The 71,243-nt window shown below is 43.6% G+C and overlaps 3 protein-coding genes and 1 long non-coding RNA gene across 5 annotated transcripts in view; 2 read left to right on the top strand and 2 right to left on the bottom strand.

Annotated features, from left to right (window-relative positions):
* The window catches only part of NPL (N-acetylneuraminate pyruvate lyase), a 19,243-nt gene extending 14,896 nt beyond the window's left edge, over positions 1 to 4,347 (top strand). For both annotated transcript variants that reach the window (XM_081915142.1, XM_081915141.1), the window contains exons 10-12: positions 723 to 807; positions 1,530 to 1,569; positions 3,341 to 4,347. In XM_081915142.1, coding sequence (XP_081771268.1) covers positions 723 to 807; positions 1,530 to 1,569; positions 3,341 to 3,492 — 277 coding nt within the window. In that variant the 3' untranslated portion in view covers positions 3,493 to 4,347. The remainder of the gene's footprint in view (positions 1 to 722; positions 808 to 1,529; positions 1,570 to 3,340) is intronic.
* Positions 4,348 to 8,154: 3,807 nt separating this feature from the next.
* DHX9 (DExH-box helicase 9) lies at positions 8,155 to 38,783 on the top strand. The gene is given in 29 exon segments (XM_081915034.1): positions 8,155 to 8,281; positions 9,474 to 9,615; positions 10,113 to 10,253; positions 10,807 to 10,924; positions 11,106 to 11,218; positions 11,717 to 11,865; positions 16,829 to 16,875; positions 18,491 to 18,627; positions 18,825 to 18,914; positions 19,018 to 19,179; positions 19,328 to 19,405; positions 20,387 to 20,578; positions 21,335 to 21,476; positions 21,887 to 21,969; positions 23,021 to 23,177; positions 24,071 to 24,171; positions 25,578 to 25,791; positions 26,004 to 26,098; positions 26,190 to 26,263; positions 27,487 to 27,639; positions 28,535 to 28,695; positions 29,635 to 29,746; positions 32,172 to 32,333; positions 32,480 to 32,607; positions 33,262 to 33,491; positions 35,650 to 35,765; positions 36,235 to 36,435; positions 38,311 to 38,547; positions 38,549 to 38,783. Coding segments are annotated over 28 exon segments (3,771 nt in total). The 5' UTR covers positions 8,155 to 8,281; positions 9,474 to 9,504; the 3' UTR covers positions 38,616 to 38,783.
* An 852-nt stretch (positions 38,784 to 39,635) lies between these two features.
* On the bottom strand, positions 39,636 to 60,252 carry SHCBP1L (SHC binding and spindle associated 1 like). Its single transcript, XM_081915108.1, has 10 exons — positions 60,004 to 60,252; positions 58,859 to 59,008; positions 49,714 to 49,928; positions 46,848 to 46,934; positions 46,034 to 46,252; positions 43,608 to 43,713; positions 42,623 to 42,776; positions 41,153 to 41,403; positions 40,601 to 40,723; positions 39,636 to 40,467 (listed from the first exon to the last, which is right to left on the bottom strand). Exons 1-10 carry the CDS (start codon positions 60,235 to 60,237, stop codon positions 40,231 to 40,233), a joined length of 1,776 nt encoding a protein of 591 aa, XP_081771234.1. The 5' UTR covers positions 60,238 to 60,252; the 3' UTR covers positions 39,636 to 40,230.
* Positions 60,253 to 65,536: 5,284 nt separating this feature from the next.
* Positions 65,537 to 67,660, bottom strand: LOC309372031. The gene is made up of 3 exons (XR_014169381.1): positions 67,442 to 67,660; positions 65,783 to 67,272; positions 65,537 to 65,682 (listed from the first exon to the last, which is right to left on the bottom strand). It is a non-coding gene; the product is annotated as an uncharacterized lncRNA (long non-coding RNA).
* Between the last annotated feature and the right edge of the window lie 3,583 nt (positions 67,661 to 71,243).

A 71,243-nucleotide genomic window follows, 5' to 3' on the forward strand; every position in this document is an offset into this window, starting at 1 on the left:
CTGCCCCCTTATTTTTATTCAATGCCCCCAGTTGCACTTGAGGCCACTACTGTCCCCCGCCAGATCATTCCAGTGCCCTCCAGGGAGCGGTACTGCCAACTTTGGGAAACACCTGTCTAGCTTTTTGCCTGCAAATTCTTATTATCTGCACCTTCTGCCCTCTCCTGCTGACCATATTAGAGTAAATAGTATTGTGGCTAAGGGCCCATTCATATTCAGCATGCTAACGCGTTGGTTGATTACTCTCAACCAATTATGTTTTGCATCCTGCTTGAGTGTTTTCGCCTGGCAGGGAGGGTGTCCTTGAACTCTGATCACGTCTCTTCCTTCCCTGGATGGCGAAGGATAGGAAGAAAGCAGCCTCTTGTGCCAATGTTGCATTTATTGCTCCACCCATTCTTGCCTTTGGCCCTGGACACCCTGTCTTCTGGCCCCTGGAAACTTGTCTAGAGGGGAATGTGTCTCTGAGTCTGAAAAAGTTCCTTGCCCCATTTAGAATGGTAACCACAGAGGACACACTCTGTGCAGGAGCATCTCCCCTCCCACTTTCTCCCTTTTAATAGCTTATTACACGTGACATGCTACTCTGTGCAGGAGCAAGTCCCAGTTTTGCACTGGAAGGATATCTTCAGATTTGCTATTCTGCTCAATCGATTCTAGTTATGGCGGCACATATTAATACTAACTCTGCCTTTGCTCTGTTGGCTTTTGTTTTTGTACAGCACCTATAACTATCTGGGCAAGGCAAATAACTCAATGCTGGAAGCTTTTGCCAATGGAGACCTCTCCTTGGCACAAAAATATCAGGTATGATATTTCTAACTGAAGCTGATGACAGTGGATCATGGTATGATAACAGATTCCTCCTTCCTTTTGTATACGGGTAACTCCCAACTTACACTGGCAGCCCAGGACCTCCATAGGCACTGCCCAGGCTTGCACCCCAGAGAGATCACCTGGGTGCTGCTAACGCAGCCGTTTGACTTCACCCCTGGAGGTGCACTCCATTGTCTCTCGAGACAGATGAATGCCAACAACAACAACTCTATTCAGCTTTACGCACTTAGCCAAAAAAAAAAAAATGAAGGGGGGGAATGGCACCCCCACCCACCATTTAACCCATTGTGTTTTGACTATACACAATTTTGGCATTATGCTCTATCCCTGGAGTATAACCCCCCCCCCCCCGGTAAGTTGTACAGTAACACACTCTAAAAGTAGTGTGCATCTCCCCATTACCCTTCACTCAGCTTGGGACAATGGGCAAATGGGAACAGGTTTCTTGACATGTATCACTTGCTGAATGAGGAGCACCTATCCTGTATTTGCAAACAGGCTGGCACTCTGCCAAAAATTTAAATGAACACTTTCATTGCACCCACCTCAGATCCTGTGTGCACTTCCCTTCCCAATCCTTCATTGTTCCCTCTCCCCTAATTACCTGATAACACTATGTATACCACCTCCAGTTGCCCTACACTTTTTTATTACCTATAATGAAATTAATAAATTTATTTTCTGTCTCTTAGTACAGTACCCAGGAAGTAATCAGCTTTTTCATTGCACAGGGTAGGTACCACAATAGACTGAATCCTTTTCTGCCCATCAGACATGGTTTATCCAACGTGGCTTGAATGCTTCTGAATTTCCTATTTTAAAAAAAGCTTTCATTGCCCAAGAAGCGCAGATATGTTCTGAAAGACTCCACTTAACTCTCTCTCTCTCCATTTTTCCTTTGCAAATTGCCCCTTGCACTTTCTTCAAATGCAGCTTTTATCATGGGCGTGGCCAGGATTTTTGTTAGGAGGAGGCAGAACCTCAGATTTTTATTGATTTTTATTGATTTGGGGGGAGAGCTTCCCCTCCCCCTCCTTGGCTATGCCCATGGCTTTTCTCCTACTGCTTTGATTTTCAGACCTCGATTTCTTTTCCAAATACCTTTCTTTAAAAATGTAAATATTTAAAAATATTACTGTAAGATTATAGTAACAAATTATTTGTACTCAAGTGCTTACACTAAAGTGCGTGTACTAAATGCTAACCATCTAGCAGCTTGTACATTTGAACTATGCCTCAGATTTCATCTGTATATATTCCATTGTGTATCCATTTGTAATATTATCTTGTTCGCTGCCATCGAATTTAGCCAGATTCCCCAAATGTTTAGCAACAGTAACGCTCCATGTCAGGCAGTAAATGCATGTCATGTGTGGTATAGTCAGCCCTAGAATTTTGAGAGCTCATGTGACATTGTCATGTTGAATCAGTAAGTTCCCACGTGGAATCTCACCTCTGCATTGCCCTTACTGGGAAGCCTTTAGGCAGGTCGGTCTGTCAGGCCTTCTGCTGCCCCAGCTGCAATATGAAGACATCACATTGGGCAAAAGATTCCTGTATTGCAGGGGATTGCGCTCGATGACCCTTGTGGTGCCTTCCAACTCTAAATTCTATGACTTGGTTGTTCTTTTGTCTGACTTGCAGGGCTATAGTAAGAATTAAAGGTAAAGGGACCCCTGACCATTAGGTCCAGTCATGGCCGACTCTGGGGTTGCGGCGCTCATCTCGCTTTACTGGCCGAGGGAGCTGGCATACAGCTTCCGGGTCATGTGGCCAGCATGACTACGCCGCTTCTGGCAAACCAGAGCAGCGCACGGAAACACCGTTTGCCTTCCCGCCAGAGCGGTACCTATTTATCTACTTGCACTTTGACGTGCTTTCGAACTGCCAGGTTGGCAGGAACAGGGACCGAGCAACGGGAGCTCACCCCGTCACGGGGATTCAAACCGCCGACCTTCTGATCAACAAGTCCTAGGCTCTGTGGTTTAACCCACAGCGCCACCCGCATCCCTTATAGTAAGAATTACAACAAACTAAAAGCTTAGAACACTGGAAAACCCAATAAATCTGATTACAATATTATGTTTTAACTTTTCTGTCAAAAACATTCAATAATTAAAGGTTGGGGACCAGTCAGTTGGCTAAAAGGTTGGGGGCAAGGGCCAGACTTCCTGAGAGGCAGTAAATCGTAGGGTTTCTCTCCCCCTGCTCTTTTATGAAAAGAAATTATTTTAGACACATCCCCACTATACATTGTAAAGCACTCTTGTAACAGTTGTGGCTTTCCCTCAAAATCTTGTGAACTGTCGTTTAAGGGTACTAGTCTCACATAGCTACAATTCCCAGCACCCTTAACAAACTACAGTTCCTAAGATTGTCCATGACTTTTGAATTGGTATGGGTGCTTAAAATGTATGGTGTGGCTGTGACCTCCATCATCGACTATAGAGTGGGGCAGAAACTTTGTTGTGGAATGATGTGTGTCCTTTTTCCTTTTGGCCAGGCTTTGGCGTTGCAGAGACCAAAGCAATTGTGACTCTGCTTTCAGGGATACCCATGGGTCCCCCACGACTTCCACTCTCAAGTGCCTCTGAGGAGTTCATTGCCAATGTAAAACCCAAATTGGAGAGCCTGAAGAACTGTTGCTACAGCTGACTTTAAGTATCCAATGTGGGCATAGGAACATGGGCCATGCAACTTGGTGAACAGGTCTCACTTCCATACTTGAGATGCATCCTGACTGCTCAGCTTCCGTGAGGAAATTACTCAGAGACTCCTAACCGGGACTATGCATTGATGCCCTCCCTCTACATACCTTGCCTGGATGGAAAACAGTAGCTGCTTTGCTGCTTGGCAAGGATAGGATGCCTCTCCAATAAGAAGAAAATAGCTTATTTTGAAAATAGGAAAATGCTGTTGACAGAACATCTATCATTCTTTTGCACTATTGGGGAATCAAGACACAGCTTAGACTGCCAAACTCCTTTATGCTTTTCTTGCCACTTTCATATCCCTAACCAAAATACAAACAGTGATATAACTGGATTTAGTACCTTGTAAACCTGAATTGTGTTTAAAGAACCCAGACTCTGGAAACTCCAATGTCGACATTATTTTAAGAAGTTCCTAAACTTTTGCAGGTTGTTTTTCTATCTTCCTGTAGAGTTGCTGACATTGTTGGACTCCAACTCCCATTAGCTTCAGCCAGCTTGGCCAGTGGTCAGGGATGGTGGGAATTGTAGTCTGAAAACAGCTGGAGACCAAAGCATGGGAAACACTGAGCTAAAGCTATCCTGCCAAGAGGTCCAATCTTCAGTAAGCACCTAGAGGTGATTCCTCATGAGAAGATCCAATAGTGAGACTCAAGCCTCTTGCTTCAAAATCAGTGCTTTCTAGGAAACAGGTCTAGGCTGGAGATGAGGCCAGGAAGCCTCTCCACCCATCAGGCTCTTTTGCAACTCACATCAGGGAGCCTCATCCTGAGTCAGACCATTGTTATCACTGATTGGCAGTGACATCAGAAATGTTACATAATAAATAAACTCAAATTGGTCCACTATGTTGGAGAGGCTGTAACCAAGCAGGATCCTATTACCACATCTGCTGGGAATGCAAGTTTGTACAAACTTTCTGGAAACACTTTACTGAGGTTTCTCGTTACAGGGCAGGCACTACAACCTGATCCTAAGCTCTTTAAAAATAGTATATTGATAACAATAAAGATTTAATGTTCTAAGACCTGCTAATCTTGTTGATCACTGTTAGACAGCTAATTACCCAACATTGGAAAATAGCTACCATCCTGAATTTTGAGGTGTGATGGGATAGGATGCAGAATGTAGTCCTAATGGAAAAAGAAACAATTCAGAGCACTGGAGAAAACGAAAAGCTAGGATAACTTTGAAGGAGTTTGGTATATGCTTATTCAACATGTTGTGAAAGACAGCATTGCTGTGTTGCCACCATCAACTCATAATACACTTCGAAATAACTTGTTGAGAAGATGTACAAGAGACACTTGATCTGGAGAGATTAAAATGAACAGTGTGAAGTATTTTATAAACTTACCTGTTACCTAACTGGAACGTATTAACATGCATGGAATGTCTGTGGGAGAAGGAAAGAGATTTCTTTGTTAAATTTACTTTCAAAACTGCAAAAATAAAGTCTTTTTCGTGGGCAGGTTTCTTTCATGGTAGAATGCTCACAAGTCTTCTAATTGAGAAATGACTCTAAACAGGTTTTCAAAGAACTCCATTAATTATAGTTAGAGGTAGGTAGGTAGCGGTGTTGGTCTGCCGTAGTCAAAACAAAATTTAAAAATTCCTTCCAGTAGCACCTTAGAGACCAACTAAGTTAGTTATTGGTTTTTGTTATTGGTATAACAAACTTAGTTGGTCTCCATTAATTATAGTTCTGAAACTGCTGCTCGACACAAATTGTAACAGAAAGTAAAGTGCCACAATAAATTTGTGTGGCCTGTTGGTGATGAGCAGCTGTTTTAGGCCACTTGTAAGTAAGGACAGGACCAGGAAAGTAAATTATAATTGTGCAGGACCTGCTATAGTTCATTGGTGATGAAGGTGTAGGTGGCGAGCACTGTCCTGTCAGCCTCTCTTCTGAGCCTGTCTTACAATAAATTCTTCCCAGATAGCAAGTCTGGCCTTCTCAATCTTGTCTGCCTCCCCCTGGCCCCCTGCCCTTCATTAGGTGAGAAATGCAGTTTAAGAAAACCCTTCAGCTGTGTGTTTCTGTCCAACAAGTTGCAACAAATGTGGAGTAAGAAATATCTTCCAAGTCCTGCGGCACCTTAAGAGCTGGCAAAATTATCATGGCACTTTACTGGATGCACAGGTGATGCTAGGCTTTCATATTCCTTGTTAAGCCTAAAATAGACAATACTGTACCACAATTTGGGACACTGGTTGAGAGAAGGGTGTTAGGGAAACCATTGTTTCAGCCTCTTCCCCTCCTGAAAAATGCAGATTTAAAAAAAAAATGGACTTGTGTCTTGTTTTTACTTCAGCAGGTTGACACAGATTATCCTGACTGATTTTGCCATGCAAGCATTTTGTTAAGGGCTCAGGAGTGCCAGACTCCCCTAAATTCCTGAACTCGGTAAGTGTTAGAATTTAATCAAGCCTCCCAAACCCCTGGATCCGGCAACGGCTAAAATATAAGCCAGGCTAGCTGCCTCATGAGCAGGTGTCCTGAGTTGCACCCAACATTGGGGTGGGGTGTGTCACATGTGCATGACATTACACACATGACACCCCCCAACCCTGCCAGACCCACCCAACTTACCACCCACTGGGGGCACCCCGCTTTCGGCTCCCATCAGAGCCTGGCTCCAGCCGAGGCAGCTTCCTCAGAGTGGAGAGTCGGTGGCAGAGAGCCGCCACCCCTCTCCTCAACTGGGCTGCACTGCGTGCAGCTCCACCACAGCGGAGCGAGGCTCCTGGCTGTGGCAGTTTCATCCCCGAGTCAAGCCTGACTCAAAGGGCGGAGAGGGGATGTGGCACATAAGGGACTGAGCGCACGGAGTGTGATGTTGACCCTTGAGTGTCCCGCCTGGTTGCCTAGCACTCACCTGGCAGCAGGGTGGAGGGATGGGGCCCTGTGGTGGCAGGGGGCAGCCCCCTCAGTACTGGGGGTGCTGAACCCCTTGCTCCAAAATATTGAGGGGGCTGAAGCTTCCACCACTCTATACTCGTGCCCCTGCTCATGAGGTAATTGGCTGGGAGAGAGAACAAAAGGAAAGGTGATGGGCTGTTAAGAAAACGAAAGATGCCAGATGCCAAATGGGTGGGTCTCCTCCTCCAGCTCTGAACAAAAGCCATTGTTAGTGTTTTAGAGTTGGCTTTGATGTGACCTGGAGGAGGGAAAGGTTGCAGGCTGGTAAAGGCAGCGAGCTGGAGAGAGGGTTAGAGCACAGTGGTTGTATAAATCCAGGGCTATGGCTATGGGAGTGTTGCAGGAACCCTCCTCCCCCCGCAATCATTCAGTTTGTACAAACACGACACACTCACACATGACATACACGTTTCTGTTAAAAATTCATAGTAAATCAACCATACATCGGATTTACTTTTATTTTACTCCATGAAGGAAGGACTATCAAAGGGGGATGGTTTGATACAGGACAGCCATAATCCCTTAACTGTACCAGCACATGCACAGGAGCCCTACCCAGTTGGCATGACAACCTTGATGGTCCCAGACAGAAGACCATCAAGGTCACAAAGGACTTGCATATGGGAGTGGATTCAACATGGACTGGAACAAAGGACAATGATCAGCTCTTCCCTCTGTGGGCAGGAAACTGCCAGCTCCCCTTTGTCCCCTGGTAAGTACACATGGGGAGGGGGAAAGGAGGGACCAGCCAGGTGACAAGATACTCAGGTTACCTCTACAACTGCTCCCTCAACTCCTCCTTTTTGTGATGTGTCAGTGATGTAGTCATGATGAAGTTCTAGGGGTGTAGTTTGGGGGATTAGTAACTAATAAAAGTTGGGGTCTTCTTTTGTTCTGGGCTTCCATTTTGTTTCACCTGGTGGCAGGTGGGAGTCCTGTTGCCACAGTCTTCAATCAAGACCAAGCCTACTGGCTGCTGTTTTGCTCTGGTATTCCCGGCTTGTTTTCTTGTCCAAGGGAGCCCTCGGATTTCTCCGTTAACAGTTGAAACAAGACCCCCTTGGGTGTTCACTGGCGGAGGAAGAGGGGGGAGCGCATCGCCCCTGGCAGTGTGATCCCGGTGGGGTGTCTTCACAGCTGCCCCCACCCACGCAGGGTGCCACGCCCCCGCAGGCCATGCCCCCAGGATGTGCGCCAGCCCTGCCCTCGCCTGCTCTCCGCCCCCCCCCCGGGTGCCGGAGCATGAAGCTCTGCCACTGGGGGTGTTGATGCTGTGAACCCCTCCACTGCAGGCTCAAGTTGCATGTATGTAAATAAACAAACCATATATCATAAAAACACCACAGTCTCCACTGTGCCTCATTTCCAAAAGGAAACAAACCCCGAGTGCTTGAAACAGAAACAGTGTGACCACCTTCCTTACTGCCAACTAAAAGTGAAAACGCAGCAAAGTGAATTGGCTTTCTCTAGAGTTTCGTAGAACTCTGCCCTCGGTTAGGCCTTGAACAAACAAAGGATGCGCATGCAAATGAAGTGAAATGAAAATGCAAATGCAATAAAACCATGCTCCCCGCGGCTCCAGTCTCCCCGCGGCTCCGCGCTTTTGCTCTAGGCTGAAGTGCCGCTTCCATCCGCTTGGGGCGCTCGCTCTCTCCGTGGCTCGGCTGCTGCCCGTCACCTCGCCTAAGTGCGCAGGCGCAGAGGCGCCGCCATCTTGGCCTCTTTGCGGCGAGCGGCGGAGGACCTGGCGAAGCGGGAGCCGCTTGACGGGCAGAGGAAGCTCCTATGCTGGCCAGGGGCTGAGGCAGAGGTACCCGGCGCAGGACAAGGTTACATTGAGCAGGATTTCATTTTTTAAAATAATAGTTGGCACGTGTGGGTATGAGGGAGGGGCGCCGTGGAGAGAAAAACGGGCTGGGGAGGGAGGGGAGTGCGCAGGCGCGACGAGGCGTCGGGGAAAATGGAGTGGGAAGCCGCATGCGCAGTAGAGCTGCTTGGTTTGGTGGGCGGGAGCCAGGCGCGCGTGCGCATTTGTGTTCCCTGCTCTGTTGGCGTCCGGTTTCGTGCATAGAGTCGAGAAGGGTAGAGTCGTGAAACGACCCCTGATTTCCGGGTTTAGTTTGGGCTGTTTAGGGGGGAAACCACGCAAGCGCACTGGGAATGCGACGGCGATCGCCTCCACGTCCGAGCCAGTGCTTGGGTTCGATCCATAGAATTGTAGAGTTGGAAGCGGGACGGCGGCAATTTATTTTTATTTTATTTATTCATTACATTTCTGTACCACCTTTATATTTTAATAAAGCTAGAGCGGCCTGTGTTGCAGCCTCAGGTGTTCCTGTTTCATCTGTAAGCCGCCTTGGCTCCCTGTCAGGGAAATAGCCGGATTACAAATAAATATATTATAATAATAGTAAATACCTAAATATTGCCGTCAGCAATGTAAGGATAGAAACATAGAATTTAGAATGGGATAACAACTATGGAAATAAGTTGTCTTTTCTGTCGTGTAGCTGAGCTTGGAATAGTGTGGACTGTGCTGACTGGGGCTGATAAAGAAGCCACAGTCCAAAATATCTGGAGGGTACCGCATTGGGGGAGGCTGTGCTAAATGTGAGATAGCTCTGTTGGTAGAGCATGAGACTCTTAACCTCAGGGTCATGGGTCCCACATTGAGCAAAAATATTCTGCATTGCAGCGGGTTGGACTAGATGACCCTCTTGGTCCCTTCCAGCTCTTTTATTGTAGCATTATATCTCAGTGTGGCCAGTGCTTTCAAAGTCCTGAGTTCCCTCTTGTGTCAGTGGCTTCTATATGTGTCCTCCTAACAAAAGGAAAATGTCATTATAGCTAATGGGGGACATCTAGCCTCTAGTCTTGCCGCCTTGTGCTTCCTGGGAGCTATAGTTCAAGAATACTGGAGAGCAAATTGGAAAAGGCTGCTCTGGAGAAAGAAAGTTAGTCTATGTCCTAGTGCTTTAGGTGTGTTTTTAAACCTCCCACAGTAGGGGCTGCACTACTCCACCCAGTTTTGCCATGGGGGACGTGAAGAATTTCCTGTATGCTTGGTGCGGCAAGCGGAAGATCACCCCAGCTTATGAAATCCGTGCTGTGGGCAACAAAAACCGACAGAAGTTCATGTGTGAGGTGAGAGCCTGTGTCTTGAGGAGCTCAAAGCAGCTTTGCTTTGTCTTCACATGCTTGGAAAAGAATTTCCTAAAGCTGGGGTGGGCAACACGTTGCATGGGCCAGTGACATCTCTTGTCTAGCACCAGGTGCTTTGGGGTGCTCTCCAGAGACTGCATTAAGCAGCCCAAGCCCACACCCTGCTTCGTCCACCAAAACCGTCCTCCATCCCCATAGCCACTTGGCAACTGCAGCTGGACAGCCACACCCTGATTTAGATTGTACTTTTTATGGCAAACGGGTAATGGGAGTTGTTCATTGTAAACGTAAGTTGCTGTATGTTTTGCCATTTGATCTTCTCACTTGAAGAAGTCTCAAAAGCAGCATGCCCAGTTGTCCTTTGCACTTTTTTGTTTTCCAACTTGAAGTCAGTTGGAAATGGTATTTGTGATGAGCTGGTGTGGTGTTGAGACTTCCCATGTTTTTCCTTCCTGAGCCTGTGTATCCACTCATGGCAGGTTCGGGTGACAGGCTTCAACTATACTGGCATGGGCAACTCCACCAACAAGAAAGATGCCCAGACCAACGCAGCAAGGGACTTCCTCAATTACCTGGTTCGAGTGAATGAAATCAAAAGTGAAGAAATCCCAGCTTTCGGAGTAAGTGTTTCTGTTCAAAATACTTGTGCAAAGTTGCTAATGTTTGTGAAACTGGCATAGTTGTTACTGTGGATGATATTTGAAGATTGTATCCAGCTATGTTTTACTCAGAGTAAATCTATTGAAATGAATGAACCTAAGTTAGTAATGTCAACTGATTTCAGTGAGTCTGCTCTGGGTCTGACTAACATTGGAGGTTTTGTCTTTCCACCCACTTTCTAAGGGTTAGAATCGTTCTTAAAAGAAAAGAAAGCTGAGGCACATAGGAATGCAGAGCCCGATGTGTGGAGGACATGTAAACGTACAAGCCTTTTAAATTAAAATATTTCCCATTCTGCATTATCTTTATTCTTTTATCACTTGTTGTTGCCTGGGGCTCCTTTGGAAAGGATGGCAGATTAAAAAATAAATTAAAAATAAGTACACCCCAGTTTTGCAGCTCTTTAAGTTGACCATGAAAGGAAAATACTTAGCAGAGTCTGGGTCACATTTGGGGATTGGGGACTCTGAGGAAAGCAACATTGTAATTTACAAAATACTTGTTCTTGCTTAGGTGGGAGCTGTGGGTGCTGGTGATGGAGAAGTGGCTGGAACAGAAGAAGGTGCAGATGGGTTTACTACACCTTTGGGAGGGCCAATTCCTCCTCATCTGGCTCTCAAAACAGAAGTAGGTAAGGTATTAAAACACCTGCGTTTTACATGCCTTATATGTGTTACACTCTTGGTGCTTTATTAATCAAGAGGTTGGGAAGAAAGAGGTGGTGAGACTCTGGGGAATTCTATTAAAATGTACTCACAGCATGTGTTTTACAGCTATTAGGAAACACTTCGCTTTCTTCTCTTACCTGATAGATGGTGTTCCTTCTTCTGGAGTTGGAAGCTCTGGCTATGGGGTAACTCAGTGGGACCGCGGAGCTAATCTGAAGGATTACTATTCCAGGAAGGAGGAGCAGGAGGCTCAGGCAGTAAGGGTTGTTTCTCTCCCCCCTCCCCTTTAAGATAAGTTCAGTACACATTATAGTTCCAGGTCGGTTGATACATAGAAGATACTTCCATATGCTTGTTTGGTGGGGTGGAATTTATGTGAGATTATTCTGCAGGTAAAGCTCAAATATTTGATATTTTTATCTTCTTGGTTAGCATATGAAGTAACTTTTGTTACTGTTACGCTTCCTTTAATCTACAGCTATATTTGGGGGATAGTGGAATAATTCTGGGCATATTACAAAATAGATTCTCAGAGGTTGCCTATCAGAACATGTGGAGTCTCCAATACACAGATCTAATGGTTTAGTCATAGTATTAAAGTTGTTTAATTTACTGGGGAAATGCTTATCTCACTTAGCTTGCAGACAAGATGATCCAGAAATCTTAAAGACTGTTTCATCTAATACTGACATGTAACAAAGTTAAGAGTGGCCCTTGTAAACTTTAATTACAAGACATTTGTTTCTTACCATCAGACTTTGGAGTCAGAAGAAGTAGACTTAAATGCTAGTCTTCATGGGAATTGGACCTTAGAAAATGCCAAGGCACGCCTGAACCAGTTTTTCCAAAAAGAGAAGATTCAAGGAGAATATAAATACACTCAAGTGGGGCCTGATCACAACAGGTTTGCTAGGTTTTCACCTTTGTGTTGCTGATAATGTCGAAATGCTTCTTGGCTGCTCTGCACTTTCAAATAGGGAATTTAGTTACCTTAATGGATACGCTGAGTAAACAAAGGTACAATCAACTATTTCTTTTTAAGTGGCCAAAATCATATTAATCTGTGTGGTTTATTTCTTGCTTTCTTTGTCCAAGTTTGCAACCTGCCTTTAATTGTTGTTTTTTTTAAAAGAAAAGAAGGTATTTTATACACTTTTCTGGTAGGCACTCTTTAAACCCAAGCTATACGTTGAGCAGAATCTCACGGCTTCTTGGGCTCTATCAGATGCGGGTGGTGGTTGCTTGTGAGTAACCAGTCAGGACTCCGACCTGTCTTTTACAGGTTTTATTGGTGCAAACTATTTACAGTGCAGAACCCAGAGTTCATGTCTGTCTTAGTCACTTGCAGAATCCAGGAGTAGCCTCTTCCAGCTTCTCCCCCAACATAAGAACTTAGACACCCCAAATCTCCTCCTCCCCTCCTTGTGTTTCACCCCTCTGCGCAGGCTGGGTGATGGAAGTGGCGTGTGTGCCTCCTGGCCAGCTGCGCTAGGTGAGGCGCTTGGGCTCTCAGCAGCATCTTCGAGCCCTTTCCCACCTTGGCTGGCCCCTTCCCTCTTCTCTCCACTGGAGGTGTGGCTTTCCCCACTGCTGGACAAGGAGCGTTGGAGGCTCTCTGTATTCCCCTGCCTCCCTCCCCTGTTCCGATGGCAGTCCCCTGACAGGCTCATAAGATTGCAGGACTGGGAACTCTACTGAAGTATCACAGTTTTTGAATTATGTGAAAAACAAGACTTACTGCATGTAAAAAACAGCACATCAAGGGGATATGACAGAGGGAAGCTTGTATCTTTTATGAAGTAATTTTCTATATGGGTCATTTTAAAAAATGCAATTTTCTCCATATGCTATAATGGAATCCTAAGAGAACTTTATCATTTTATTTGTTGATAATAATAAATTTATTATTTATACCCCACCCATCTGATCAGTCTTTAGAGCAAGGCTGTTACTGTCATGCTAGTTTGGAGTGATTCCAGCTTGATTTCTGAATTGTACTGGCACCTAATTGCCATTTGCACAGCTCCCTCTGATAAGGGATAGACATCTTATGTTAAAAAGGAATACACTTGATTGTGGTTATTTCTTGACAAAAGTTATACTCAGGAGACTATATATTTAAACAAGCCTTTGAAAGCGGTCTGCCAATGTTGGTAGCTCTGATCCAGTTACTTGCTGGATCCTCCCTGTCCTCAACCTATGCTCCTTCTGCCACTTTCCCTAGCCATAGTCCAAACGGCAGCTGCTATTTGTCAGTCTCTCTAATCTAGCCACTGCCAGGAGTGGAGCATAGCCTCCATAGAGCTGCATTCTCTCTGCTGAGAACATACAGTTTTGTGTTTTGGCAACTGCCCGCCCCATTTCTCTCCTCCCTTTCAAGGAACTGTTGCCATTGTTTGACTTCAGCTTTCCAGATAACAGCCAGTCTTCTGGCTACGGTGCTGCTTTTGAAGCTGAGCTTGGAAGAGGTCTGTATTTTAGTGTCCTATATTTGCACTTAAAGAACAGAAGCAGGCCTGGTGACACACTTCCAGGGCAAGGAGGCAATTCCCCTGTGATCCCTTCTGGCTGGCAAAACAACAGCAAGAAATCTGGAGGGAGGACTTCTTGCATCTCTTCAACAGCTGTCTCTGAAAATTCCAGAAGCCAGGAGCAGCTGATACCATCTGCTTGGTGAAGCCTATGAGACTCCAGGAGTATCCTCTTTAAGGAAGGAATTGGAAGATAAAACTGTAGAGTGAAAGTTTTTTTTTTTAAGGCCGTCCAATTTTAGCTGTGTAAACTGCTTTGAGAATATGCCTTTTATGTCAAGGGTGGAAAAGGGCACATTCTGCAGTTAGAGCTAGTGCTCACGGCAACCATGCTTGTGGGTTTCTGGTGTGCAGGAAAAGGCAGTGCAATAGGGGAGAACCAGGAGGTCAAGGACCTCTCTCGTTCTGGCTCCAATGATCCATAGTTGGTTGGGCTGAATATGTTCCATCTGAACTGGGCCATTGTGTAATCAGAATCAGATTTAATTTCTGGCTTTAAGTGTACTTTGTGACATTACTTTTTTCTTCCAGCTTCCAGTGGAGATAATTGCTTTGAGTACACAAAACATTGTCAGGGTTGCCATCTTTTTACTGGCCCTACTCCTGGGTGTTAAATCAGCAGCCTGGTGTGCAGTAATCACTTTGGTAAAGCTTCACTATCCCAGGAAAAACTTTGCCTGCTTAATTTCTGCATGACAGACTAGAATACAAAAGAGTGGTACTGATAAAAAGGTGGCAGCCCTAATTTTGAATGCTTTGGAAGATGTTAATTACAGAATATTTTCCCACCCAACTGTTGTGGAAGTTGTACTTCTCTGGAATGTGACTTCCAATCCGTTTGCTTGATGAAGATGGGAGCAGTGAGTGACAGTACGTTTCTCAGCCTGCTTGCTATTTTCCAGAGAGCATTCCAGGGTGTAGAACTTGTTACTCCCAGGAAGGCTCGGATAGATCACTTGTGTCTGCAGGGAAGCAAAAAGATGTTTTCGAAAACATGCTGTGATATATCCAATGGTTTAGATTTATCTAAAACTTAAACTTGCTTAGTAGGGGGATGGATAGTTTGCGTAGCCTGTGCAGTGCAGTGTTTCCCAAACGGGTCTCCAGCTGTTTTTGGGCTACAACTCCTATAATCCCTAGCTAGCAAGATCAGTAGTCAGGGATGGTGGGAATTGTAGCCTTAACAACAGCTGGAGACCCAAGTTTGGGAAACGCTGTTCTAGTGGATGACTGCAGTTACGCAAACAGAAATTCTGAGAAAGCATGGTTTGGTTGTATTGGTAAGTTTTGATGTTTCCTTTTTAGTGTTACAAAAACTTCTGCTTCCAGTTCTAGAATAACTAGAGGTCACCATTATATCAAATTCTGCTGTCCCATCTTTTAAAGTGCCAGCTGCCTGGTTCCATCCTGATTTGAGTAAAGCCCACCCCTTTGCGCAGACCCAATTTGTCCCAAATCGAAAAGCCCTCCTCCCAACACCAGTTTTGTTTTAAACTCATCTAACATGGAATTCTGATTGACTTAAAACTGGAAGCAGATTCCCAAACCAACCTATTTTAAAGTTTTAAGAAAAAAAGTTTAGGTACTGGAAACAGTTCATACTATTTTTTGCTCATCTAAAGGAGCTGTGCACATATTTCTATCCCATTTTTATAAATATAAATATACTTCCTTTGGGTAGTCTCATAAAAAAGCGAATTGCAACTTTGAAACTGGCCATTTGGGCTAATACTGTGTCTGCTCATTATGTAACTGATTCATTTTGTGAAAATTAAGTGGATAGTTTTCCATGGACAAATACAGCAGGGATTTTTTTAAAAAAAAAATCCACATCATAGATGAGAGTTGGTACCATGTCTTCCTGGCATTTCATTTGTGATTGGATGTTTCTTTCCAGAAACTAGTTTGTATATAATTCGAAACACAAGCATGCTTTCCTGCTCTGTCAGATGACAGGATGGGAAGATGACTCCATAGCAGCATTGCAGGTTAAGCTCCAGGCTGAAAGGGGCGGCCAACTGCAACACCAGAGATTTTTGCTCATTCACACATGTGCTGCTGCTTAGGCTGTACTAAGCAATCACATGGGGATCTATTGTAAATTGATTTCTGGTGTTGCTGTTCCCCCCCAGGTGGAGGAGAATGAATTGAGTGCTGGATATAAGCCTGGCTGAGAAACATACTGGCATCGGTGTCATTAATGAAAGGGTGGCTGTTGTGTCCCTGAGAGCCAGTGGCCTCTTGACTCATGAAGCCGCTGTGCCTGAAGGTCAGTTCACTGGTGGTTTAGGAAGAGGCCTCTGAGCGTACTCTAACTTCTCTTATTTGCAGTGAGATATCAAAACCTTGAACTAGTTGCAGGTGCAATGTGATCTTCTTGCAACACAGCAGAAATGCTGGGGGCAATTCCACCTATGAAAGTATAAGAAGACCTCAACAAATTTTAAAACCCAGTTTGAGTTAATTACCATTCCCAAGCAATTTATTTAGAACCTGACAGTTCTTACACATGTTTACTCAAAAATGCACCCCACTCAGTTAAATGAGTAACTTTCTGAGGACTGTCACCCAAATTTCTTTGGTAATAGGTGTATACATTGTAACATAAACATATTTAGGACTGCAGCCGTGTCCATTCGAACCTTAAATGACCAAGGTATTTATGGAAACTAAACCAACTGATCACATTTCAAAGCAGGTAAAAATAAGAGCCACGTGAAGCCGTGTATTTATCTTGCTACCTAGGGTGGTAGCTCCAACCTCAGCCCTATTTTTCCTAGATAGCTTGTTGAGGGAAGTGCTACCTTTACTGTTGCCTATTTTGCCAGATTAGTCATATTTTGGCTCCTTTTTGGGCAAAAACCTGCAGTTGCAGATGTGAAGCTGAGATAGACAAAATCCTAAAGGGAGTTTTAAAAATCTGGTTCTCTTTTGGTTTAGGGTTTTGTACAGTGTGCTTCTATTCTGCAATTAAATCCTGTAATTTTTTTAGTCTAATTAATTTTTTCTTCTCAATGGATTCATATTAATTTGGAAGCTTATGATTTGCCCATTATTTTTTAACCAGCAAGACGTACAGATTATAAATTATTCTCTTAAGAACACCTTTAAAACATTGTGAAAACATATGTGCTTGGAAAGAGCTGCTCACTTTACAGTAACTTTACAGCGAAGTCATTAATTTTTTTAAAGTGCTAATCGTGTGGAGTTAACAGTGAAAGTTTGAATTTTATTGGGCTTTGCTTACTGGAAACGGCCTGGCTATGTTGGAGGTGCCTAGTTTGATCTCCCTCAAAAACTAAAGCCCTAATACTCTGCTTTCTGTATGTGTTGCAGGAGCTTTATTGCAGAAATGACCATTTATGTCAAAAGGCCGGCTAGAAGTAAGTGTCTTATTGGGAGTGAATTTAGTGTTGTACTTTGTGCAATCCCTATTGGAAGTTTTTTTTAAATATACTGTTGGTTTTGGTGGTTTTAGTGAGTCTCAACTCTTTCAGGCACTTGCAGTTGAAATCAATACGTGAAGTACAGTTCCCTTCCTAGTGGGGTGGGAGAGCTGAAAATAATGCCAATATATTTCACATCTGGCAACCAATGCACCCCTTTGGTGTCAGATAGTACATGGGTAAAGGTAAAGGGACCCCTGACCATTAGGTCCAGTCGTGGCCAACTCTGGGCTTGCGGTGCTCATCTCCCTTTATTGGCTGAGGGAGCCGGCATACAGCTTCTGGGTCATGTGCCCAGCAGGACTAAGCCGCTGCTGGAGAACCAGAGCAGCACACGGAAACGCCGTTTACCTTCCCGCCGGAGCGGTACCTATTTATCTATTTGCACTTTGATGTGCTTTCGAACTGCTAGGATGGCAGGAGCTGGGACCGAGTAACGGGAGCTCACCCCGTCACGGGCTTTCGAACCGCCGACCTTCTGATTGGCAAGTCCTAGGCTCTGTGGTTTAACACACAGCGCCACCCACGTCCCACAGTACATTTGGTAGATGAGTCTAAAAAGCCCAGGACATGGCCCTTTAGCAGCTATGATGGCTCATTTACCAGAAGTAATGTATTTAGCATTAGCTCTGGAAGTGTATACTCAATTCTGACCAAACTAAGCCTCCTGGTGTATATTTTTCTCTAGGAGAAAAATAGGTTGTAGCCTATAGCCCAAACTACTCTAGGTCCCCTTGATTCCATGCCCACACATGCCAGCCCTCTTATTGCATGTTAGCCAACAAGGTACACAACCAGAGAACCAAGACCCTGTGGGATAGCTGGGTGAATGGGAAAAAGAAATGTCAAGGGCCTTTGATTTTGCTGTAGTAGTAGTAGTAGTAGTAGTAGTAGTAGTAGTAGTAGTAGTAATTTAATATTTATACCCTGCCCATTTGACTGGGTTGCCCCAGCCACTCTGGGCAACTTCCAACATATATAAAAACATAATAAAACATTAAACCTTAAAAAGTTTCCTATACTTCTATAGGTTATATAGTTACTCATTTCCTTTACAGCTGATGGGAAGGCATCCCACAGGGTGGGCGCCACTACTGAGAAGGCCCACTGCCCTCTGTTAGAGGTGGCTGCTTGCAGCTGACCAACCTCACATGTATAAATAAATCTGAGATTGAACAGATGATAACCCTTGAACAGGTTATTGATTTTATAAACAAGCCCTAACACAAACTTGGCTGAGATAATCTTAGTAACTACTTTCCAACATGGGGGCAAAATATTCCTGCACTGCAGTGGGTGGGATCAGGTGAGGCATGTGGTCCCTTCCAATGTCCTATGATTCTTTGCGTTCCCTGATGGTAATTAAGTACCAAAGTAATTTGATTACTTGCACTGATAAAATGTCAGGGCTCCCGTTTGTGATCTTTGAGAAGTTTCATTGTTGTTGTTTAGTGACTACTGGTTGGGAGATGGTGCTGTGAAACACATCTCTCTTTTCTCTCTGGACTAATAAAATTTCAAACTATGGCAATATTGGACTGCTCTATTTCAGGAATCTATGCTCGTGAGCATGGCTCAAACAAAAAGCTGGCTGCACAGTCCTGTGCTCTGTCTTTGGTTAGGCAGCTCTATCACTTGAACATCATTGAGCCTTACTCTGGACAGACCAAGAAGAAGGAAGGTGAATCGGTGAGTCCTGTTGCAAATGTCCTATGCTGTTGTGTGTGCGTGCGTTTGTGCGAGTGCACAAAAGCATTCCTCAGACTTGTAAAAGATTTCATTCTGTTGAATAGTCACCAGACTGGAGTGTCTTTTTGTAGCACTTTGGAGCCTTTCTGTATCAACTGGCTTTCTTGAGAACATCTTTACGCATGTCAATTTCATAGGTGGAGCCTTATGAAGTCAACATCTCTTCAGATTTAGAATATCACTTGCAAGGCATCGTTGAGGAGATGTGTCTTGAAACGGTTCCACCGGTGAGTGTGTGGTCAAGAACAGCTTTCTTTTCACTTTCTCAGTCAGATGGGATTCTGCCCATTTTCACTAAGCACTGTGTTATTTTTCTAACTAACTTGGCAGCCCGAAGATCCCAACTTCCCTGCTATTCTCAACATTGGAAAGTTGGCCCACTTTGAACCATCCCAGAAACAGAATCAGACAGGGGTTGTGCCATGGTCCCCCCCTCAGTCAAACTGGAATCCGTGGACTAGCTGCAATATTGATGAGGGTCCTCTGGCATACGTAAGCCTACAATTCATATATTTTATTGTGATTCCTGGCATGACTCATTTTTACTTTTTACAGAAATTTGTTTGCTGTTTACTTAGTTGGCTTTGTTGTACCTATTTTAAAGCAGTATGTATCTTCAAATCTTGTGATCTTTTCTCAGGCTACACCAGAACAGATAAGCATTGACCTAAAAAGCAACCTCATGTATCAGCTGGAAAATGATCAGGAACTGCAAAAAGTAAGTCAGCTGACATTTAATGTTCTTGAGGCTTGTGATAGGTTTTCACAGGTTAGAGAAAATTGCAAGGATATATTTTTGGGAGTGCTAGCTTTACATTGCCACAGATATTAGCCAAAATGTCTTATAGACTTGGGTTAGTTTGGGGTATAAAGCCAAACTCTACATACGTGTGTTCGCTATTTGCAATTTAGTAGCGCTGCAGAGAGCTTGCTGGGGAGACCATGCATTAAAAAGGGACTCAAAAATAACTTAAACAGGGTTTTAATAACAAAAACTAAAACTCCTTACACACTAAATACATCAACAACAAACCAGACCCAACCACCAGCCCATCCCCCAGGGTAATGAGGGAGCTAGGTGCTGCTCCTTATTTACTACACCCAATTGCTGACACAGCTTGATTAACACAACTCAGCAGCACCTGCTATGTTTCACAGCTGCAAGACTGGGTCTCGTTATCTGCCTTGGCCCTGGCTCTTAAAGACATACACAACTTGTGAAATAATAATGAACCTTCACATTTTAAAGTGACCATTCAACAACATGGAGCACAATTCCCAAGATACATGCTATCTTACTTCCACATACCTTGTCCCTGTCTGTCATTTCCCAGTGGCTCTTCTCCATCTGCTAGGGGGCAGGTTCTTTAGAGTAAGATTTGGCCAGGTATTGTGCCTGATCACTTCTACTTCCTCTTTTGTCCTAGTCTGCCAGAGAAGGTGGTAGGTCTTTGAACTGTCAGAAGCATACTCACCAGTATGATGCGCATATGTGTGTACACACACACACACTTGAAAAGATCTTTGTGTTGTATATAAAGGGGAGGAAACCAACGGGTATACTTAGATCTCCAAACTTTCAAAGTGTGCAGAAGTTGGGGTGAGGAAGACAGTGGTTGATTTGCTAATACATGGCCAGGAAACTGCCAAATGCCAGGTTATTTGCTGAATATTAATCACAAACTGCTTTCTGTCCCAGATTCTTCAAGAGAGGGAAACCCTGCCTGTGAAAAAGTTTGAGCGAGAGATTCTGGATGCCATCCACCAAAATTCTGTTGTCATCATCCGTGGGGCAACAGGCTGTGGCAAAACCACACAGGTTCCACAGTACATCCTGGATGAATTTATTCACAGTGGAAGAGCTGCTGAGTGTAATGTGGTTGTGACTCAGGTGAAGAGCCTGTTCAGAATAGTACTTAAGATTAGTGAAGTATTTGGGAATAATACCCATCAGAATTAGTTGCCACGATATTTAGTCAACCAAGCCGTAATATATCCTTAGTGCTCCCATTTGTTATCTTGTGGATGCAATGCATACTTCTCAACCATCCCTGTGAGATTGATTTGCTAATTGTCCATCACTGTGCAGTAGTTAACTTGAAAATGACTGAGTAAAGTATCTTAATAGGAAAAGGGTACAGACAGTGACATCATCTCAGCTCAGTTTTCAAAAACTGTCTTTGTCAATTGAGACTGCATTTTCCTCCTCAAGTTTTCCAGTATGAAAATGTACATGTTGGAATTTGTATTTAATTTATTTAAAGCATTTTTGCCCTGCTCAACAACTGAAAAGACAATAGTTTATTTTCAGTTTTATGTTTATCAGAGGACTGAGGTTTTTTGGATCAGAGTTGTCTTGGCCCTGACTATTTCAGGTTTTGAAATGCTAGCATTAATTTTTGGCTGTCTTCCTGCCCAGATGTGGGTGGGTGGAGAGATTGCAGATCACTGAATTCCCAGCATCCAATGTTTGGGTACCTTGGTATCATGACATCTGTGATTTTTCCACCTTTTGATAGATGCTGTTTGAATGTATTGTTTCCAGTTCTATCATTTTCATTCATGAGTTTGTTGCAGGGAATTGGTGTTGATGAGTTGGTGCAGATTTCATATTTTGAATTGAAAGATGTTTCCTTTAATTCTATAGCCCAGGAGGATCAGTGCTGTTTCTGTGGCAGAACGAGTCTCCTACGAGAGAGGAGAAGAACCTGGGAATAGCTGTGGTTATAGTGTCCGCTTTGAATCGGTGCTTCCCCGACCCCATGCCAGCATGATGTTCTGCACTGTAGGTGTGTGCTGCTTTCCATTCTCTCATTTTCAGGCTAGGATAGCAAGGTGATGTAGAAAATCTGGAGCTAAGCAGAGTTGGAGAACCCCATCTCACAGTGGTTTTAGTCATAGCGAACATGAAAATGATTGAAATCTTAGAAACTTACTTTATGCAGCCTCTGTCTAGAAGCTTTGCACTAGAATGAAAATGGTGCCATTTCCTCCTCATGAGAGAGGTAGCTGTCAAACCCATAGTAGTAATTGGCAAGGAGCTGTAGAAAGGGCTTGGATGTGTGTTTGTACTGAGGGGTTGGAGGTGTTTTTTTATTTTGTTTTTTGTAGAGGGGGGCTGGGATTTCCCCCCTACCCATTTCTGACCTTCACCTGATACCTATCTTCATTGACATGAATTTCCTTTTTCTCCTTCAAGGTGTCCTCTTGAGGAAGCTGGAAGCTGGCATCCGTGGAATCAGTCATGTTATTGTGGATGAAATCCATGAGAGAGACATTAATGTAAGCTTTGAACTCTACCCAAACAGCTTGTTTGCCACCTTAACATTTTGTAAGCATGCCTATTGTTGTGAAAGGGAGTAGGTGCTTCTGTTAGGTTCTGCTGACACTATGTTTCTGCACCATTAAAACAAAGTTGTCCTCAGCTTACAAACTGGTGGTTCTCTTGTTCACCTCTAGCCCCTGCTAGAGATCTACGTGCTAGTACCTAGAGCTATCCTTTAGGCAAATCGGGTAGATAGAAAATAACTCTACAGAATTATCCATTGGTCCTGTAACTTTGAGCAAATGTGAAAGGTGCACTCCGAAGCACCCCAGCATTCATCAGATGGTGGGAACTAGAATGGGGCATTGTTACTACTTTATATTGGGGGTTTAGATTGCAGTGGACCTTAGTTGTCACATCGTTGCTAAGAGGCTGAGCTATGAATTGAGAAGTCTGCCCTCTCTGAATGCCCTCTCTGCCATGAATTCACTAGGAATCCTTGTGCAAGCCACCTTTCCTCAACCACCCATCTGCACTATCTGCCCCTCCTTTTCTTAATTCTGCCTTCTGTCTTGTGGTGGTTTTGGTAATAGCTTTAATGATGGAATCACTGTTTTTATTTTTTCTATTTCTATATTTTGCTAGCCACTTTGAAGGGGAAAAACAAGATTTTTTTTTTGGTATGGATAAATAAATATGGGGATAACCACCCTTGTGTAGCTGCAGAACCTGTGGCCCTGCAGATGTTGCTGAACTACACCCCCTCCATCATTCCTGACCAGTAGCCGTGCTGACTGAGGTCGATGGGAGATGGAGCCTAGTGGCATCGCAAGGACCACAGGTTCCCCACCCCTGTTCTAAGGTTACACAGTAGTGATGTGAAGTGTTTTGAACAATATAAATGCTAAGTTTTGTTTTAGGTAAGTACCTCAACTGGCGATCCCTTGATGCGATAACATGATACGTAATAAGCAGTCAAATTCATAGGCACATTAAATTTGATTTATGATTCGTCAGAGTTCAGGTGTGTTTATTTTCTTTTTTAAGGCTTATGTTTTCTCTCTATAGACTGACTTCCTATTGGTGGTTCTGCGGGATGTCATTCAGACCTACCCTGAAATCAGAGTGATCCTCATGTCTGCCACCATTGATACCACCATGTTCTGTGAATACTTCTTTAATTGCCCCATCATTGAGGTCTTTGGCAGAACCTACCCTGTTCAAGGTGAATGGCTGCCCAAAGGAATATTAGAAAAGTTGGAATAAAGGACGTTGTCATTTAGTGTCATGGGGATATCCTTACAGTGTCAGAACACTGGCATGAATTGCAGAGCTGACACAATTGAATTGCAAATGCCAGAAATAAGATTGTTTCTAGTACAGACACAGTTACCAGATTATGTACCGTATTTTTCGCTCTATAACACGCACCCGACCATAACACGCACATAGTTTTTTGAGGAGGAAAATCCGTAGGCATGCCACCCGTAGGCATTCCCTCCATAACACGCACAGACATTTCCCCTTACTTTCTAAGAGGGAAAAAGTGAGTGTTATGGTGCAAAAAATACGGTATTTTAAATGCTTACAGAACTTTTATCTGTATTGTACCTTTTACCTGGGGAGATAAAAGCAACAGTAATTTGGACATTTTACTGTTTTTCTGCCAATATTTGGTTGAGCAGGATGGAGGTGAGCCTTCTTCTTCAGAATCTTTTGGGTCATCCCGCTGGAGGTCCCTGCAGAATCTTAATAATAATAATAATAAATAATTTATTACTTATATCCCACCCATCTGACTGGGTCTCCCCAGCCACTCTGGGCAGCTTCCAACAGAATATTAAAAACACAATAAAACATCAAACTTTAAAAACTTCCCTAAACAGGGCTGCCTTCAGATGTTTTCTAAAAGTCAGGTAGTTGTCTATTTTGTTGACATCTGGTGAGATGGCATTTCACAGGGCGGGTGCCACTACCAAGAAGCCCCTGTGTCTGGTTCCCTGTAACCCGACTTCTTGCAGTGAGGCAACCACCAGAAGGCCCTTAGTGCTGGACTACTAATGAATAGTTAGTTAGTTGATAAGATAATCCCTACAATAAATGTTCTCTCTGTTTTAGAGTATTTTCTGGAAGACTGCATTCAGATGACTAAATTCATTCCTCCGCCAAAGGACAAAAAGAAGAAGGATAAAGATGAAGATGCTGGTGAAGATGATGATGTGTGTTGGGTTTTTTTTACATGTACAATTTCTGCAGCACTCGTGAGAACAGTAATGATAATACATGTGTAAAGATAAAGGGACCCCTGACCATTAGGTCCAGTCGTGACCGACTCTGGGGTTGTGGTGCTCATCTCGTTTTACTGGCCGAGGGAGCCGGCGTTCAGCTTCTGGGTCGTGTGGCCAGCGTGACTAAGCCGCTTCTGGCAAACCAGAGCAGCGCACGGAAACTCCGTTTACCTTCCCGCCGGAGCGGTACCTATTTATCTACTTGCACTTTGACGTGCTTTCGAACTGCTAGGTGGGCAGGAGCTGGGACTGATTAACAGGAGCTCACCCTGTCGCGGGGATTCGAACTGCCGACCTTCTGATCGGCAAGTCCTAGGCTCTGTTGTTTAACCCACAGCACCACCTGCGTCCCTCAATGCATGCATACATATAACTTAAACGTACAGAAAAACTTTCTGACAGTAAGAGCTGTTCAACAGTGGAACAGTCTCCCTCGGAAGGTTGTGGACTCTCCTTATTTGGAGGTATTTAATCAGAAGTTAGATGTCCATCTGTCAGGGATGCTTTAGCTGAGATTCCTGTGTTGCAAGCAGCTGGAGTAGTTGAACCTCAGGGTCCCTTCCAACTCTACAATTCTATTATTCTGTGGGAGGGAATTGAGCCGGTTGCAATATTTTTCCTCTTTATACTACTTTGAACTTTGGCTTATTCTACTTTATATAAGAAGCAAGATTAAATTATACAAAAGCCCTGTACAATAAACCAAGACTGCACTTCACTTAGGAGTCAAGATATTTTGCAACCAAATACACCAGGCCTTACGGAGGCATTACTCCAGCGTACTAGAATGTTCACACTAGGAAATGAGTAAAGTGGTTTAATATGTATGATAGGTTGGTATTCCCTCTGCTTCAGTTTAGAAACCAAAACATTTTTTTATGTCTCTCGTGTGTTCCTGACTTTTAGCTGCTGTTTCTTTGGTTTACTTTCTGGTGTGAGTGGCTATATTACTGAATTTTTGGTTTCTGTATCCTATATCTGTTGCATTAATCAGCATTTTGTGATTTCATGAAAGCTGTCCTGGGCATCAAACAATAGAAAGACTGGTCATAAATGTTTAAATAAATAGTTGGCAAATGAAAACCTTACACCTTCAACCCCTTTTATTAGAACTTGCTTGACAATTCCAAGTTAAGAGTCCTCACCTCTTATTGGAGAAAAAGTTACAAGTTTGGCAGCAGATTTCTTTGAAAGTAGGGCCACAATAAGTTCCGGTTTATTGAGCAGTGACAACTGAACCAGTAAATGCAGTCCTTTCTATTCTGGGCATTCGTGTGTCTTTATGAGCTGTTGGTAGGGGAATAGTTCTCAAAGTGCTGTTTTCTCCTCTCTTGTAGGCCAATTGCAACCTTATCTGCAGTGATGAATATGGCCCAGAAACGAAGCGCCGCATGGCCCAGCTGAATGAGAAGGAGACCCCCTTTGAGCTCATTGAGGCCTTGCTGAAGTATATCGAGACCCTGAACGCTCCAGGAGCAGTCCTTGTTTTCTTGCCTGGCTGGAATCTGATCTACACCATGCAGAAATACCTGGAAATGAATCCACACTTTGGTACAAGCAGTTTTCAGCTTTCCTCCTGCCTTTGTTGCTTCTTATCTGATGTGTTCATGAAGGTGAAAAAGATCTCGGTCTCCCTTATGTGAAAGGAGTGAGTGCTTGAAAGAGAGTGAATGGTAGTATTTAAGAATAGTGGGGGGTGAGAGGGATGTTTAGTTGTATGTATGGAGTTTTAAAACATTTACTTTCACATGCTCTTATTATAGGAAGCCAGAGGTACAGAATACTTCCCCTGCATTCCCAGATTCCCCGAGAGGAGCAGCGCAAAGTATTTGACCCAGTGCCGCCTGCAATGACCAAAGTGAGCCTTCCTTTTGTACTCTAGGCAAGGAGTGTAGTAGGTAGTCCCAGGTAATACTGTATTCAGAATAGATTTATGTTTGTTTTTCCAGGTAATTTTATCTACCAACATTGCAGAGACGAGTATTACCATTAATGATGTCGTCTATGTTATTGACTCTTGCAAGTGAGTTTTTGTTCCTCTTGTTTCTTTGGTTTGATCTGCAAAACGGGTTTTATGTTGTCCTGCCTGCCAGAAAGCTTAAGATTAAGCACGGAGAACCTTTTTCATCTGTTACAGTTAGGAACCACCAGGCTAAAGTACACAGCCAGGGGCTTGGTGGAAATCTGTGTTTCCTGACAGGCCAGACGGATGCTTGAGCAGACAGCTCAGGGCAGGTGTGTGTAGGATGCTTTCTTTGCCATGTGGATGTAATGGGGCAGCAGCGACTGGGGGAAATGCTTAAATTGTGGAGCTTTTCTCCATGGATTTCTTAGAACATGCCTAAGGTAAGACTTGACACATTTTGAAATTACACTTTATAAACATGGGCAGGACAGAATTGGGTTCATCTGTTTGATTAATGTGGCTCTTAAAGTCATGTATCGATGGTACATGTTCAGAAAAGTGAGGATATACGGGTCCTGTGAAGCTAATTCTGCAGATTTTGCCAGGCTTCTACATATGTGCTCATCGTGGAAAGTGTATCATCACCCTCTGGTGAACATGATGTGGAACCAGCCTTGTAGCAAGTGGGGATTGTCCTGGCAGTTGCACGTGAGCCCTCTCTATGTCCCTCCCTTGCCCATAGTTGAAAAGAAAGCTGGGAGAGATTGGGCTGCTGTGTTGCTGAGGCAGCTAGAGCACCCTGGCAGTGTTATGGCAAACCAGGAATCCCTTGCTCTTCTGTAGAGCAGGAAAGGGTTTTTAACAATTGTGCTCTTAAGATCTATCAGCCTTTGGGATAGATATATGGTCAGTCCACACTGGTAACTCCCCTGCTAAGAGATAGGAATCAGTTTTGGTCAATTGTATCCTCTACTAAGGGGGAAGTGCATAAAGAGCTCCTCTCCAATTTAGGTCTTACTGTTTTCCCATTCCTTCTGTCCCAGATGTATGTTTCATTTTTGTTAAAATTTGATATCCTCAACCTGGTTTGTTTATACTGTGACCGCTGCCACCATAGTAGCTGTTCTACAACTGTGTCTGTATCTTAACACATCACAAGCCCTCCTGATTCTAATATGTTCACAAAGTCATCTTAGACTTCGAGAATCCTGCCTTGTGCTGCAACCTTCCTCTGAAGTGCTAAATCCCTTAAGGTTCTGTGCATCACATCATAATTTGCTTTGTTTTCAATATTTAAGAACTTGGAAGTTAATGCATTTTCTTCTAACTAAACTTCACAGGCAAAAGGTGAAGCTCTTCACTGCTCACAACAACATGACCAACTATGCCACTGTGTGGGCTTCAAAAACTAACCTGGAGCAGCGGAAAGGACGAGCTGGTCGTGTCCGTCCTGGCTTCTGTTTCCACCTTTGCAGCAGAGCTCGCTTTGAACGGTAGGTGTACACTCTGCTTCTTCTTAGAGTAAATTCCTGAATAAATAATTAACTGAACTAGAAAAGCCAGATGAACCCAACCTCAGAGACTAGGTAATGGGTATGAAATTCCCGCCCCCCTTAGGATGCAAATAAAGAGGAACTGTAGCCTGTAGTTGTAAACGTACACTGTCTTACCATTGTGCAGATTTATATTATTAGTTTGAAATTATGTAAGTTGCCCATTTTGCTGTTACTACTGTGGTAGCTTCCACTATGGCTACATCACTTCTGCTCTCATTCAAGGCCAAACTTTGTCTGCATGTGAGGGTGAGGGGAAAGGAGTAAAACCCTCCACCAATACTCAGCAGCTTGAAAATGCTTTTCCCTCACCTAAATCTTGGAGTGAGCTGACAGGGGGGAAATGTATTAGAAGCAAAGGAGAGTTGAGGTGGAAGGGGGAAGGAGTTTGGCTCCCATGCCCCTAGCACCCCGATAGGACTGTGAAGTGGGTATGGGTTAGCTTAAAAACCTGTCAGTGAATGTGGGGTTAACACAGTCACCTGGTTTGGCTCCGAGGCAGGGATGGGCCTTCCAGGAGCTTTTGAATGCCCAAGTCTCACCCCAGCAAGCATTCTGTCCTAAAGGTTCTGCGTCAACAACAGATTGTCAGGTAATCCCTTTCACAAATCAGTATCTCCTCCTACACCTAAAGAGGTGTAACCTCTTTAGTTTTTTCATGTTTTGGTGGAGACTGAGAAGGGTTGTGACACTGTTAAGACAATAAGCTCTCCGCTGTGTGTGTAAGGTGACTTAGGGAGCAGTGTTGGCCGAAGCAGAGTAGAGCTATTGGTAGTACCAGTTTAAATGGAACATGCCCTAAATATTTTTCTCTCTCTCTTCATTTTGTCTCCAGACTTGAGACTCATATGACTCCAGAGATGTTCCGAACACCACTACATGAAATTGCTTTGAGCATCAAACTGCTACGACTGGGAGGAATTGGCCAGTTCCTGGCCAAAGCTATAGAGCCACCTCCTTTGGACGCAGTGATTGAAGCAGAGCACACACTCAGAGGTACCCGACTGGTACTTCCAGTCTGTAAGCATAAATGTGGTCTGTTTTCAAACTCTGTGTCATACATTTCCACACACAAGCACAACTTCCACACACAAAAGTTGCTCTTTTCATGACTCGATGTTTATGCATGGCTCTCATCTTTGAAAAACTTGGTCCACAATGCAACAGCCAGATCATTAACAAAACCACTTGAGTGAATGTATTTCCCTAGTGTGTTTAAAAAATAATAATATTTTTTTTTACTCTCAATTCATTTATAAGAAGTAGTGCTGGTTTTAACCTACAAAGCTAGTCCATGATATCTGGACAACTGCTTTCTCCAACACAATCCTGTTTGCCAATTGAGGTTATACAAGGCCCTCCCCTGCTTGCTCCCACTTTCAGCATGGATACTGGAGAAGAGGCCTCTTCTGTAATGGAGCCTCCAATCACTATAGAATGGTGGTGTAATTTATGTCTTTTGTGTTTGCCATTGTGTTTGTCTTGGTCAGTCCAACCAAAGTCTCACGTAGTCCAGTATTCTGTTTACTACAATAGCCAGCCCTGATGCTTTAGGGATGCTAACAAGCAAGATCGGAAGGCAACAGCTTTTCATTTTGCAGCCACCTCTCTGATTTATCTAACAGCCTTGTACCAAGCATTGCTCAGTATTTCTAAGAAACCAAGAATTCATTGTAGCTTTGAAACTTTCGGGCTGCCATCTTGATTCAAAGTGGTGCCCAATTGTATCCAAACAGAACAAACATCTGCTGCTTCAATTTGGGAATCATCCTGAAGAACTTGATTGTGGTATCTTACGAAATGTCCAAATGCATAGCAAACAACTAACTTTCCAAAATATATAGTACAGTAGATGCTTCACTAATTGTGAGGCTGAATGAACAGTTAAATTAAACCCTATCAGATTTTGCCAGTGCATTTTTCCTCCCCTCACAGAGCTTGATGCCTTGGACTGCAATGACGAACTGACACCTCTTGGGCGAATTTTAGCTAGACTGCCCATTGAACCTCGCCTTGGGAAGATGATGATAATGGGGTGTATTTTCTAGTAAGTGCCATTTAATAAGGTTAGAAGTGTATGTGAATTGATTGGGTGACTGATTATGATTGGTCTCTAAATGGGGTGTTGTGGGTTCTTTTGGAAATGAGTTTAAAAAACCATGAAACCAAATTTTAACTTGAGACATTATTTCAGAGCCAGAAGTACAGTGGTGCCCCGCAAGACGAATGCCTCGCAAGACGAAAAACCCGCAAGACGAAAGGGTTTTTCGGTTTTTGCGACGCTTCGCTAGACGATTTTCCCTATGGGCTTGCATCGCAAGACGAAAGCCCATAGGGAAATCTCGGGGACCTTTTTTTAAATGCTGGCGGTGGGGAGCAAAGCCTTCCCCCCCCCCCTCCGGACTTCAGAAGAGGTCCAGGAAGGCCGGCGGGGGCGAAAGGCTTTGCTCCCCACCGCCAGCATTTTAAAAGCGGTCCGGGATAGCAGGGAAGCGCTTCCCGCTATCCCGGACGGCTTTTGAAGGCAGGCAGGGGGGGCAAAGACTTTTGCCCCCCCTGCCTGCCTAACCGGGGGCTTTTAAATCGCCCCGGGACTGTCCGGGGCGATTTAAAAGCCCCCGGACGGCTTTTGAAGCCTCCCCCCGCCGCCCGGCTTCGGGGCATCGTCCCGATGCCGGGCGGTGGGGCAGGAACGCCTCCCCCCGCCGCCCGGCATCGGGGCATCGTCCCGATGCCGGGCGGTGGGGCAGGAACGCCTCCCCCAGCCGCCCGGCATCGGAACGATGTCCCGAAGCCGGGCGGCCGGGCGGGAAAGCCTCCCCCCGCCGCCCGGCTTAGGGGCATCGTCCCGATGCCGGGCGGTGGGGCAGGAACGCCTCCCCCAGCCGCCCGGCATCGGAACGATGTCCCGAAGCCGGGCGGCCGGGCGGGAAAGCCTCCCCCCGCCGCCCGGCTTAGGGGCATCGTCCCGATGCCGGGCGGTGGGGCAGGAACGCCTCCCCCAGCCGCCCGGCATCGGAACGATGTCCCGAAGCCGGGCGGCCGGGCGGGAAAGCCTCCCCCCGCCGCCCGGCTTCGGGGCATCGTCCCGATGCCGGGAAGTGGGGCAGGAACGCCTCCCCCAGCCGCCCGGCTTCGGGGCATCGTCCCGATGCCGGGCGGTGGGGCAGGAACGCCTCCCCCAGCCGCCCGGCTTCGGGGCATCGTCCCGATGCCGGGCGGTGGGGCAGGAACGCCTCCCCCAGCCGCCCGGCATCGGAACGATGTCCCGAAGCCGGGCGGCCGGGCGGGAAAGCCTCCCCCCGCCGCCCGGCTTAGGGGCATCGTCCCGATGCCGGGCGGTGGGGCAGGAACGCCTCCCCCAGCCGCCCGGCATCGGAACGATGTCCCGAAGCCGGGCGGCCGGGCGGGAAAGCCTCCCCCCGCCGCCCGGCTTAGGGGCATCGTCCCGATGCCGGGCGGTGGGGCAGGAACGCCTCCCCCAGCCGCCCGGCTTCGGGGCATCGTCCCGATGCCGGGAAGTGGGGCAGGAACGCCTCCCCCAGCCGCCCGGCTTCGGGGCATCGTCCCGATGCCGGGCGGTGGGGCAGGAACGCCTCCCCCAGCCGCCCGGCTTCGGGGCATCGTCCCGATGCCGGGCGGTGGGGCAGGAACGCCTCCCCCAGCCGCCCGGAATCGGAACGATGTCCCGAAGCCGGGCGGCCGGGCGAGAAAGCCTCCCCCCGCCGCCCGGCATCGGAACGATGTCCCGAAGCCGGGCGGCCGGGCGAGAAAGCCTCCCCCCGCCGCCCGGCTTCAGAACGATGTCCCGAAGCCCGGCGGCGGGGCGGGAAAGCCTCCCCCCGCCGCCCGGCATCGGAACGATGTCCCGAAGCCGAGCGGCGGGGCGGGAAAGCCTCCCCCCGCCGCCCGGCATCGGAACGATGTCCCGAAGCCGAGCGGCGGGGCGGGAAAGCCTCCCCCCGCCGCCCGGCATCGGAACGATGTCCCGAAGCCGAGCGGCGGGGCGAGAAAGCCTTTGTCCCCCCTGCCTGCCTTCCCAGGGGCTTTTAAATCGCCCCGGACAGCGGAGAAGTCCTCCGCTGTCCTGGGCGATTTTAAAATGCCGCCCGCCAGAAGAGGTCGGGGGAAGGCGTTTTCCATAGGAACGCATTAATTGATTTTCAATGCATTCCTATGGAAAACCGTGCATCGCAAGACGAAAAACTCGCAAGACGAAGAGACTTGCGGAACGAATTAATTTCGTCTTGCGAGGCACCACTGTACACTCATTCTGTTTTTATTCAAACTTGCGAACTTGAATTGTTTGAGCCGTCATCCCACCTCCTCCCCAGCCTCGTAACATTCACACCAGTGAATTCTGCTGTATATTCTGTTAATAACATAGTTAGATATCAAGTTTATTGAAGTTGATCTCCAGCTGTTAGGCGCAAGACCATGAGAAAAAAATCATTCTGTGGTTTCTTTTTCAGTGTGGGAGATGCTGTATGTACCATCTCTGCAGCCACCTGCTTCCCTGAACCATTCATTAGTGAGGGAAAGAGGCTGGGTTACGTTCACAGAAATTTTGCTGGAAATCGGTTTTCTGATCACGTGGCCCTCCTGTCAGTTTTCCAAGCCTGGGATAATGCCAGGTAAATTTATTTAGGACAACTAAAACTGTGAACAGCTGCATGACCTTATAAGGCATCCTGCTTTATATAGTTAGTTCAGTATTACTGTGGAGCATCTGTACAGGTTGGTTGCAAATCAGTTTGTCTTGTCCATTTGCCTTTTGCAGACTGGGTGGGGAAAATGCAGAGATACATTTCTGTGAACACAAGAGACTCAACATGGCTACTCTGAGAATGACTTGGGAAGCCAAAGTGCAGTTGAAAGATATTCTTGTCAACTCTGGATTCCCAGAAGGTAATATGCATGAAGTAATTTCAAGTATAGGCAGTGTGGCACAGTAAACAAATACATGGCTCTGTAGACTCATTTTTATGTCACACGATTTGGACAAAGGTTCTTTAATAATAAAAACATTTTAGATACAGGGAGCCCCCTCCAGTTTTGTACCATGTATGGCAGTGGTTGTTGGCAGGGGATGCAGTATGTATAGAAAGTACAGTTGTACCTTGGATCTCAAACGCCTTGGCTCCCGAACAAATCAGCTCCTGAATGATCGAAAGCCGGAAGTGAGTGCTCTGGTTTTTGAAGGATTTTCGGAAGCTGACAATTTTCGAACAGATTTGTGGAACGCATTCTGTTCGAGAACCAAGGTACGACCTGTACTCTAAAACTTGGTCCAAAGTATCTTGATTTCCCTCCAGAAAGAAATTCCATCATTTTTGTCCTAGCTGTGTTCTGCAGTAATCTTAATCCCATTTTTGGACATAATGGATTTTAAAATGTGAGACTTCTGGATGTGCAGTTGCTGAATCTTGTTGCTACATCAGGAAGGTCCTGTCTAGGGATCTGTTTATATTTGTAAACTCAAAACACTCATTCTGCAAATGTAAAATATGTTTCAAATGAGGAAGTACTACTTGGAAAGCCAGTTTCTGTTCTCTTTTCCAGAGTGTTTGATGACCCAGGTATTTAACAACACTGGACCGGATAACAGCCTAGACGTTGTCATCTCTCTGCTGGCCTTTGGTTTGTATCCCAATGTCTGTTTCCACAAGGAGAAGAGGAAGATTCTGACCACCGAAGGCCGCAATGCACTTATCCACAAGTCTTCTGTTAACTGTCCATTTAGCAGTCAGGACATGAAGTATCCTTGTCCATTTTTTGTCTTCGGAGAAAAGGTAGGCAAATGTGAAAGATGTACCAGGCTACCAAGTTGCCATGCATGTTTGAGTACAATTTTTTTTTTAAATAATAATATTTATTAAAGTTTTGTTTAAACAATAAAAAACATACAGAGTAACATACAATTTTCCAGTATCCACATTTCATTCTCATCATTGGACTTCCTCACAACTCTTGTTCCTGCATTCCAAATTCTTAAATTTTACCAGCAATTTATTAACTTGTTTCAATTCATATAACGTAATTTTCCAATATTAAATCTCAAATTTTAGAAAATTTAGATCACCCTTTTAAAAACTTAGTTTTAACATACTATTTATCCAAAATTTGTCTTTTCTTTTAATTGCATTTAAATTCATAATCTTTATAACTAGTTTGTTGGAACCATGTTGTTGCTAGTCTTACATCCTTCTTAACATTCATACAATTTGCAATGTTTTTGTAGATAGTCCTTAAATTTCTTCCAGTCCTCCTCCACCAGTTCTTCTCCCAGGTCTCGGATTCTGCCAGTCATTTCCGCCAGTTCCATATAGTCCATCAGTTGCATCTGCCATTCTTCCAGTGTGGGCAAATCTTGGGTTTTCCAGTATTTAGCAATAAGCATCCTTGCTGCTGTTGTAGCATACATTAAAAAAGTTCGGTCTTTCTTTTGCACCCTCTGGCCGACAATGCCCAGAAGAAAGGCCTCTGGTTTCTTAGGAAAGGTATACTTAAATATCTTCTTCAGCTCATTATATATCATTTCCCAGAAAGCCTTAACTCTAGGGCAGGTCCACCAGAGGTGAAAAAACGTTCCTTCAGTTTCCTTACATTTCCAACAATTATTATCTGACAAATGGTATATCTTTGCAAGCTTGACTGGGGTCATGTACCACCTGTATATAATTTTCATAATATTTTCTTTCAAGGCATTACATGCCGTGAATCTCAGACCGGTGGTCCATAACTTTTCCCAGTCAGCAAACATGATATTGTACCCTATGTCCTGTGCCCATTTTATCATAGCTGATTTGACCGTTTCATCTTGTGTGTTCCATTTTAGCAGCAAGTTATACATTCTTGAAAGTATCTTAGATCTGGGTTCTAGCAGTTCTGTTTCTAACTTTGATTTTTCCACCTGGAATCCTATATTTTTGTCCTGCTTAAAAACTTCTTTAATCTGAGCATAATGTAACCAATCTCGCACTTTATCTTTTATTTTCTCCATACTCTGCAACCTCCAGTTATCTCCATCTTTTTCTATAATTTCCCAATATTTTGGCCATTTGACCTCCATATTGAGTCTTTTCGGGGCCTTAGCTTCCATGTTTGAGTACAATTTTTGATCTTAGGCATTGTATGTTTGCTTTTAATTAAAATCCTCTGGTTGAAATTTGCCGGTCTGGAGTCCATAGAAGCTCTCTTGTCATGATTGTAACACCTTGGCTTTCAGCTAGTAGTTCAGGACCCACCACTGTGTCGTGGCCTGATCTAAGGTGGGTTGCAGTTGCAGCACTACCACCACGTAACAAGAGGAGGGAGGAGAAGAAATGGGATCCCAGGGTGGATCCCTGGGTTTCTGAAAAAGGAGACGACTATACTGATACGCTGCTTATTTTGACATAAAACAGTATATAAATTAATAAATAATGTGTTTGTGTTCTTGTTTAGAATAATCAGCACAATGTTCTTAAGCTTTCGAAGCATTATATGCTTATATCAAAGTTAGTCTTATTGTATTCTTGAAGTTAGATGGCTAAAGCCATCCAACTTCTTAGTACTTCTGTGTTGCAAAGTATCTCATGTCCTTATAGCCACTGAAAATATAGTGCAATATATACTCTGGTTTGGAGTGAATTTTGTACATTTCTAGAAATGTCAGTTTGAATAGGTGTGATTCCAGTATTTGAAGCTTTTAGGGCAAACAGGGAAGAAGATAAAGGCTACTTAGAGGTGAAGGAGGACAGAATGGCAGTCTTCTGGCAGCTATAAATTTTGCTCTCTGCTGATTTCTAATTATTTAGGCAGTGTTGGGAAGGCTTTTGCTCATCACTGTAACTATGACACCTGGAAACTTTTCCTTTGTGTGCTAGGATGCTGTCATAATTTCATATTATGCCCCAGATTCCATATGGTATGATCCACAAAGACATCTGTATGTTTCTCTATGTACAGATCCGGACACGAGCCATCTCTGCCAAAGCAATGACCTTAGTGAGCCCTTTGCAGCTGCTTCTCTTTGGCTCTAAGAAAGTTGTATCAGATGGGGAGATTATTATGTTGGATGACTGGTATGAACTTTTGATTGGCTCTGGATACTAAATGCATGGGGAACGACTGTGAGGTACAACAGCTGGTTTCATAGCTTTAAAAGGCTGTATCAGAAAGGAAGTGTAAGAAGATGGAATGTAGACAGAAATTCTTCACACAATTTTTAGGATCCTGTTGAGTATTGATGCATCAGATGTGGAAGTGAGGGAAGGGAGTTTTGAACACATTAAAAAAAATGTAGTTGATGCCCATTCCTGTCTAGATGGCCCTATCAGAATTCTTGTGGGTTTGTTTTTTTAAGTTCTCAGTATTCTTAGAGAATTTCAGTTAACAGGCTTAACTGGGGGAAATTATAATACTGAGTTGATGTGCCTCAAACCCTAACAGCACAGCTGATTGAACACTTTGGATGATTAAATGGGAGGACATATGTTGGGTCCCAGGGATGGATACAGTATATCCATTTGCTAAACTGTTTCTCTCCTGTAGGATCAAACTGCGTATGCCTCACAACGCAGCTGCCTGTATCGCTGCCTTGCGTGCAGCAATGGAAGCCCTTGTGGTGGAAGTAACTAAGAATCCAGAAATCATCAGCGACCTAGACCCACTGAACAAAAACATGCTGGATGTAATTTGGGAAATCTCCAAACCATCAGCTGCTGGCATCAACCTCGCAGCAGGCACTATGAGGTTAGCTCCAAGCTATTTTAGAACTTTAGTCCATTCGATGTCCTACCATCTATTTCCCACCCCCCTCCTTTTTTCTAGGCGTTCCCGCCTCCTTTCTATGTAGTTAGTATTTTGTTTGATGTGTTGGGCTTTTTTTCCTTGGTTGTAGGGCTTAAGGGAAAATAAACTATGGTGAAGATAGGAGCAGGATTATCTTTACTCCAGATTAGTTAATCTATGACTAATGTGGTCCCTGACAGGAAGTGTAGCCCTCAATAGAAAAAGGTTGCCCACCCGTCTCAAGAGTCATAATGAAACCTTGCCACTTGTTTAAGCTTCCTGTTTTCTTCTAACCAGAGATTACAAAGATGCTAAAAGGGATGGATCCTGCTATCAGAAAATAGTTATTACAGAAAATGAAATTTGGGATAAATGGGCAGTCTTCACAGGGATCCATGTTGGGAAAATATTTAACTCCTAAATAGTATGTAGAATGATACCAAAGTTTCAGGATAATAAAATAAGAAAGCAAATCATGTAGGCTTCAAAGGGGATATTATTAGATAGGATGATAAGGCAAGAAAATGCTACATGAAAACTTTAGTAAGTGCAAATAATGCATGGGGGGGGAGTGAATTTTTGATTGATTGAATTGCTTGTAATTATTGGTAAACTTACAGTCAGTCAAAGAAAGACAGATTATGAAGAGCGATCTAACAGTTGAGGAAGACATATTTAACATATTCTGGATGGGGTTGCACTTCCCCTTAAGCTTGGAAATAAGGTCTGATCCAGGACTGCTACGAATACCCAAGCTACACTAGTAGCTTTCTGTGCCTTTCACCAGCTTTGGCTGGTGATGCAGCTGTAACCCCTTCATGGGGAAAGATGATCTGGCCCCCGTTATTGGTGTTAGAAACATTCTTATGGCAACCAGATCATTTCCTGGCCTAGTTCAAGGTGCTGGATTTGACCTTTAAATCCCTTAATAGCTCGAGACCTTGGTATCTAATCCACATGAGCCTGCTGAGTAGCTTAGTATTATTTTTGAGGGACATGTGAGGACCCCCCCCTTAAGTTATGTGGGTGGCTACCAAATAGGTCTTTAGAGTGGAATTCCTTAAGAATGTGCACTTATTATCATCATCATTGATAACTTTCATATGCCAGATTCTCTTGGGGCTTTAAATGGCTATTTAATTATTATGTTGTGGTACCTGAACCCTTGTTTTTTGTCATAATTTTGGTTCTGACTTTTGTTGCCTTTATTGCATAGCTGTCAACTTTTCCCTTTTCTTGCGAGGAATCCTATTTGGAATAAGGGAATTTCCCTTTTTAAAAAAGGGAAACGTTGACAGCTATGTTATTGTGGTACTTTACTATTTATTAATATGTGGTTTCATTAAGGTGGTTGTTGTTAAGCCACCATAGGATGACCAGGGTGTACAGCCATCCTGGAATGAATTAAAAAATCCCCAAGAAGATACTTCTGAATTAAAACAAGGGTTAATAAGAAGCGTGTGCAAAAAGTAAAAGCGTTAAGAATGAAAGAGAAAAACAAGACAGCAATGTCATTATTTCATTAAGTTCACATTTAGAACACGGTTGCAGCTGGACAAGTTACAAAAAGAACGGCAAGATATTAGGAAAGACTTAAATCATTGAGGCTTCTTAGGGAATATAATGGAGGGGGAGAAGAATGTAAAATCCTAAGTAGTTTGAGGGAAAATGTAATCCTTAATGTTTCATTTTGAAACCTAGCATTAAATACTTGAAATGTGGAAAAGAAATTGCCTGTTATCAATGTGAGATGGGTTTCCTAGTGTGAGCACCATAATCCTGTTTAGGACTGCATTTTTACAGTCAAAAATAACATCTCTTATTTTTGTTTCCCAGGTATGGGGATGGACCTCGCCCCCCCAAAATGGCTCGATATGACAATGGAGGTGGCTACAGAGGTGGCAGTGGTTACAGAGGTGGTGGCGGCGGCTACAGGGGTGGATATGGAAGTGGTTATGGTGGTTCTTACCCTGGTGGTTCTGGGGGAAGGGGGTATTCCAGTGGGGCTGGAGGAGGTGGCTTTCGAGGTGGTGGAGGCTTTCAAGGATACCAAAGTGGAGGAAACCGAGGGGGTGGGTTTAGAGGCAGGTGGGGGTGGTAGGGGTGGAACAATAGTACCACCCAAAAATAATGATGCATGATCTTGGTTTTCCCCATGTTTCTTTGCTTGTAATGCAGAAGTGTTTCTAGTCCTAGAGTTCACAAAGGATTGAAACTTTAATTTGATATAATAAATAATCAGATTGCTATGATACTCTTTCATGATGTGTTCATTTTGATCTTAATAAAACAAGTTACTTGTTTTTAAATAGTCATAAGTGTCATATTTTTAGAGGCCGTCTCCTGCCACCCAGAAGTGCTCCGTTGGATATAATTTAACTGCAAAAACAGTGGAGAATGCCATTTCATAGATTTTGCACATAGTCTCTATGATGTAGTTCAGGGATACCAAACATGGTGAACTCCCACCCACTTGGGATTATGGGAGGAGTTGTTCAGCAACATCTGGACAGCACTACATTGCCTGCCCCTGGTGTAGTTGGCCATATTTGGTCCAAGTCTTCCACCAGGGCTCAAAACATCTTCACTTGCTTCATAGCCTCCAGCTTCTCAAGGAACTGGAGTCCTAGGAAATGGGAGAGGATGCTGGGGAGGTAGATCAGAGCAATAGCACTAATCTCTTACCTCATTCTCTAAAGAACTTGAAAATTCAATAGAGTCCATCAGTTTCTACGTCTGGGCCTGCACAGGTACAATTCCATGGCATGCACAGCTTTGAAGGAGTACTATCCTAGGCCTCTTAAGACAGCTATGTTTGTTCCTCATCATTATCTCTTTTTGACATCTTGTTGGGGAAATAAAACTATGGTAATAGTTATGCTGAAACTAAGTATTTTTCAGTATATAAGATGCCCTCATTTATAAGACAACACCTATATTTCTTTTACCCAAAATTAAGAAATCTAGCCAGAACCTGAACAGCCCGGGCTGCCCATACCAGAACCCCTGTGCATTCACCATCCATGTATAAGACAACCCACAATTTTTGACTTTTTTTAAAAAGCAAAACCCATCGTCTTATACATGGGAAAATACGGTAAATTATTAATGATGCATTCGTGTTAACACTAGATGTGGAAGGATAATAAAAGGGCCAGAAAAAACTGACAGTTAACCTTTAATGTTGAATTGAATAGGACTAACTCCACTTCCAAGTCCAGAATTCCTTATTTCTCACATAATCAATTTTAAGTAAGTCAAGTTTAGCTCTAGCTCCTCAGTCATACTGTCCCCTGACTTCTATCCTTGACCTGCCAGAAGTATGCTAAATTTTATGGGACTGGCGTTCAAAATATCCTACTTCATTCGTAAGACCTGTTTATAATACAGTAAAAATTAACTCAACAAGACAAACTTGCAGTAATAAATCAGCAGTTTTAACTACTTTTCAGTAAGTCTGAAGGTTACTTACTGCTGTACAGGCTTTTAAAAAATATATTTCCGAGTTGGAATAGTGAGTACAGAATTCAAACTGATAGCCTCCAAGGGGTTATATTTTGAGCTATAAGCTATGGCTACTGGTGCCAAAGACTTAAATGGAAATTAAGCTTAAATTCTTGCCAAGCTATGAAGAGCTTTCTGTTTACTAAGAAATAGAAATTACGGAGCTATTTCATGTTTCATCAGTATCCATAATAACTCTTATTAATATCTTTTAATACAACAAGTTTTCCTTTGTAGCTGAAACCTGTAGCTTCAGTTAACTAGGCTGATGCCTTTGGTGTTGTCTTCTAGTATGTTTGTGCTCATCTCAAGGCTCAATTCCTGCATTAGTTTGGAAACAGAATCTTCGCCATCTCCTGCAGCAGCACATTCCACTGTTCCTTCAGCTGTAGCACACAGCTGCTCAGAAGGCTTAATAATGGTCACTCCATATCCATTGTTACTGTAAATATGATTGTTTTTCATCCTTAGTTTAGGAGCAGGAAGAACCTGTTAAGAAGGAATCAAAAGTTTATTCATAAACTCTCGGTAGCTTCTTAATCAAATTATCTTCTTAAACATGGAAATCTTTTCAAATAATTTAGGTTGTTACAGTAGCATTCCATTGTCAACAAAAATTTACCTTAATGTTAATTCCACCAAAACTACCATGTGAGGAGTCACAGGTTCGGAAGTTATTGCAGTGGTGAATTTTGTTACCCTCCAGAGTAGCTGTGCTTCCTGGGTATAACTCGACTCCAGCCCCCTGAGTGCAAAAACCAAAATTTGGATTGACATGCAACTAGCTGTTCCTACTGATCATGTTATCAAAACAAAATCAATTTTTGTGTGTGAATACAAGTTAACTGATGCAGATCATTTAGAGTTCTGGTCAGCAACTAGCAGCTGTGCAGTACAGGAGTGCATAGAGTACTGGACCAGAACCCCACTTGCATGCTGCAAAACTGATTGGAATCAAGTTGTCTTGTCACATCTACCATCCCGCCCACTCACACCTCTTTCCTGTGGACCGGCAACTGTAATATTGAAATTTATGCTATCTATCACTGACATCAAGTCTTTTCATTATTAGTTTCCCTTCTGCATTAAACCAGGTTTTTGTGTATTCGCTGAATGAAAGCATCTTACATTCTCATATGCGTATTGTATCTTGTTTTGAACTGAAATAGAGTACCTGAGCTCCAGTAATCTCACTGTTTATAATTGTCAGAGAAGCCCCAACAAGTACACAGACACCAGTTCCTTCACACTTCAAAACACAGTTCTCCAGAAATGTGTGTCCAGATTCAACTACTATAATACCATCGAGAGTCCCTTGCTGCTGCACAGTAATATTCATTATCTTCAGATTTTGAGCCCTGGACACTATAAAACTCTCATAGACAGGATCTGAAACAATCACAATTTCCTCTCGTCTTCCAACTCCTAAACAAAATGGAGAAATGGAATTATTAAAATCAATTAAATGTAGAAGTGCACAGAAATTGGACAATGGGAGTAGGGAGGAAATGTCCATTTGACCAAGCAGCTTTAAGTACAGTGGTACCTTGGGTTAAGTACTTAATTCGTTCCGGAGGTCCGTTCTTAACCTGAAACTGTTCTTAACCTGAAGCACCACTTTAGCTAGTGAGGCCTCCTGCTGCTGCCGCGCCAGGGGAGCACGATTTCTGTTCCCATCCTGAAGCAAAGTTCTTAACCCAAGGTACTATTTCTGGGTTAGCAGAGTCTAACCTGAAGCGTATAACCCGAGGTACCACTGTACTTCAAAAAAATAATGGATGGTATTCAATGCTGTCCTTGTTCAACAAGAATGCAGTTTTCCTTTCCTCTCTTCTGTGCCCCCACGCCACCTGCAAAATCTGCTTCAGAGGACTGATGCACATTGGTGGCACAGTTTGGTGGTTGGCTGATGGCTGTCAGAAAAACACAGAGCTGACCATGCCTTGCATTTGCTACAATCTGGAGCCAATTCTGAGCCAACTTGGAATTTAGCAGGACACAAAACTTTCTATGCCGATTGCACTGTATAGTTCCTAATGTGATCCAACACTGATGGCTGCACCCGTGTACAGTGGTACCTCTGGATGCAAACGGGATCCGTTCTGGAGCCCCAGAACCTGTGTGTCTGCACGTGTCCTGATTCGCCACTTCTGCGCATGCGCGTGACGTCACTTTCAGCATCTGTGCATACGCAAGCGGCAAAACCCGGAAGCAACGCATTCCATTACTTCTTGGTCGCCGCAGAGCACAACCCGAAAACGCTCAGCCTGAAGCAACTTCAACTCGAGGTGTGACTGTAGTCCCAATCAGATCACCAGCAATAGTTGTAAAGCTACGCTCAAGAGCAGGATAGGAGACCATGAAATTAGACCCACTCTTCTACAGCTGATGATTAATTTGCTATTGCAGATAACATGACCAGTGCTGCACATGTTTGGAGTTGCTTCAGAACTTTTATTAAGAAGCTGTAATGCCTATAATAAAAGAAACAAACAAGAAATGTTTTTATATAAAACCTTAAGTGATTCACTCTCCAAATTGTGAAAACCTGAAAGAGCCTCACATTTAACCAATCTTTATTCTAATAGTTGGTTTTAGTTTTCTTAATCTATTCTATAAAAATCACAGCAGGCACACTACTGACCTTTAATAACAATATCTTCAGTTAACATGGAAAGGTTAGCTGCTTTATATTCTCCTGGGAAAATAAGCACATTATCTCCACTGTAACAGCTGTCCAAGGCCAGGTTTAAGTTATCATGCTGCTGAAGAAGTGTGTCTGGGGCTAATTCTTTAACCTGGGCAGATGAGACAGATACAAAGTAAAATCAGGGATTAGCCAGTCTTGTTTCAAAGGTTAATGTGGTTTTTTTTAGCCTATCCTTTCACTATTGCTTCTTTGCAGCATACTTCTAGGAACTCTCTGAACTTTTCTCGAGTTGAGAATTTTGCCCCAGGATGAGAACGGAAATCGTGTGCCGGTGGCGCAGCAGCAGCAGCAAGAGGCCCCATTAGCGAAAGCATGCCTCTGGTTAACAACAGTTTCAGGTTAAGAACAGACCTCTGGAACGAATTAAGTTCGTAACTAGAAGTACCACTGCACACATTAGTTTCCTTCTGTATTAAGTGCACAAGTGTTAGCATTTCTCTAAAAAACGAAACAAAAAACAATTTGGGCAAAGTTCCTTTATGGGTTATGTGTGTAAGTGCCGTATTGGATGTGACCAGCACCAAGATGACAGGCACTCTGAAATGATAATAGTGTTTCCATAAACACCTTGCAAGTGCAAAAATGCTAGTCTTCATCTACTTTGCTAGCACTAAAACAAACAGCAGCTTATTAGGACAGTTTTTAACCAAGCAAAACTGAAATTAAATTAAAAAACTGCTGAATTCAATCCCCTTCCAGCCAGACTGCTTTTTGGAGAATCATGAAGAGAGCAGAAGGCAACAGCTGTCTATAGTATTTCAAAATAAAAGAATCCTGCACCTTACAGTTCTACAAAGGGAGCAATAATGGAAGAGCTGTTTGGGTAGGGTTGGAGAGAAGAAGGGATATCAAGGAAAGTTTGCTGAAGGAGAAGCAGCAGTCTCAGCTACTTGGATATTTATTCAAATGAACTCCTTACCATTTCTGCTGCTGCTGTTTTTGCAACAATGTAAGTTACAGTTTTTCCATCATCTCTGTGTCCTTTCCTCCGTTTCAAAATTCTTGGGGTCAGAGGTCCATGAGCCCTAAAATTTAAAATGAACTTTGTACTATCAATAATGCCTTATGCAAAGCATTCTGTAGATGTATTTAAATAAAATTGGCTTCAAGTATGCTTAGCATTGTATTTGTTTCAGCTTTAAACAGATACAGACATTTAAGCCTAAACAATATCCCTACAGAAAATGAGCATACCAGAAATGTCTGGCATGACAAAGCCTTGAAAATGCAAAGCAAAAAAATACGAAGCATTCAGTATTTTTACTCTTTGCCAGACAACTTCATTTACAACTGATGTAATAGCTCTGTAGGCCCTAGAAATATTTACTATGAATATTGGCTTAAAATGAATAAAATTTGAACTACTTAAAGTATAAGGAGTATTCAAGGCAGCTAATTAAAAAGAACTAAAGGGTGCTGCGTCAAAGCTATTTGAAAGCATTTTTATCAACCATTTTGGAGGGGAGATTAATCTTTAAAAGCAGAAACCAATATATTCACAGATCATTAGTATTACAAAGTTAGTATTTGCTAGTATAAGAAAAAAAAATTAAACGTTTTCATGCTCCATGTCATCTGCCCCCCAGTGTTTTCTAAATAATTCATTCAATTTTTGAACTTTTGCTCTATTAATATTTTAATGAAATTGAAGCATAGAATATAATAATTATTACAAAAGAATATAGATATTTAAATAAACTTACATAGTCTTAAGTATAAAAGACCAGCTGAACTGGCAGCTTTTATATCACAGGGAACTGCAGAACACAGTGAGCCCCGTGGAATTTAATAGAACTGAGTAGACATGCTAACTGTCGCATGGTAACAAGGAGGAGTCCTGCTTTTCCACAACTAATCCTTTCTAACTCTAAAATAAGAGTTCGTGGTAAGTGAAGTTCCACCAAATAGAAAACCTATTACACTGGATTTTAGGTACTTTTTCCTTCATTGTCTAGATTAATATGAACTTCACTTACCACCATGGCCCTAATTACTTATGGAAATATGTACAATTGTGGGAAGAACACATTGTTACTAAGTTCATAGCTGTCAACTTTTCCGTTTTCTTGTGAGGAATCCTATTCGGAATAAGGGAATTTCCCTTAAAAAAAGGGAAATGTTGACAGCTATGTAAGTCCAGAAAGTTTCTTTATGATTATACAAAACACAGCTAGCAGCTCTACAAGTTCTCAGATAGGAATTTCCCCATTCTTCTCAGTTGCCAGACACTGAAACTAGGAGCATAATTACTCATGCAGACATGTAACCTACTGTTGGCTCCTGCCTTTCAAAAAATGAAGCAATCCATTACAAATCTCTGCAGATTGTTGATCTGGATAAATCTACTGGCATTATGATGATTATCTTAACTAATAAATAAATAAATAATTAGTTATTTATCATATGTGGCTCTCATGCCATTCCCACCAATTTCAATGGAATTTGCTTTCTTTTAAGCGTATTCAGAAGAGTTGCTTTTGTTCTTCCCATTGCTGACAAAAATGGTATGAAAGTTAAGTATTTTCTGTTATTTACTACTGCAAACATTTCTTAATAAAAGTATGTACATACACTTAAAGGAACCAAATTTAATGCTATGGCAGAGTTTCCCAGTTTAATATTTATTCAACTGTTACACCAAACAGAATAAAAGACAGAAATGCAAAAACTAGTAAACAGGTGTGTACCCAAATGTCCAATCCTGTAATTTCAAGTCTCTGCCTTAATGGTACAATCTGAAAACATACGAGGAGAAATGTCCAGGCCACTGCTGTAGCATCAGGAGTATTTCATTTATCATATATGATCTTATGAAGACACTTTAGGCACAACAGGACAGACAGTTAAGGTGACATCATTTCATCAGATATCTCCTAGCAATCGTTTATAATGGAAATACACAATATAACTACACCAGGACACGCCAATCTGAGTGTACATCTACACAAATTATGGTCAATGTAGTTAAACATATACAGTGGTACCTCGGTTTTTTAACGTCTCCGTTGACTAATATTTTGGTTTTCAAATGCTGTAAGCCCGGAAGTAAATGCTGTTGTTTTCGAACGCGCCTTGGAAGTCAAACTAGAAATGCGGCTTCCGTATTTGAGTTTATCGTTTTGAGGCTTCCGTACTGAGTTTTCAGTTTTCGAACGTTTCGAAACTCGAACTGTCTTCCAGAACAGATTACGTTTGAAAACCGAGGTACCACTGTAGTAACATCTAATTCACTAACAAATGAATTGTACTTACAATTAATAAAGCAATAGGTAATTAAAACAAGCTATTTGGACAACAAGCAAAATAATTGAACCATTTTTTAAAATCAATGCCAACTTAAATTACCTCAGGCGTAAATCTTCCCATATTTTCAACAATCCACATAGCATTATCAATTCATAATACTTTTTCCAACATTCAACTGCTTGTTCTGCTGTGGGTTCTTCTTTAATATTACTTTGGTAATGAATCAACTCCAAATGCAGACTTTTGTACTTTTCAAGATTTCTTCTAAAACGATGAGCAATCGGAGCAGGGATAGTCCCATTCTGAATATCACACCAACTATGAAGATTTAAGAAAATTAGAGCTTCTCCTTTTGAAACTTTATGCAAAAACTAAGCTCTACTAGTTCTCTCAAACAGCAGATCAGGAGGTTAACTTGAATAAGAATTGCATCACTTCAAACTGCAGGTGAAGTTGCTCTCATGACAGGATGTCCCCCTATATATTAAAAAAAATAAAATCCAATTTATGTTACGGAAATTAATGGCTTCTAACCTAGCCCTCTCCATCACTCAGTAGAGCCTTCACCAAAAATCTGAAGTACTTCCCCATCTGCTGTTTGTGAGAACTATTCCTGAGCAGCATAAGGTAAAGGTAAAGGGACCCCTGACCATTAGGTCCAGTCCTGGCCGACTCTGGGGTTGCGGCGCTCATCTCGCTTTATTGGCTGAGGGAGCCGCCGCACAGCTTCTGGGTAATGTGGCCAGCAGGACTAAGCTGCTTCTGGAGAACCAGCGCAGCACACGGAAACGGCGTTTACCTTCCCGCCGGAGTGGTGCCTATTTATCTAGTTGCACTTTGACATGCTTTCGAACTGTTAGGTTGGCAGGAGCTGGGACTGAGCAACGGGAGCTCACCTGAGCAGCATACTTACATCTTAATTCTCTCTTCTATCAGTGCAGCATAGGTCTCGCTCTTTTCATCATCATCCCAGTCTCTCCAAAGGAAGTCATAGAAAAACCTAAATAAAACACATAGTTGCATTGCATTGATAATTATTATAAAAAGTACCTAAGTATATACAGCTACAAAGTTTAGGAGGCACTTGGGAGACTGGAGAAAGAGGACTACCATCTTTGGCTCTCCCTAGTACTTGAGTAGAGACAAGGGCACCATCTAGCTGCTGTGAACCATTTGGCCTTGTGAGACCTTGCCTGTTCTGAACTGCATTTAAGCCAAGCTACTGTGGCCCCATGGAGTGCCATGAACCCAGTTTTAGGATGGTTCAGTGTTATTTTTGTTTATTTTGCTTTGAACTCTAATTGTTATATTTGCTCTGTATTAGTTATCTACTAAGTCTAGATTACTGAATTGTGATACTCAATTCCTTATGGGTTATATCCAGTTGTGGCAGCTTGTTAATGCAACAACCATTACAACAGCTTCACCTTACAACAGCACAGCCACCAAATCCAATGGATGTCCTCCCCTTGTGAAAGATGTCACCCGATTGCCAGCACAACTGCTACTGTTATACAGTCGTACCTCTGCTTACGTATCCCTCTGGTTCTGTAAACTTCAGGATACGTAAGCAGCAAACCCGGAAGTATATTTCTGGCTTTTTGCCACGTGCGCATGTGCAGAAGCGCTCCACCGCCACGCGCACATGCACAGAAGCGGTCCCTCCAATTGTGGAATCCTCGGGATCTGACCGGAGCTCCAGTACGGATCCCGTTTGCAACCAGAGGTGCCACTGTACTCTGTGGCACTTAATCTTGTGTGCTAACACAGAATAACATCAACTGTCAATCTTTTTGAACTAACACAATGTTGGATCTCATCCTTACTTTAATCATTTTTATCTTACTTGAATTTTTTATATGTTTTGTGACATACTATTTTTCAGAAGTTATGCAAAATGGACATGTAAATAAGCTAAAAAAGGACATTCATTGCCAGAATGTATCTAGCAAAAATATATAGCAGAAATAATAAAATTCAGAAGGCAAAAGAGGGAAAAGCAAAATAAAAGTTTGCAAAATTAATTTTGTTAATCTTCCTATACAGTACAGAAAAACTGTAATGTACAAGCTGTCTATATTATGTCAACTTTACCGTATTATTGGTACACAATACAGTGGTACCTCAGGTTACATACACTTCAGGTTACAGACTCCACTAACCCAGAAATAGTACCTCGGGTTAAGAACTTTGCTTCAGGATGAGAACAGATATCATGCAGCAGCGGTGCGGCAGCAGTGGGAGGCCCCATTAGCAAAATGGTACTTCAGGTTAAGAACAGTTTCAGGTTAAGAACGGACCTCCGGGACGAATTAAGTTCTTAACCCGAGGTACCACTGTAATGTATTCCATCTTTTTCTAAATAAAAGAATCCTTTTTTACTTCATTTCTGGGAGAGCTGTGTCAGCTAATATGTATTGTCTTCTCTTATGTCTAAACACCTCTCTACCTGGCTTTGCTTGAATAGGTGCCTTACTTTGGTTCAAAATATTGATGTTCTGTTTTGGGCTATTTTTAAATGTCTTTATGTTTCTATAAAGTCTTTTATGCTCTCCTTTCTTTCTGCAGCCTAAAGAAATAAAAACTTCTTTATGTTTAGCCGTTTGACAGATTGACCACATTAACCCCAGAATACTGTAAAAGAGTAGCAGGTGAGGAAGCAATACAGGCTTCCTTTATATATAAAAAAATAGAAAGATTAAACAAAATACAGAACTGACATGAACTTACACTAAATAAGAAAGTAGCTGTTGAAGATAGGTACTCCTGTCAGTTAAGTAGAACAGATTGTTCCCACATCCCTGCTTTCAACTTCCCCCAAAGGCGGGACCAAATATTGGTTAGGTTCTGTTTATTTTTGGCTAAACTTCTTTAAACTCAAAGTTTGGATGAAATTGCCTAGTTATTTACAACAAACCCTGAATAAACTGTAGTCACTAATTAGATACAATGGCTGAATAACATCTGTTGAAAATCTCCTGGAAGTAGTATTTTAAAGCATAATAAGTGGGATGGCCACATTAGTCAAAGCAGCTGACATATGACAGGAACTTACAGCTCCAAACCAAGAAGAATCAAATTAAAGATAAGAATCAAAACAAGGCCCCAGGGAAATAATGTTCCTACATCAGCCATGGCTCCAGATGACAGACCGGTAAGTCAACAAGGATCTGAGATAAAATACTACAAGAACATGCAATTGAAGCAATAGGCACCTAACTTCTGGAAACCACAGATTCATAATGTCAGTGCTACAAATTAGCAGCCCCGAATGGCTAATAACCATTAAAAGAATGCCAGCAGTTCATCCTTGGTATAGGGCTTTCCAAATTTCGCTGCATTTTGATGCATCCACTGATCATGTGTTTCTGTTACTTAAGAGCTGTTAATAATGGGGAGAAAGTAAAGTACTGAAGGACACATTAACTGACCACTAGTAAGTTTTGTAAGGTTTTAATATTTCAGGGTTCTGTAACTTAAAATGGAATAAAGGAAGCTGCCTTTTATCAGATCAGATTATTTCTACATCAATCCTATTATTCTCCACTTTGACTGGTAGCAGCTTGCAAAGCTGTCAGGCAGAGATCTTTCACATCACCTGTTACCTGGGATGCCAGGAACCATCACCTGCACATAAAGTGTGTACTCCACCTCCCTAACTTCAAAAATAAGCTTCTACCCTCAGTCTAATATTCTTAAATTCTTTTTCTATTAGTTATTTCTATTTTGTCACACCTTCTTTAATATGCTGTTGAATCCCAAACTCTAGAAAAACATACCTCACAATTTCCAAAGCCTTGGCTATATCATACACTGCGCTGTCCTGCCCCTCTACAGGATAGACTTCCAAAAGAGGCACACAATGATCCATTTCCTCCAGAACTTCATCAACTAACTGTCTTGGAATATTTGCAATATTAGAGGAAAAGGGTTCAGCTACACATACAGAAACTTTGAAGTTAGCAGAGGGATTCTGGGGCAGTTTGCAAGTAACCTGTAACAAAGAAACAATTACAAGGTTAGAATAGATTAAGATTTATATATAGATTTCTCAACTCTTTTGACTTTTGTTATACAATTTATGGCTACAATCCGGTTTTCAAGATAGGTCAACTGAGAGGCTATTGGATATGACACAAATTATGCTGACACTGCAGCAATTTAAGTCCCCCCACCCACATGGGAGTATAAGATGCCCAGTCCATTATGCTTAAAGAACATTGAAATGGTAGGTTTTCTAAACACCAGATTATTGAATGCACAAAGACTGAAAAATGTCCCCAATCAGCTGTCGCGCAGAAAACAAGAGAGTAGATAGCAAAGATAGAATTAGGTCGATTTAAAAAGGAAGTGGGAAGGAAATAAGGAATCTCACCCAAACATGTACATGTTTCATTGCATACTGTTGTCCCATATATATATATATATATATATATATTCGTATCCTCCAAAGGGAATTCTTGTCAGTAAGCAAGTCTTCCTGGGTCAGAGCTGGAACTCTTAGCCCCAGTATAACAGAACTCCCAAAGAAGCTTTGGCTATTATATAATAATTATTATTACTGAAAATAGTATGTATTTCCATACAGAAGAAGTTATATTATTATACTTTTTCTGTTTTTAAATGTATTTTATTAAATATTTCTTGGTTTACAAAAGTATGTGCAATGTCTCATTTTTTTACATTTACATTTTTTTACAGATCAGTTTCATTTGTTGAGACATTAGTGTTACATTAGGAAGAAAAGGGGGAAAGAGGTGGAGGGGGAATGGGGAGGGGTGATGTTTCTATTTTTATTTGCGTTAGCGATGCTTGTGCAGGTTCTCTTTGGTGTTGAGAGGTTGGGGGTTGGCCTAGGGTGTGATTGTTCATTTGTGATTGGCTGTGGTGAACTTTGTTTTCATGTGTGGACTTCCGGGTTAGCGCCATCGTCTAATGGCGGATTCCCTCCGAGCTCCGGAGGGAATCGGCTCAGTAGGGGACGGGTCCTGCCGCGGGGGCGACGCGGGGACCCTCAGAAACCACAGGCGCAGAAGCCTGTGGACCTGGTGACTCGGCGGGCACCATTTGTGCCCCCCCGACCCGCGAGGGAGCCTTTTTAAAGGCTTCGGAACGGGGGACGGGGAGCGGCGCGGTGCTGAGAGTCGACTGCTTCCCCTACGGAGTGAAGCCGCATGCCATGGTCGGAGAGCGCTGACTTCTTTGAACATTTGAACTAAAAGTAACAACCCGTGAGTAATACGGAAATTGGACTTATAAAAGAGAAAATTTTTCTTTGGATTAGGCACGATCGGGGAAGGCAAAGAGGAAGTCTGTCTCCCTGCCTTGTAAACAACTTAAAGCAAGGACTAGATAACTGAGGTTGAGAGAACACCTTCTTCTTTAGTGGATAAAAGCAATTAATTTCACGTTTTGGCAGTATAAGTGATCTTTGCTGGAGGATAAGAGTTAACTTTGAGAGCGGAAGTGTCACCCCCCCCTCCAGGACCCGGGAGTGATCCGTGAGAGAGCCTGTTGAAGAGACATAGAAGATTTTGACAGCTGTCAAACTAGCTGTCAAAGTTGGGAAGAAAAGAGAACTTTGTTTCTGGTGTCTCCGCTGGTTAGATTTGTTGCAATCTGGTTATAAATTGTTGAAAACAAAGAACAAGTTAATTGGACTTTTGGGTTGGAACTGGAAGGAATACTAAGTAACTAGAATCCCTCTAGAGGGGGGTTCAGGGACATTACAAGAATGGCTGCAAGTGGAAAAATACTGACTGAACTGGATAGGGTTTTCTTCTCTTGGGAAAGTTACAAAAGCAAAGCGATGTTTTGGCTACAAATGTTACGACACTGAATGAAACAGTAAATAAACTTACTGAATCTGGAAGGGACTTGACTCAAGTCTTTGCAGCTGAACGAAAAGTCTTTGTAGCTGAACAAAAAATCTTTGCAGCTGAACAAGAAAAGAAATCTGAGAAATCTGAGAAAGTGGAGAGATACATGATGATCTGGAGGGAAAGGAAGGAGGAGCTACAATGCCGCAGATGATTAAGGAGAGTCAGAGGCCTGTTAAGATGGACATAGAGGAAAATAAGATCTGGATGATGAAAATCTGGTTTGAACTGAAGAATGAAGAATGGAGAGATCTCCTTATGTGGAGATCCGAAGAGCTATGGATTACAAATTTGACTAAGGTGGAAGCTGGAGCTTTTGGAGCATTTGGACTTAAAAGAAACAAGAAACAAGATTTGGGCTTCACTCTTAAATATGGAGGTCGGGCTGGAAGAAAAATGGACATTATTGGGACAGAGCTTCTCCAAGACTTGGTGTTTAATATAAAGGACTATCAAAAAAACCGGCAGAGAGGAGTTGAGAGAGAATTAAGAGCCTCGGACGTGAGGTCTCCAGGCTGATAAGCAGTTAGACCGACGGATATTTGTTGGGGATCGAAACCGGGAAAGGGGGGGGTGAGGTTTGGGAATCCAAAGGGTGTACAATTATATTTTGTTTTTGTTTTTTATTTTGTTTTGTTATTAGTATAAAAATTGGGGAATTCGTGGAAGGGAATTGGGGTCGACCTTAGAAAAAGATTTTAAGAATGGGTACTGGTGTATAAAGACTGATGTTTATAATTTAAAATTGATTATATAAAATGAACGAAATATAATAATGAACTATATATAATAAGATTAAAAATTGGGGATAAGAACTTGTTGAACTAAAAATTGAAATTGGAATACAAGAAGGGGAGGCGTGGGGAAGTCATGGAAATAAGTTATTGAAAATAAGGCTTGTAAATGTGGAGTGTTTCTTTTCTTTTTTTAATTTTTTGTTTTTTCCTTTTTTCTTCTTTGAAAATTTCAATAAATATCTTTTTTAAAAAAACTTTGTTTTCATGTGTGAGTGGGGTGGGTGGATGTTTTGGATTAGGTTAGCCATATTGATTCGTATGCTGTTGGTGGATTCTTGTCATTGTTTTGTTGGGCTGTGTATGTGATAAAGGAGCCATACTGGGGTGAGGGCGTTTTCTATTTATCCCCGTGTCAGTTTCCGTTTATAGTATTGGTTAATTTTTCTAGTAAGACTGTTTCCCATACTGTTTGGTACCATTGGTCCATGCTTACTCTTGACAGGTCTCTCCAGTGTCTGGTTATGATGCTTCTGGTTGCTGAGAGTAGGTGGATTATGAGTTCTTTGTGATATGAGTGGGTATTATTGTCTTGGAAGATGTTTAGTAGGGCCAGTTCTGAGGTTATTTCTAATACTTGCTTAGTTATTTTGCATATTTCTTTTATGGCTGTTGTCCAGAATAAATGGATTTTGGGGCATTCCCACCACATGTGGAAGTATGTGCCTGTGGAGGTGCACCCTCTCCAGCATTTTGGTGAGATTCCTGGGCGTATTAGCACTAATTCCCTTGGTGTTAGGTACCACCTGTAGGTGAGTTTCAGAGTGAGTTCTTTCCTTTTCATTGATATGGATTTGAAGGGGGGGGTTAACTTTAGACCACATTCTGGTTCACTGAGTGGGGTTAATCTCATAGCCTATGTCATCCTCCCATTGTTTTTTGATTACATCTAGGGGGTTCATGGGGTTTTGGAGTAGCATTTTGTATACTGCAGATACCATCCCTTTGCCATGACCCTTTGTTGTTAGGAGGAGGTTTTCGAAGGTTGTCAGGGGACTAGTTCCTGCTTTTACCACTGGATTGTTTAAGAGGGAATGTACGGTAATTGGTGGTGTGTTAACCAGGGCATTTGGGCGTCTTCTAGTTTGTCTTCTATTTCTTGTGTTGATAAGGGTTTGTTATTTTTATAGAAATCTGCCAGGTTTTTATTTGGAGGTTTTGTGCTGTGTGGTGGAATAATGGGTGGTACGCTAGGGGAATTACTGGGGATGGGGTTGGGGGCAGTTTGCCTATTTCTGCTTTCCATGCTTTAAGCATGGTCTGTGTGTACCTGTTAAGTGTTGTGGGAATTTTCCTTAGTTTGTTTGGGAGGAATGGGTATGCTGTGGTGCAGGTATTTTCAACTGTGTCCCTTTCTAGGTGTATCCATTGTTTTGTCTCATCTTTTAGTATATATGGGATTATGTGGCGTACTTGGTTGGCAATGTAGTATAGTTCTATGTTGGGGATTCCCCATTCTCCCTCTGAGGGGGGAGGTGCAGGTATTTGGAGCTTATTTTTTGTTTTTTTGTGTGAGAAATAAATAAGTGTAGGTTTTTTCTGCCGTTTACAGAGTTGGGTTGGGGGAATCCAGACTGGGAGGGTTAGGAATAGGTAGGTTAGTTCTGGGAGGGGATACTTTTGATCGTGGCTATTTTGCCTGAGAGAGTGAAGTTCATGTTTTTCCATCTCTTTAGGTCTTTGTTAATTTGTCACCACAAGGGGTTGTAGTTGTGAAGCTGTAAATTATTGAGGTTTCTGGTTATTTGTACCCCTAGGTATCTGAACTTGGTGACATTATACTTTTTTTCAAACCTAAAAATACAATAAAAATATTACCATGTTTACACTATATACTATGCTCCCTTGTGTGCAATATGATCACTGTGTCTCCCCACCCTCTAGAATGCAATCCTAAAAATACCTTATTTAAGGAGCACAATCAAAATTCAACAAGTAAATACTTGGGGAAGCCTCATACCAAAAGGACTTCACCTCCTGGCAGAGGTTGCCAGGCAGACTTTCCTGCAAGGAGGTTACAAAGAAAAGCAACCATCACTGGGGGAGCTTCCAGACTACTACTATTTTGCGGTGGGATTCAAGGACATGCAGGCAAATTCAGGTGGCACAATACTTGATTGGAAGGCTTTGTGCAAGAAACCCACCTCCCCTTAAAAGTTCAGACTTCTTGCAACAAGGAAAGTGACACAACTTTGTCTAGCCTCCCCAAAGAAAGCTTTGACACAACGTCGTCTAGCCTCCCCACAAATAAATCAGAATGAATGCTCATCAAAGAACCAATGTTATCTAATTTCTCTGCAAACAACAGGATGAATTATGAACAAACATAAAATATAAACAATTAGAACAAAAAACACTGTGGTGACTTTCCCAATAGAGGCAATATCTGTGAAAATAAGAAATATGTGAAATGATTGGGTAACTTATAAAGACCTATTAATAGAAGTAGATCAAGAGATAAAATTAAGGAGGTTTGAAGATATAAGAGGTTTAGTATCCAACTGGTTGCAGTATCATCAGCTTAATGAAGTACAGTAGCACCTCAGCTTACGTGACCCTCGGGTAATGTAAACTTTGGGTTGCAAAAGCGGCAAACCTGGAAGTGTTTCGCCGTGTGCACATGTGCAGAAGCGCTCTACTACACCGTGTACATGTGCAGAAGCGGTCTGCACGCACATACGTGGTCCCTCCAGTTGCAGAAACCTCAGGATCCGACCAGAGCTTCAGAATGGATCCCGTCCGCAACCAAGGTACAACTGTATTTAACTTGGATTTTAAAAATGGTTTTTCAACTAAAACATCTCAATTTGAAAAAGAGTTGATAGAAAACAAAAGTAAATTAATTTCCAAAATGTTCAATCTATTATTGGAATGGCAAACAAAAGATGAGCACCTTTTAATTGATAGTTTTTATTCCTTACCTGTTTTATCTTATGCTGGTCTGTGACGAAAATAAAGTTTGATACTAACTAATACAGCTAAAAAAAGATGAGCAGGTTAAATAAGTGATGATACATTGGGCAAGGGACTTTGGTTATAATATTGAAACAGCAGCATGGGAGAGGTTATGGAATGTAGACTTAAAATTTACAACATGCTATATTTTGAAAGAAAACTACATGAAAATGATGTACAAATGGTATTTAACTCCAGAAGCGGCTTAGTCATGCTGGCCACATGACCTGGAAGCTGTCTACAGACAAATGCCGGTCCCTCGGCCTATAGAGCAAGATGAGTGCGCAACCCCAGAGTTGTCCACGACTGGACCTAACAGTCAGGGGTACCTTTACCTTTACCTTAACTAAAATGTATAAATCAAAATCAAATGTATGCTGTAAATTCTATAAAAAGAGGGCACCTTTTACCACATGTGGTCGTCATATAAGGTAATAAAAAAAACATTCTGGGAGAAGATGAGTTGAAAAAAATGTTAAAGATAACTTTTTCTAAGAAACGAAGCTTTTCTTTTAGGAATATTAGATATCAAATGACCAGAAAAAAACTGTTCATGTATATAACCACAGCTGCTCGGATGCTGCTAGCCCAGAAATAGAAGGAAGATATGGCCCTGATCAAGGAAGAATGAAAGATAAAATTAATGGACTTTGCCCAAATGGTAAAAAAATGGGAAGAATTAGAAACCAGGAAGAATAAACCAGGAAGAATGGGGGAAACAATAAATTTGAAAAATTACAGTGGTGCCCCGCAAGACGAACGCCTCGCAAGACGAAAAACCCGCTAGACGAAAGGGTTTTTCGTTTTGGAGGCGCTCGCAAAACGAATTTCCCTATGGGCTTGCTTCGCAAGAAGAAAGCCCATAGGGAAATCTCCGGGGACCTCTTTTAAATGCTGGTGGTGGGGAGCAAAGCCTTCCCCCCCCCCTCCGGCCTTCAGAAGAGGTCTAGGAAGGCCGGCAGGGGCCGAAAGGCTTTGCTCCCCACCGCCAGCATTTTAAAAGCAGTCCGGGATAGCAGGGAAGCGCTTCCCGCTATCCCGGATGGCTTTTGAAGGCAGGCGGGGTGCTCCCCCCCGCCTGCCTTCAAAAGCTGTCCGGAGGCTTTCAAATCGCCCCGGGACAGTCCCGGGGCGATCTAAAAGCCCCCGGGAAGGCAGGCAGGGGGGACAAAGACTTTTGCCCCCCGCCCGCCTTCGGAAGAGGTCCTGGAACTCTTCTGAAGGCTGGCGGGGGGCAAAAGTCTTTGCTCCCCCCTGCCTGCCTTCCCGGGAGAGTGGAGAAACGCAGCACTGGGTTTCTCTGCTCTCCCGGGAAGGCAGGCGGGGGGGAAGCAAAGACTTTCGCCCCCCCGCCAGCCTTCAGAAGAGGTCGGGGGACAGACTGTCCCCGGACCTGGTCTGAAGGCGGTTTCCATAGGAACGCATTAATTGATTTTTAATGCATTCCTATGGGAAACCGTGCTTCGCAAGACGAAAAACTCGCAAGACGAAAAGACTTGCGGAACGAATTAATTTCGTCTTGCGAGGCACCACTGTATTGTAAACAATTAAATTCATTAGCAGGATTAATTTGAAACTTGCAGTAAAAATTTGAACTAAGGAATATTTAAGGTTTTATTAAAGACTGGAGTTATAAAGGAGATGTGGGGTGGGGTGGGAATTATAACATAAGGATCCACATAAGGGGGGGAGGGAAGTCAAAGGGGATATATGTATTGTTTTCTGTTTTTAGTTCATGTTTTTATTTGATATATGTGAATCATCAACAAACATGTCTTCTGGAAGTGACCTGCAAAAGTCCTGGTTTCACTATAGTACACTGAAATAAAAAAGGAATGGAACATTCAGGACAGGGAAAATTATCAGAATAGGGCATTTCCTAAGTTATACAGGGGCCAGGCCATTTGGTACTTTAAAGGGAATACAGGCAACGACTGATTTTTTGTTGTTGTTGTTTAGTCGTTTAGTCGTGTCCGACTCTTCGTGACCCCATGGACCAGAGAACGCCAGGCACTTCTGTCCTCCACTGCCTCCCGCAGTTTGGTCAAACTCATGCTGGTAACCTCGAAAACACTATCCAACCATCTCATCCTCTGTCGCCCCCTTCTCCTTGTGCCCTCCATCTTTCCCAACATCAGAGTCTTTTCCAGGGAGTCTTCTCTTCTCATGAGGTGGCCAAAGTACTGGAGCCTCAGCATCACGATCTGTCCTTCCAGTGAGCACTCAGGGCTGATTTCCTTCAGAATGGAGAGCTTTGATCTTCTTGCAGTCCATGGGACTCTCAAGAGTCTCCTCCAGCACCATAATTCAAAAGCATCAATTCTTCGGCGATCAGCCTTCTTTATGGTCCAACTCTCACTTCCATACATCACTACTGGGAAAACCATAGCTTTAACTATACGAACCTTTGTTGGCAAGGTGATGTCTCTACTTCTCAAGATGCTGTCTAGGCCTGTCATTGCCCTTCTCCCAAGAAGCAGGCGTCTTTTAATTTCGTGGCTGCTGTCACCATCTGCAGTGATCATGGAGCCCAAGAAAGTAAAATCTCTCACTGCCTCCATTTCTTCCCCTTCTATTTGCCAGGAGGTGATGGGACCAGTGGCCATGATCTTCGTTTTTTTGATGTTGAGCTTCAGACCATATTTTGCGCTCTCCTCTTTCACCCTCATTAAAAGGTTCTTTAATTCCTCCTCACTTTCTGCCATCAAGGTTGTGTCATCTGCATATCTGAGGTTGTTGATATTTCTTCCGGCAATCTTAATTCCGGCTAGGGATTCATCCAGCCCAGTCTTTCACATGATGAATTCTGCATATAAGTTAAATAAGCAGGGACGTCCAAACAACATGTGACCACACAGTGCCAAACCCAGAAGCAGCCCCAAAATGGGATGGAGCAGGCTTATGTGTATTCCACTGACGCATGTGAGGGTCCAGAACGTAACCCTCACACAAAAGGATTACCTGTATAGAACTATTACAGAACTATGAAAGAAACATGATAAAGGTAAGGCCTCACTGCTTTCAGATGGTTGGATGTAAGTAAGACACTTGAGAGAACATTCCCAACGGCATAGCTAAACTGGTGGGAGCTTCACTTTCATCGTACGATGTCTCAGACCCAGTGATAAAAAGACCAAGTATTCAAAAACTTTCTGAAAGAGACTTGTAATGTTTCCTGCCACAACAAAGTATTCAAATTGTGGCTATCTTCAAATTAATATTCACTGAACTGAAAGTACTAGTTGCCTTCATTTTTTTAAAAAAAAAATTAACATTCTAAAGAGAAATGTAGTTACCTCAACAAGCACACCAACATATGGTATGGGAATTTCTTCAGAATTAACAAAAAAAAGTTCTGGATTGGTCTTCCAGATTCCAAGCCATTTTTCCTTCATCTTCAACTTTTCCAAAAGGTATTTGCTAATGGCTTCATTGGCATCTTCTGCCTTTCATGTAAAAGGAGAAAGAAATGTCAGAAATGTATTTGGATATTTTCAGAAACAAACAAAACATAACCTTGCAAATTAATCTGTAATACAAAATTGATCCTTTCCCTTTCTGCCCACCTAGCCAAATCCCTTTCTCTACAGGATGCGGCCAACCACACACACAATATGTCAATGCATCTACGAGTAGGATTTAGCTGAATGAAGCCATCTTTAATTATGAAGCTGTGGGTTGTGAAAATTGAGGGAATTCCTTAGACTGTTTTTCTCAGCACACAAATGCCCATCCTGTAACATAATTTGCTCTCTGGATCTATGTGTCCCCAGCTGCTTCTTATGAAAGTACAATCTAGAGAGGAGTCCCTAAGACAGTTGGAGAGGGCCTTGCAGCCAAGCTGGTACCAAATGTATTGCTCTTTTCCTTTGGACAACATCAGCGGGGGGGGCGGTGTTTCTTGCCATCTGGGCAGCCCAGGCCCTTCATACACGCCGCCAAGGCTGGTGCCTGGGGGGGGGGGTCACTTCATTGCTGCTAACACAGTTTGACATCACCCTCAGAGGTGCACTCTGGAGACAGACAGATGCCAACAACTTCTTTTTAACGTTTTATTTGCTTCTATTTTCTTACTATTGTTACTTGCCACAGATGCTATGCAAGCCGAAATTTGTGCACAAATTCTCTAGCTATGTGAAGTAAATACATGCATATAGTCTAATCAGCCTATTTCTCCCACTTGCTTTCCTGCCCAGGGGTGCACACATTACATTCTACTTGTTAACAGAGAGTTGAGCTGTACACTTGTAGTTATTCACATGTAAAGCTGGACGAGGGCAGCCTATGTATATGATACTTATTTGTGCAGTACATATCTGTCGGCCGCCTTGAGTCCCTGTCAGGGGAAAAGGCGGGCTTTACACATCCGTAATGCCGGTGAGGGTGCCGAGGGCGGGGGGGCTCTTGTCTTGGCTCCTCTCCCTCCCTCCCTCCCGGTCACCTTGCAGCCCCTCAGGAGGTCGTCGCAGTACAGCGCCGCCTTCCCGCTGCCGCTCAGAGCTCCCAGGTGAGAGGGAAACTGCGCCGGCAGCGGCCCGGCCTCCTCCTCCTCCGCCCCCGCGCCGCCCACGGGGACAGCCAGGCGGCGCTCCCTCGCGCCAAGAGGCGGGCTTTTCGCCGCCCCCGAGGCCGCTCCCGCTCCCTCCCCCGGATGCTCCGCGGCGCCGGACGCCATCGCCCTCCAGCTGCCCCGCCGCCGCCCCTGCGCCCCCCCCCCCCGGCAGGGCCTTTATAAGCGGGAACTACTTTCCCTGACGCGAGGCAGCCAATGGGAGAGGCGGCGGGGCGGAGATCCGCGCGGTCACAAAGGGACCGTTGGGGGACAGAGCACAGAGCCGGCGCGCGGTCTTCTTCCGCGTGCCGCGCGCAGGAGTCGGAAGGAGTGCCGCCCTGTTCCCTCTGGGCCTGGGCCTGGCAGGGGCCCACGCAAGAGAAGCCCTGCTGAGGAGGAGGAGGAGGAGGGGGACCAGCGGGGCTGCCAGGGCGCCTTCCCCCTTATTGCTCCCTCAAGGCGGGCTCTGAGGGGGGAGGGGTGGCTGCTGCTGGCGCAAACATGGAAACCTCAAGGAGGCGACACCGTGAAGCGCCTTGTATACGCAAAGTCCGTGGGGGGGGCGGGACTCCACAGCGTTATATCGCATATACAACACATATAAAACGCTTTTTCTTTAACGATTTTGGGGGGAAGCGATTTATAGGCATTGTGTATGTAATAAAGTACTGTGACACCAGATGGCTCTGTGGAGTCTTGTCTTTCCCAGCTGGATTTCCCTGTACAGTGGAAACCCCACGTGTGACGTATGCTAGATGGAGAAATAGTTACCTGCCCAGTGCTGCTTTGTGAGCTTCAAATAAGGCCAGTGGCTCTTCTACTCCAGCATCCTGTTCTCACAGTAGCCAAGCAGAAGTCTATGGAGCAGAACCTTCCGACTGGAGTGTAGATTTGAACCTGGGACTTTCACAATAATTCAAGCCTTACATTCTTACAGAGTAGCTAGTCCTTGATAATATTTCTGGCAAATCTGGTACGGTGTCTTTTTTTCATAGCAGAACTACTAAAATTTTGGTAGTTTGCATATAATATTGAAATGGTGCACAATATGGGACATGGGACTGCTGTTCTTCTGTTTGTGTAAACACTGTCCAGAGCAATCTGATTGCATTTTCCTGTTTGACTAGAAATTTCACAGTTGGACACATTGATATTATTGACTCCAAATACATTTGTGGTTGGGTCACAATGTTCTGAGAAACAGGATAACAAAACAGGCGAACACCTGCCATCTCATATTTTCATCTTGAGGGAATCCTTGAGACACTGAGTATTTAGATTCAGTGAGAGAAAAGTATTAGCTGTGTATTGCAGTAATGCACCTCATGGGAGCCGTCAATCATATTTTTGCCCCTTCTTACTCATTCCAGCCCTTATAATTGAAAACTCAGATGTTGCTAGAAAGCCAGCTGGATCTGTTCCCTATAAAGCAAGAACAAACAGCTACTATTGTTCTGCAGCTCAGTAGAATTGTGTCCAAAAAGAGTTTAATCAGATTGGACTCTGTGGGCCTTTCCAGGTGATAAAAAACCCACCAGATTTTATTCTAGAATAACAGCAGACCTAATCCGACTTCAGTAGAGACTAGTCTTGCTGGTGTTCACAGTTCTTAAAAAGAGGGCAGGATGAATGCTCCAGAGCTGACTTTGCAGAAGAAGGAGGAAGCTCATAACGAACAGAAGTTTTACAAATAAAATAAAATGGTGGAGTAATGTGAGAGGAAGTGGGTGGCCTTGCTAACCCTTTTCCTTTGAAACTAGCATTTTGGGAAGAAATACTTTATTCTCTTCGCATTCCAGTGCCATGATCACACTCCTCACCTTGTGCTGGTCTGCCAGGATCAGCATTAGATCATGTGTGACTGTGTGTCCATGTGCCTGAATGTATACATCTGTGTGTACAGGTGTGTGACGGCCTGCCCAGTTCAGCATGCAGCCCCCCTAAGGTTTTGTCATGAGGCAATGTGGCCCTTAAAGCCAGAACGGCTAGCCACACCTGCTCTTCTCTCTAGTCTGCATCCACTGACAATTTAGAGTATTGTGAATAGTAGCAAATAAATTGGCATCTTTCCTTTCCATCATATCCTGCTCAAGCTAGCCAACAACAATGAAAACAACCAACAAAATGAACATATAAATACTCATCACATATAAATATGATAAAGAACAGATATAAACAGGTCAATAGAATCAACCCATCTGTAAAACAGAGGACCATCAAAACCCATTAAAAACAAGCAGTATAAATATCAAGTCAAGCTGCTTTTTAGGGAAGTTTGTCATTATCAATCTTCTCATAGAGGAACAGTTGATAAGCTTTTGGGGAACCTCTAGGCACTTCAGAAAATGGTTTGAAAACAAGTAGTAGTAGCAGCAGCAGCAGCAGCAGGGGCACATGGTGGACTGGAGACAGGACTCTAAAGCACATCCGTCCCTGCCCCCCAGGTCTGCCACAAAGGGAGTTATGGCAGCTGGACAACTTCAGCACTGGTTCATTTTATAGCCTCAGCAGCACCAGGCATTCCAAACGACACTTGGGTTAAATATGTACAGTCTAAGCAACCATCAGTCCAACAATCTGATTTTCTTATCAAATGCTTTATGGCAGCATACATAAATAACCTGGAAATGTCCAAGGAACGGTTTGCGTGGAGTGAACCTCTTGAAAGACAACATACAGTCTAGTTATTGCAGTTTTAGTTAAGTGGAGTGGAATGAATCTTCCTTCCTTGAAGACAATTGTAGTCTTGGTGCTAGTTAGTGAAGCAGAAAGCCTTTGGCACAGCTACCTTTCCCTACCCACCTTTTACTTGTTGCCTCTCTGTGAGCCAGAAGCCTTGCGCCAACTTTGGCACTGTGATCCGAAGCCACTTATGTGGAAATAAACTCAACTGAAATGAAGGATACTTCTTTTCACATAATGTGCTTAGGCTCAGGGTGTTAAGAGAGATCAGCCCAGATGTTGGGCTAGCCCTTGTACTAATCCCTGGATGGCAGTATAGAGACATACAAGTCTAGCTAACTCAGCAATGGCTCCAGAGATTCCTATAGCCACGTATTCTGGCTGCAAGACATCCATCTCTCTAGCATAAGCCATTATCCCCAAGATAATGGCTTCAGTTCTTGTTTGAGTGGGTAAAAAATATTTGCAAGGGCAGAAGAAGGTGCAAATTATTCATGTAAACACATCTTCTATTTTGGTCCAAGATGCATCCGCAGTAATTGATATCCATTTATGTCTGTGGCAAGTTTTGGAAAAGTGAGCTCAAGGTCAAACTGCTTATTTGATCCCTTCTGTAGATCTGCTTAGATTAAAACCTGCTAAATGAAATCACTTCTTCTGAAACCAAATATTCTGCACTGTAAGCTATAACATATTAACAACTGTTAAAAGAAGAAGGGATTTGTGTTTCTGGGGTTTCAGCAATGAATTATGGGCAGAATGCCTTGATAAAGCTGTAGCAGCAGTCCATTGCGACTTCACTGTATGTATATCCAAACACAACTGCAACTGCTATGGTTGTACTTATTACAAAGATTTACACAGAGCATATAAAATATATCAAAGTCAAACTTATATTCTGTTTCCATTCTTCAGGAGATAGTGCTGGTGCTTTTATAGCCAAAATGGCAGCGCTACACACACACGTAGCAGTGAGGTCCAGGGGAACCCCAAGATTTGCAGAAGTACAAAAGATATTGAGAGGGAAATCTGTACAGAACCCCAACCGAATAGCCTATGGAGAACTGAGCTTGCCCAGTGGGCACATAATATTGACTGATAGGCTGAAGGGAGCAGCCCCTGACTTTTCCATATCCTGTCTGAACAAATAGCTCATCCCCAAAAGAACTGATGCATTCTAGAACCATAGAATTGTAGAGGTGGAAGGGACCCCAAGGGTCAACTAGTCCAACCCCCAATGCCTGTATTTTGGGATTGGTGCATTTAATTTTAAATGTGACAAGGTCTGAGAACAGAAAATCACCACTTGTGATTTTTTAATTTTATATTTCATTGTATACAAGAAGAGTTCAGCACAGTGTCTGTTCCCTACTTTTAAAAACAATTTTTTGGCTGGCACTTGAAAAGCAGGCAGGCTGATCTTGATACTGTACGTTAAAATGGAAACTCTCTATTTTTAATACAATTGTATGGTTGTTTCCATTGTTGCTAGCAGTGCCCACTCCAGGGTTTAAAAATAACATTTCCTTCCTTCATAATCTTGTCACATGTAAAAATAACAAAGTGGCTCTCTTACCTATAACAACATTTCATGCTTATACATCTTCAAAGGGTTTTCAAGTTATTAAAATAGGCTATGTATTTTTGGAACATACACAAAAATGACTAGGATCCGCTATGTTCCAACATGAAGCAAAACCTACTTGCACATACAGATTAATATCAAGATACTGAATTCACAGACGTTTGAAGTTATTTCTTATATACTGTCATAATGATTTGCATCTTTAGTCTTCATACTAAATCACAAAGCTATTTTACACACATGATGACGTGACCTACAATCCAGAAAGCACACACTGTGTGATCGAGACTTGGGGGGTGGGGGGGTGGGGAAATTGCCTGGGTTATCTTCAAGGCTCTCCTGACTGGCAGACACAGCCTTGTGGTCCTCTTGTGATAAAGAAGCAGCCCCTCCCATGGTGCTCCTGTCTCCCCAACCCAAAAGCAAGGAGGGCCCTTTAAAGGCCAGCCAGCTGCTCCAGCCTCACCTTCGAGACAACATAGAGAGTGCTTCATTTGGGGCTAGCTGCTTGCAAAGCTCTCTCAGAAGGATTCTGGGTGCTCTGCAGTGCTTTTTTTCTTTAAAAAAAAAGTTTAGGGGGTTCTCTCATTTTCCTACTCACATTGAAATACTGCCCCTCAATGAGGCGAAACTTAGATCCACAAAATGTTTAGGGGTATGCGTACCCCTACACACACACCCCTGAAAAAAAGCACTGATGCTCCGTAACAATCTCCAGGGACTCTGGGGGCTTTGGACTCCTGCTTCCTCTGTGAGGAGGAGGACAAGTGGCTATCACTTGTTAACTCCAGGCTAAATGGGGGGGGGGACAGGGACAGAGCAGACTCCATCATGTTCTCTGTCCCAAGATTCCTCAGCCAGAAGGTACAAACCTGTAAGCCAAGAAATTGAATATTACCTGTTGGTAAGTAACACAATTCAGGAAATTCAGGAGAGAAATCCCCATTGTATTTCACATTTTAATCATGTTCATAAATTGAAATTCTGCTAAACCACAGAGCCTGGGACTTGCCGAACAGAAGGTCAGCGGTTCAAATCCCGCGACGGGGTGAGCTTCCATTGCTCGGTCCCTGCTCCTGCCAACCTAGCAGTTTGAAAGCACGTCAAAGTGCAAATAGGAACCGCTCCGGCGGGAAGGTAAACGGCGTTTCCGTGCGCTGGGCTCCTCCTTCCCGTCTTTCATGATGTTCACCTCCTCCTTCCACTCATCTCCTTCCTCCTTCTGGCAGACCAGGGAATGTATTTTGGGCAACCGGCAGCAGGAGACCAGCAGCCCGCGGAGTCTCCTCAGACTTCGGAACCTAGGGAAGAAGAGGAAACAGTGAGGAAATGGATTCAAGAGATCTCTGTGCCGGATTCGGGGCACCTGGCATTTCAGAAAGAAGGAGAAATCCTACTTACACTTGACACGAAGAGAGTCTCTGAACTCCCTCTCGCAGCATCTTTCTCCTCTCTCCTTCACTAGCTATCCTCAAATGGTTGCTCTTCCCAAAGTGCTCAGCCAAGTCACTCAGAAGGGGACGTGTCACAATGGAGGACATGACCCTGTTACTTTAGCTATCTTGCTTAATAACGGGCATTGTTCCCCTTCACATTCACTTTTCAAATCTATCTTTCAGTGGGTTAAGTGGTTTTATTCCATTTATTTAGAAAAGATCTCGAGCTGGCTTCATCCAGCCCGGTGCATTTCTGGACAGGACAGGAAACCCCTTGCAAACACCCCCCCCCTTTCAACACGGTGGGGTCACCAAGGGAAAGCACTTCTGGCCTCGACTACGGCTGCTGTTTCTCACTTCATAGTTCAAAATAACGCCTCTCCACACCCTGTAGTAATCTGTCCAGTATTACGTTTCAATGTACCCCAAGCTCTACATTGGATTCTTGGCTATTAAAAACTGGTTGAAACCATTTTATTTCATTCACAAAAGAAAACCTGACATGGGATTCTGATCAAGGTTTATAGACAATGGGTGAGACATTTATTGATCCTTTTTGTAAGTTATGATTTGTCTACTTTAGTGTATTATTTATATATAGTAATCAAGAAGGGGTTGGGGTGGGAAGCAGTTTTGAATACGAAAATGGTGGGTGGCTGTCATGAGTTCAGATCCAGTTCATAGAATCATGGAATCTTAGAGTTGGAAGGGAGCCAAGGGTCATCTAGTCCAACCCCCTGCAATGCAGGAATCTCAGCGAAAGCATCCATGACGGATGGCCATCCAACCTCTGGTTAGAAACCTCCAAGGAAGGAGAGTCCACCACCTTCCAAGGGAGTCTGTTTGACTGCCAAACAGCTCTTACTGCCAGAAAGGTTTTCATGAATGTTTAGTCGGAATCTCCTTTCTTTGAACTTGAAGCCATGTGTTCGAGTCCTCCCGTCCAGAGCAGGATAAAACAAGCATCCTCCCTCTTCCATGTGGCAGGCCTTAAGATAGCTGAAGATCTCCTCTCAGTCTCCTCTTTTCCAGGCTAAACATACCCAGCTCCTTCAAGCATTCATCGTAAGGCTTCGTTTCCAGACCCTCGATCATCTTGGTCACCCTCCTCTGCACATGGTCCAGCTTGTCAGCATCCTTCTTAAACTGTGGTGCCCAGAACTGGACACAGTATTCCAAGTGTGGTCTGACCAAGGCAGAATCGAGTGGTACTATTGCCTCCCTTGATCTGGACACTAGACGTCTGCTGAGGCAGACTAGAATGGTGTTAGCTTTCTTTTGCTGCTGCATCACGCTGTCGACTCCTGTTAAGCTTTTGGTCCACCAAGACCCTTAGATCTTTTCCACCTATGCTGCTAGAAAGCCAGGTGTCCCCCATCCTATCTTAGTGAATCTGGTTCTTGCTGCCAAAGTGCAGAACCTGACATGACTCCCTATAGAAATTCATTTTGTTCGCTTGCGCCCAGTGCTCCAAACTGTTCATGTCATTTTGAATTCAGATTCTGTCTTCTGCAACATTAGCTACCCTTCCCAGTTGGGTGTCATTTGCCAATTGGATGAGCATCCCCTCAATTCCATCATCCAAGTCATTGACAAAGCCATTGAACTACAAGGGGCCCAGGACAGAACCTGGCGGCACCCCACTTGTCACTTTTCCCCAGGAGGATGAGCAGCCATTCATGGCCGCACATCATGTCCCGGCGGTGGGCGACATTTGCAGCCTGGCGCATTGCACCACCATCTCGGAGCCACACTGCTCCCGTGGCCATTGCTCTGCCTCCCGGGGTCACCGCCTCTGAGTTCCCGCCGGAACCCAGCCGTTTGAATCAGCCAATCTGCAGCAGTCCGGATGAAGGCTGCAGCAGATAGGAATCTACCAGTTTGTTGTGACTACTTCATGCCATTGGAACAGAGCCCTACTGCAAAGACTGTGCGTTGGTCAGCGTGCACTGATCTACACACATAAAACAAATTCACACACAGGTGACTTCTAAAACCCCAACCCAACCCCCCAAAGTCCCATTGTGATTGGCAAATGGTAACGGGGGCAGGATCGTGAAATCTAGAAGCCCTAGTCATGAACGGCACATGGGCGGTGGATACAGATTCAGTCGTTCTGACTCAACAAGGCAGTTGAGCAGCTCGGCAGCTGTATCCATGACTGAGCAGCCTTTTTTAGGATCCACTCTGCTCACCCCGAAATGGGGGAGGGGCTAGAAAAGGTGCCCTGAACATAGTCTTCCTCCCTTTTTCCCTGACTGGATTACCACACCCAGTGGGGTCACCACCTAGTGGTCGTAAAAGACAATTGAACTTTGGAACATGGAATATACGGACTTTGTCAGATAACACAGACAGCGAGTGTCCTGAACGCAGAACTGCCATCATTGCAAGAGAGCTACGATGTTTTAACATTAATATTGCAGCGCTTCAAGAAACTCAAAGAGCAGGCAAGGGACAACTGAAGGAAGAAAAAGGAGGCTACACTTTCATCTGGAAAGGTCTATCTGAACAAGAACATTGAATACATGGAATAGGCTTAGCTATCAAAAACGATCTTGTGAAGCTCCTGTCAGAAGTCCCTACCGGCATAAATGAGCGACTCTCAACCCTTTGAATAAAACTCAATAAAAAAAAACAGGCTACTATTATAAGCACTCATGCACCAACACTGGATGCCGATGAAGGCATTAAATAAAAATTTTACTCTCAGCTGGATACCATCCTATCAGAAGATAAAATTATTCTCCTGGATGCAAGAGTTGGGCGAGATTTCTATCTGTGGCCTGGGACTATTGGGAAAGAAGGAATTGGCAACAGCAGCCAAAACGGAATCTTACTTTTGACGATATGTGCAGCGCACAACCTTATTATTACCAACACACTCTTTGGACAGAAAAATAAATTAAAAACTTCATGGAGGCATCCTCGGTCAAACCACTGGCACCACTTAGACTATGTTATTGTCCGTGATAAGATCGCCGTGATGTGCTCCTCACCAGAGCTATGACAAGCGCTGACAACTGCTGGACAGATCACGACTAATACGCTCCACGATGGCTATCAAGATTATACCTCAATGCAAGTTTCAAGGAAGGAAACCAAGGTGCAAAATGAACACTCAAGCCCTTCAAGATCCAATTAAGCGGGATTGCTTCCAAACAACTCTTAAGGACAATCTCCTTTTGGAGTTCTCTGATAAAATCGAGGAACACAGGACCAAGCTAAAAACATCCATTATTGCAGCCTGCGAACAAACTATTGGATACCAAACCAAGAAACACCAGGACTGGTTTGATGAGAATGACAGTGAGATTGAGTGCATGATTGACAAGAAAAGGAAGGCCTTTCAGATCTGGCAAAGAGATAGAAACTGTGCCACTAAGAAAAAAAACCTATGCCAACGCTAAAGCTGAGGTTCAAAGAAGAACCAGAGAACTAAAAAAACACCTGGTGGATAAAAAAAAGCTCAAGAGATCCAGCACTTAGCCGACACTCATGATGCACAGAGTTTCTTTAAAGCCACAAAGACCATGTGGACAGGCTGCTTGGACGAGTGAAACTGACCACCTGTCTCCTGGATCCTTGCCCATCCTGGCTTATAAAAGCTAGCTGGGAAGGACTGGACGATGGGCTTCGTGGGGTGGTGAATGCTTCCCTCCGTGAGGGAGCCTTCCCAGACCCGCTGAAAGAGGCGGTCATTAAACCGCTTCTTAAAAAAACATCTTTAGACCCAGCCAATATGGCCAACTATCGCCCAGTCTCAAATCTTCCATTCTTGGGCAAGGTGATTGAGTGAGTGGTTGCTAAACAACTCCAAGCACGCCTGGAGGATGTGGACCATTTGGATCCCTTCCAATCAGGATTCAGGCCTCATCATGGGACTGAAACTGCCTTGGTCGCGCTGGTCAATGATCTCTGGTGGGCTAGGGACAAAGGTGAGGGCTGTTTCCTAGTTCTACTGGATCTCTCAGCGGCCTTTGACACCATCGACCATAACATCCTTCTGGACCATCTAGAGGGGCTGGGAACAGGGGGCACTGTTATACGGTGGTTCTGCTCCTTTCTCCTGGGCCGTGTCCAGAAAGTGGTGTTGGGGGATGAGTGTTCAGACCCCTGGGCTCTCACTTCTGGGGTGCCTCAGGGTTCTGTCCTCTCCCCCATGCTTTTTAATATCTATATGAAGCCGCTGGGAGAGATCATCAGGGGGTTTGGGCTGGCTGTTCATCAGTATGCAGATGACACCCAGCTCTATCTCTCTTTTAAATCAGAACCAGTGAAGGCAGTGAAGGTCCTGTGTGAGTGTCTGGAGGCGGTTGGAGGATGGATGGCAGCTAACAGATTGAGGTTGATTCCTGACAAGACAGAAGTACTGTTTTTGGGGGACAAGGGGCAGACGGGTGTGGGGGACTCCCTGGTCCTGAATGGGATGACTGTGCCCCTGAAAGACCAGGTGCGCAGCCTGGGAGTCATTTTGGACTCACAGCTGTCCATGGAGGTGCAGGTTAATTCTGTGTCCAGGGCAGCTGTCTACCAGCTCCACCTGGTATGCAGGCGGAGACCCTACCTGCCCGTGGACTGTCTCGCCAGAGTGGTGCATGCTCTTGTTATCTCCTGCTTGGACTACTGCAATGCGCTCTATGTGGGGCTACCTTTGAAGGTGGCCCGGAAACTGCAATTAATCCAGAATGCGGCAGCTAGACTGGTGACTGGGAGTGGCCGCCGGGACCACATAACACCGGTGCTGAGAGATCTGCATTGGCTCCCAGTACGTTTCCGAGCACAATTCAAAGTGTTGGTGCTGATCTTTAAAGCCCTAAATGGCCTTGGCCCAATATACCTGAAGGAGTGTCTCCACCCCCATCGTTCTGCCTGGACACTGAGATCCAGCGCCGAGGGCCTTCTGGCAGTTCCCTCATTGCGAGAAGTGAGGTTACAGGGAACCAGACAGAGGGCATTCTCGGTAGTGGCACCCACCCTGTGGAACGCCCTCCCTTCAGATGTGAAGGAAATAAGCAGCTATCCTATCTTTAAAAGGCATCTCAAGGCAGCCCTGTTTGGGGAAGTTTTTAATATTTAATGCTGTATTGTTTTTAACACTCGATTGGGAGCTGCCCAGAGTGGCTGGGGAAACTCAGCCAGATGGGCGGGGTATAAATAATAAATCATCATCATCATCATCATCATCATCATCATCTATGGGCCAATAAATCATGGCATAAGCCCCCTACGCTAAGCAGACGGTATCACACTATTAAGATAAGCTATTGCACTGCGCTGGAAAGAAATTACCAACATCTCCTTAACTGCAACTCCCCCGTAGCTGCTGAGGTCCTCTCACAAATTCTGCAAAAACAAGTTAGAGATTAGCTTGCAGTATCTTCAAATCAGTGGACCTGATGGGAAACCTGCCGAAATCTTCAAAG

This window comes from Podarcis melisellensis (genome assembly GCF_964234715.1).
Source record: "Podarcis melisellensis genome assembly, chromosome: 6".
Classification (NCBI taxonomy): domain Eukaryota; kingdom Metazoa; phylum Chordata; class Lepidosauria; order Squamata; family Lacertidae; genus Podarcis; species Podarcis melisellensis.

Coding starts and splice junctions, on each gene's coding strand:
- SHCBP1L (XM_081915108.1), bottom strand. CDS start 60,237: ATGGCGTCCGGCGCCGCGGAGCATCCGGGGGAGGGAGCGGGAGCGGCC. Junction 49,929..58,858: donor ATGTTGGTGTGCTTGTTGAG/GTAACTACATTT, acceptor TCTTTGTTACAG/GTTACTTGCAAACTGCCCCA. Junction 40,468..40,600: donor TTGGTGGAATTAACATTAAG/GTAAATTTTTGT, acceptor CCTTCTTAACAG/GTTCTTCCTGCTCCTAAACT.